The 60,948-nt window shown below is 47.6% G+C and overlaps 2 protein-coding genes and 1 pseudogene across 4 annotated transcripts; 2 read left to right on the forward strand and 1 right to left on the reverse strand.

The window, feature by feature from the left end:
• Positions 1-17,964: 17,964 nt before the first annotated feature.
• LOC113884217 lies at positions 17,965-19,231 on the forward strand (annotated as a pseudogene).
• Positions 19,232-30,771: 11,540 nt separating this feature from the next.
• On the reverse strand, positions 30,772-57,477 carry VANGL2 (VANGL planar cell polarity protein 2). 3 transcript variants are annotated; one of them, XM_027528549.1, is made up of 8 exons: positions 57,165-57,477; positions 42,002-42,262; positions 41,743-41,863; positions 39,263-39,870; positions 38,357-38,493; positions 37,722-37,857; positions 33,871-34,102; positions 30,772-33,082 (listed from the first exon to the last, which is right to left on the reverse strand). In XM_027528549.1, exons 2-8 carry the CDS (start codon positions 42,070-42,072, stop codon positions 32,822-32,824), a joined length of 1,566 nt encoding a protein of 521 aa, XP_027384350.1. In that variant the 5' UTR covers positions 42,073-42,262; positions 57,165-57,477; the 3' UTR covers positions 30,772-32,821. The 3 variants fall into 3 exon arrangements, with proteins under 3 accessions (XP_027384350.1, XP_027384359.1, XP_027384366.1); XM_027528558.1 differs by lacking the exon at positions 57,165-57,477 and adding an exon at positions 56,786-56,874; XM_027528565.1 differs by lacking the exon at positions 57,165-57,477 and adding an exon at positions 56,529-56,722.
• LOC113882663 (basic proline-rich protein-like) lies at positions 56,580-57,803 on the forward strand. The gene is made up of 2 exons (XM_027525638.1): positions 56,580-56,747; positions 57,357-57,803. Exons 1-2 carry the CDS (start codon positions 56,580-56,582, stop codon positions 57,801-57,803), a joined length of 615 nt encoding a protein of 204 aa, XP_027381439.1.
• Positions 57,804-60,948: the final 3,145 nt, after the last annotated feature.

Consider the following 60,948-nt stretch of genomic DNA (forward strand, 5'->3'; position numbering starts at 1 on the left):
TGATCTTGGTTTTCTGAATGTTGAGCCTTCAGCCAACTTTTTCATTCTTCTCTTTCACTTTCCTTAAAAGGCTTTTTAGTTCTTCTTCACTTTCTGCCATAAGGGTGGTGTCATCTGCATATCTGAGGTTATTGATATTTCTCCTGGCAATCTTGATTCCAGCTTGTGCTTCTTCCAGCCCAGCGTTTCTCATTATGTACTCTGCATATAAGTTAAATAAGCAGGGTGACAATATACAGCCTTGATGTACTCCTTTTCCTATTTGGAACCAGTCTGTTGTTCCATGTCCAGTTCAAACTGTTACTTCTTGACCTGCATACAGGTTTCTCAAGAGGCAGGTCAAGTGGTCTGGTATTCCCATCTCTTTCAGAATTTTCCACAGTTTATTGTGATCCACACAGTCAAAGGCTTTGGGATAGTCAATAAAGCAGAAATAGATGTTTTTCTGGAACTCTCTTGCTTTTTCCATGATCCAGCAGATGTTGGCAATTTGATCTCTGGTTCCTCTGTCTTTTCTAAAACCAGCTTGAACATTTGGAAGTTCATGGTTCACGTATTGCTGAAGCCTGGCTTGGAGAATTTTGATCATTTACTTTACTAACATGTGAGATGAGTGCAATTGTTTGAACATTCTTTGGCATTGCCTTCCTTTGGGATTGGAATGAAAAGTGACCTTTTCCAGTCCTGTGGCCACTGCTGAGTTTTCCAAATTTTCTGGCCTATTGAGTGCAGCACTTTCACAGCATCATCTTTTAGGATTTGAAATAGCTCAACTGGAATTCCATCACCTCCACTAGCTTTGTTGATAGTGATGCTTCCTAAGGCCCACTTGACTTCACATTCCAGGATGTCTGGCTCTAGGTGAGTGTGAGTGATCACACCATTGTGATTATCTTGGTCATGAAGATCTTTTTTGTACAGTTCTTCTGTGTATTCTTGCCACCTCTTCTTAATATCTTCTGCTTCTGGTGAATGGTGAGGTCCATACCATTTCTGTCCTTTATCGAGCCCATCTTTGCATGAAATGTTCCCTTGGTATCTCTGATTTTCTTCAAGAGATCTCTAGTCTTTCCCATTCTATTGTTTTCCTCTATTTCTTTGCATTGATCGCTGATGAAGGCTTTCTTATCTCTCTTTGCTATTCTTTGGAACTCTGCATTCTAATAGGTATATCTTTCCTTTTCTCCTTTGCTTTTTGCTTCTCTTCTTTTCAGAGCTATTTGTAAGGCCTCCTCTGATAGCCATTTTGCTTTTTTGCATTTCTCTTTCTTGGGGATGGTCTTGATTCCTGTCTTCTGTACAATCAACCTAAACCTTTACCAAAGCCACCATGAATGAGGATGAGCTGCCTTCTTTCCTTTGAGGCCTGACAGAGCATAATTTGTACAATACCACTGGACGCTGTGGACCCATGGGGCAAACCAGCCTGCCTGATCATTCCTAGAACCCTTCTGTTAATGTGTGTCATGCGGTAGGCTATACAAGCCTGGGGCCACCCAGCACCCATTTAAGAAGCCCTAAAGATGATCTGGTGTCAAAAGAAAAGGAAGACGAAGCACCATAGGAGTCCCTAAGAATTCGGAACATGGGATCTTACTTTGGAGCAGAGCAATATTTGAGAGAATTGTCAGGAGAATACAGTCAGTTGATAAAGATAAGAACAAAGATAGTAGGACTTCCCTGGTGGTCCAGTGGTTAAGAATCTGCCTTGCAGTGCAGATGATGCAGGTTCGATCCCTGGTCGGGGAACTAAGATCCCACATACTGCATGACAACTAAGCCCGTGTGCTACAACTAGAGAGTCTGTACCCCACAGTGAAACATCCCTCATGCCACAACTAAAACACAAGGCAGCCAAATAAATACATATTTTTTTAAAAGACACCTATGAATAGAAAATGACCACAGCCCTGGTTGTGTTATTAACCAAAGAAACCATTTTATAATGACCAAAACAAAGTTAGAAAAGAATTTGAGAAATGTTTATTTGTCCAGAAGCAAGAAACCCCTGTTTTTACAATTAATGCAGTGCCCAAAAGCATAGCCAGATTCAGTGTAAAAGTTAATTTTGAGAAGAGCACCCACTTTGGTAAGACAATATTTTGTCACCTAACAGAATATGCAGAAACAAAAAGACTCTTCATCTCCCCTACAAAATGCTTCAATTTTACACTTTTTTAAAACTCAAAACACTATTACACTCACAAAACAACCCTTCTGACACCAGAGTGTGGGTTTCCTGCCTGTCAAGCAATTCTCTATGACACCAACTGTGTGTCCTGCAGTCATTTCAGTCCTGACACTGTCTACCTGGGGTTAGCATTAGACCCCACAGATGAAGGGCTCAGTCCCATGAAACTACCCCCACTTTACAAGTCTCAGGTTATCACCTGTGCTTCTGAACAATCAGCCATAAACCAGGGTTCCTAGGACCCCTTCTTGGGTTCAGTAACCTGCTAAAACTTCTCACAGAACTCAGGGAAACACTTATGTTTATCAGTTTATTATATAATAAAGAATATTAGAAAAGACACAGATGAACAGTTAGATGAAGACATAAGGTGAGGTCTGGGAAGGTCCCATGGAACTGGGGTGGTCCCCTCTCCCAAATGGTGAATGTGTTCACCAGCTCAGGTGCTCTCTGAACCCCTGCTTTGGAGCAAGTGGTGGACAAGAACTGAAGAGTAAGAGTCCCCTATATTCTACCTGTTCATGCAGCTGAGATGTGCCAGTTAAGATTGAGGCAAGCTGTTCAAATAGTGTTTAGCTTTTCCTTTTCTGCTGAGAGATGTTATTGCAACAATGTAACAGCAAGCCCCACAAGTATCAGCCAAAAGGCTATAAGGAAGTGTTCACTTAAAGTATCCACAAAGTTAAAATTAATGCTGTCAGTAGTAAGGAAATAAGGGGTTTTGGTAGACCAAAACCAGAAGTTCAGTTCCTCAAGCCTGGGTCTGTCACATGAAACAGTAACTGCAAAACCTCACATTCCTGACACAGTACATGCTAAGTCACGTCAGTCTGTAACCCGCCAGGCTCCTCTGTCCATTGGATTCTCCAGGCAAGAATACTGGAGTGGGTTGCCATACTCTCCTCCAGGGGATCTTCCCAACCCAGGGACTGAACCCACATCTCTTACATCTCCTGCATTGGCAGGCGTGTTCTTTACCGCTGAGCCACCTGAGAAGCCCTACTGACACAGAGCCACTCTCAAGTGTCTGGTTAAGTCATTGCCCCCTGCTCCGCAGAGAAACATTTGCTTTGTCTTTCAAGGCTATTAGAGGTTGAGCTACTTTGTATTAACCGTTTATAGATAAGCCTCTCTTGGAGGTGACATTAAGCTGACATTTGAATGACAAGAATCTGGCAAAGGAAAGTCAAGTGATCTACATTTCAGGCAGAGAATACCTAATACAAAGACCCTTCATTAAAAATGAATATGTGTTCCAGGAACAGACAGAAGGACTGAATGTGGAGAATGAAAAAAAGATAAACCATATGTTTTTTAGCTTGAGCGTGTAAGTGGATGGTGATGCTGTTTAATGACACATAACCACCAGTGTGAAATAAAATTCATATTTTATGGCAAGATGAGAAAAATATAAACATAAAAATTCTTCTCTGCCCTTTGACCTCCGCTCTCCCAGCACTCAGCCTCGGACAAATGGTGGTGCCCCAGACAGTAAAGAATCTGCCTGCAATTCAAAAGACCCGAGTCAGGAAGATTCCCTGGAGAAGGAAATGGCAACCCAGTCCAGTATTCTTGCCTGGGAAATCCCATGGACAGAGAACCTGGTGGGCTACAGTCCATGGGACCTCGAAGAGTCAGAAAGGACTAAGCAACTAGCACTAACTGACTAACTCTCCCAGCACTATGCATTGCGTATCCACACCACGCACTGACCAAATCTCCCTCAGCAGCAGGAATACTTGCTCAACCATAAAGAGCAGCATTTTCCTGGCATCAGCAAGACAACTCTTTAAAAGATACCTTTCCTTCTTGATCACTTATCTGTAAGAGAGAAAAAAGTGGCCTCCACAGCCGTGGCTTCTTTCCACCGGAGGCATCCCTCCCTGCTCCAGATGGGGGTGTAGACAGACTTTCCCCCAAAGTTTTCCTTCCCTAGCTGGACTTAGTCTGTCCCTAACCAACGCAGGCCCTTACTCATCCCTCCCGGTTTTACCACCAAGGTGGAGATGCACCAGAGGTAGATCTGATGACATCTCAAATTGATTTCTGGTTCCTTACCACCAAGACCTTTGCTTAATTTGCCTTTTCCTCTGATGCCACCAGGGGTGGAGCTGGAAATGTTTTCCGAGGTAGGACTAGTAGGGGAAACATCTGTCTTCCATGTGCCCATGCTCATTCCTGAATTTAGTCCTCACCACAGTAGCAGCAGTCAGTCATAAAGGGATGAACAACCAAGATGTCCCTTCTGAGTGTCACCATACCAGTATATGTGATACTGGTATCACAAAAGGGTCACCAGTGAGGAAAAAGTGATTTTTGTCCTCAAGCTACTAGGGCCGACCCTTCCAGTTCATTCCCACAGATTCCACAGAAGGAATATCTAAGGAGTTGAGACAAAAACCACCAGAGAGCCTCCTCTGATCCACTAACAGCATTACCAAAGGAAAAGAAGCCTGCTGTACTTCCAGTCCAGAATTCTCAGCCTATATTCTTAGAAACCTCATGCTCACTAGCAGCGCTTCCAAAGCCCCTCTAGCCTGAGAGACATTCCTACAGCTAGACCTCTGCCTTACTCCCAAACGTGCTCTTGTAACTTTCAGCTCCTAGCAAGGTTAGACACTTCCATACTTGGGGTCTAAGTAAAAGCACATGGTATGGATCACAATTCCCTTGAAAGTCTATAACCTGATAGATTAGGTTAGTAGTTTTAATTCCCCCATGCAATTACAAAATGATCAAAGAAATCAGGAAAATGTGACCAAGAAAAGAAAGTTTGGCCCACAAGATTTGCCCATGTCTGGCCGCTCCCCTTGCACGGATGTTCGGTGTCTCTTGGCATTGCCAGGTCGGTATAAACCCCCAACAATGCTCCCCTTTCTGGGCTGCCTTCAGTCATTATGAGCACCTCAAAAACCACAGAGCAGGGCTCATCACTTGCTTCACGCAGGGCGTGTCATTCATTCACACAAGCACACAGTAGAGTTAGTAGAGTAAGAAGAGAAACATGTATACTGAGAAAGCAGAGAGGCTAGAGTTCTTAAGTGTTCTTACCTTGTCCTGAAGATCCCGGATGAGCCCCCAAGATGTTGGCTTATGGTGAACGATGTCAGATTCGTGATCTCTGAAGGTTTAGCTTCGGGACCAGGGACCAGGCTTGATCACTCAAGAGCTTTTGTGTAGCAGAGTTTTATTAAAGTGGAAAAGGAACAGAGAAAGCTTCTGACACAGACATCAGGAGGGGGGATGGAGAGTGCCCCCCTTGCGAGTTTTAGAAAGGGATTTATATAATTTTTCACTTGGTTATCACAGTAAATCAAAGAATGTCTCAAGGTTGTAAAGGTCTTACCAGACCCATGAAGGAGAAACATGTCCTAGAGCAGGATCCATTGTTGTTACATAAGCCTTAGTACAGAGTTTAAGCTGAGTTGTTTTGTTGTGTAATCATCAGCTCTGGACTTAAAGAAAAAAAAGTTTGTCCTTTTCTCCTCTTTGAGAACTCCAGACCCCTCTCTCCTCCTCAGGACTCCAGATTTATTATTGACCTACCTAGGAATTGACTCTCTCATCTTTCCAGGAATTCTGGAAAATAGGATTTCCATGTGGCTTGCTAAAAATTCAAGGAAAATAAAATTCTGAACTAACAATTCTTAACTCAGGATTTCCTCAAACAGTACACACCGTTTTATCATCTATTTATAAGTTTTGCAAGGCAAAAAGCTTGCCCTATGGATTCTGCCGTCTAAGCGTGAGGGATTTCCATAGTCTCTCTTTCCTTTGCATGCATGCTAAGTGGCTTCAGTCATGTCTGACTCTTCTCGACTCTATGGACTGTAGTGTGCCAGGCTCCTCTGCCCTAGGGATTCTCCAGGCAAGAATACTGGAGTGGATTGCCATGCCCTCCTCCAGGGGATCTTCCTGACCCAGGGATTGAACTCTGATTTCCTGCACCTCCTGCATTGCAGGCAGATTCTTTACCACAGGGTCACAGGGGAAGCCTCTCTTTCTTTTAGTTTTGAGCAATTGTTATATAGATATATATATCAGCATGGCACATTAGATGCTCCAATTCTCTCTCACTTTAAATTTCCAAAGAGAGTTTTTGTTCATTTATTTTTTTTTTTATTTTGATTTTGGATTTGAAGTTTTTTTAATTTTCACACAATTTTTAAAAGTTAGTTTCCATTTACAGTCATTACAAAATATTGGTTATATTGCTACCCAATATATTGGTTATATTTGCAAATGGTGAAATTTCAGTCTCTTTCTCTTTTTTAATTGAAGAATAGTTGCCCTGAAAGTGAAAGTGAAAGTGAAGTCACTCAGTCGTGTCTGACTCTTAGCGACCCCATGGACTGCAGCCCACCAGGCTCCTCTGTCCATGGGACTCTCCAGGCAAGAGTACTGGAATGGGGTGCCATTGCCTTCTCCAATATTAATGATTCACAATATTAAAGGTTATAGTTCACATATAGTTGCTATAAAATTTTGGCTCTATTCCTTGTGTGTACAATATATCTTTGTAGCTTATTTATTTTATACATAGGAGTTTGCTCCTCTTAATACCCTACCCCTATTTTGCCCCTCCTTCTTCCTTCTCCTCAGTGGTAACCACTAGCTTGTTCTCTATGTCTGTGCATCTGTTTCTTTATTATATGCACTAGCTTGTTCTATTTTTTAGATTTCACATATAAGTGATATCATAAAGTATTTCTCTTTCTCTGTTTGACTTATTTCACTTAGTATGATACCTTCCAAATCTACCCATGTTGTCACAAATGACAAATTTTATTATTTTTTATGGCTGAGTAGAATTCCATTGTGTGTGTGTGTGTGTGTGTGTGTGTATCTCACATCTTATTTATCCATTCATCTGTTGACACACACTTAGGTCACTTTCATATTTGGAAATTGTAAATAATACTGATAAGAACTGAGTCTGATCCCTGGGTCAGGAAGATCCCCTGGAGAAGAGAATGTCAACCCCACTCCAGTATACTTGCCTGGAGAATTTTATGGGCAGAGGAGCCTGGCGGGCTACAGTCAATGGGGTGGCAAAGAGTTGGATATGACTGAGTGATTAACACTTTTACTTTATCAGACTTTCAGAAGAACCCTGGGGTGCATGTATCTTTTCAAATTAGTGTTTTCATTTTGGGGGGTATCTGTTTAGGAATGGAATTGCTGGGTCCAATGGTAGTTCTATTTTTAGTTTTTTGAGGAAACTCCATACTGATTTCTACAATGGCTGCACCAATTCACATTCCCACAGTGTACAGGAGTTCCTTTTTATCCCCTCCCCCCCCCCCCCCCCCCCCCGCCAACATTTGTTACTTGTGTTCTTTTTGATGACGGTCATTCTGACTGGTTTGAGGTGATACTTCATTGTGATTTTAATTTGCATTTCTCTGATGATTAATGATGATGAGCATCATTTCATGTGCCTGTAGATCATTTGTATGTTTTCTTTGGAAAAATGCCTATTCAGGTCCTCTATTTTTTAACTGAGTTTTTTATATTGAATTGTATTCAGATCAGATCAGATCTGTCAGTCGTGTCCGATTCTTTGCAACCCCATGAATCACAGCACGCCAGGCCTCCCTGTCCATCACCAACTCCAGGAGTTCACTGAGACTCACGTCCATCGAGTCAGTGATGCCATCCAGCCATCTCATCCTCTGTCGTCCCCTTCTCCTCCTGCCCCCAATCCCTCCCAGCATCAGAGTCTTTTCCAATGAGTCAACTCTTCGCATGAGGTGGAGTTTCAGCTTTAGCATCATTCCTTCCAAAGAAATCCCATGGCTGATCTCCTTCAGAATGGACTGGTTGGATCTCCTTGCAGTCCAAGGGACTCTCAAGAGTCTTCTCCAACACCACAGTTCAAAAGCATCAATTCTTCAGCACTCAGCCTTCTTCACAGTCCAACTCTCACATCCATACATGACCACAGGAAAAACCATAGCCTTGACTAGATGAATCTTTGTTGGCAAAGTAATGTCTCTGCTTTTGAACATGCTATCCAGGTTGGTCATAACTTTCCTTCCAAGGAGTAAATGTCTTTTAATTTAATGGAGTTGTGTTAGTTCTTTATATATTTTAGATATTAACCCCTTATCAAACATATCACTTGCAAACATCTTCTCCCATTCAGCAGACTGCCTTTTCATTTTGTTAACAGTTTCCTTTGCTATGCTAAAGCTTTTAAGTTTGGTTAAATCCCATTTGTTTATTTTTGCGTTTGTTTCCCTTCCTTGAGGGGCAGACCCAAAAAGATCCTGCTAAAACCTATGTCAAAAAGCATACTGTTTTCTTCTAGGAGTTTTATTGTTTCTGTTTCTACATTTAAGTCTTTATTCCATTTTGAGTTTATTTTTGTATGTGGTGTAAGTGTTCTAATTTCATTCTTTTACATGTAGCTAATATTCCTAATACCACATAGTGAAAAGGTTGTCTTTTCCCCTTACTTCCTTTATCATAAATTAATTGCCCCTAAGTGCATGAATTTATATCTGGGCTCTCTATCCTATGACTGTTTTTATTACCATACCAGACCCATACTGTTTTGATTACTGTAGCTTTGTAGTCATAGTCTGAAGTAAAGGAGTATGATACCTCCAGCTTTGTTCTTTTTTTTTTCAAGATTGATTTGGCTACTCAGGGTATTTTGTAGTTGCATATATATTTCAGGATTATTTTTCTAGTTCTGTAAAAAATGTCATGTCTATTTTGATTGGGATTGCATTAAATCTGTTGACTGTTTTGAGTTGTATGGACATTTTAACAATATTAATTATTCCATTCTTTGGATTCAGTGGGAAAAGGCGAAGGTGGGATGATTTGAGAGAATAGCTTTGAAGCATGTACATTACCATATGTAAAACAAATTGCCAGTGCAAGTTCCATGCATGAAGCAGGGCAACCAAAGCCGGTGCTCTGGGACAACCCAGAGGGATAAGGTGGGGAGGCAGGTGGGTTAGGATGAGGGGGGCACATATATACCTGCAGCCAATTCATGTTGATGTATGGCAGAAGCCATCGAAATGTTATAAAGTAATTATCCTACAATTAAAATTAATTAATTAATTTTTAAGAAGTCTTCTCTTCTATGAACATGGGATAACTTTCCATTTACTTGTACTATCTTCAATTTCCTTCATCAGTGTTTTATGGTTTTCAGAGTATATGTCTTTCACTTCCTTGGATAAGTTTATTCCTAGATATTCTCTTCTTTTCCTCTATCTTTTTTATTTTATTCTTAAAACAAAAGGTTTATTTGTTTAAAACTTTTATTTTAGTTACCATTGCTGACCTGAATAAAGTAACTCCTTCATTTCTCAAGGAAATCTATTGACAACATCCTAAAGTCTCATGATTTTAACACTCACTTTTTAGCAATTATTTGGACACAGTTTCCTTATTGAAGAGAAAGAGAGGCTCTTCCTGGTCAAAAAGCTTTTGTGTCCCTTGTTTTCAAGCAGAAGTTTTTCCATGGAGCTAAAATGACATTTTTATCAAAGGAAACCTTCCAAGTTGGCTCTTTTGGTTAGGTTCCTATAATAAGGTCCCATTACCCCTTCATTACATTCAGTATTTTGTTATCAATATCTATGAACAAAGACCACATCCGTAGTATTCATTGCCATATCACCAATACCTAGCATAGTTCCTGACACATAGAAGATACTCAACAAATATTTGTTGAGTGATTAAATGAGTGGAAAACACTGGACACACATAAAGAAGCTTCCAGAGCATCAACCACAAGATCATTATGATCTCAAAGACTGCATAGTAATTGCAATGACTTTCATAAAGAAACTTGAGAAGGCATTTATTGGTATATTAAATCCTTGATACATGGTGGTAGTTTTCTTTCTTTCTATACATATGTTCAGTTCAGTTCAGTTCAGTCGTTCAGTCATGTCCTACTCTTTGTGACCCCGTGAATCGCAGCATGCCAGGCCTCCCTGTCCATCACCAACTCCCAGAGTTCACTCAGACTCACGTCCATCGAGTCGGTGATGCCATCCAGCCATCTCATCCTCTGCCGTCCCCTTCTCCTCCTGCCCCCAATCCCTCCCAGCATCAGAGTCTTTTCCAATGAGTCAACTCTTCGCATGAAGTGGCCAAGGTATTGGAGTTTCAGTTTTAGCATCAGTCCTTCCAAAGAACACCCAGGACTGATCTCCTTTAGAAAGGACTGGTTGGATCTCCTTGCAGTCCAAGGGACTCTCAAGAATCTTCTCCAACACCACAGTATAGAAGCATCATTCTTCGGTGCTCAGGTTTCTTCACAGTCCAACTCTCACATCCATATATGACCACTGGAAAAACCATAGCCTTGACTAGACAAACCTTTGTTGGCAAAGTAATGTCTCTGCTTTTGAATATGCTATGTAGGTTGGTCATAACTTTCCTTCCAAGGAGTAAGCATCTTTTAATTTCATGGCTGCAATCACCATCTGCAGTGATTTTGGAGCCCAAAAAAATAAAGTCTGACACTGTTTCCACTGTTTCCCCATCTATTTCCCATGAAGTGATGGAACTGGATGCCATAATCTTAGTTTTCTGAATGCTGACCTTTAAGCCAACTTTTTCACTCTCCTCTTTCCCTTTCATCAAGAGGCTTTTTTAGTTCCTCTTCACTTTCTGCCATAAGGGTGGTGTCATCTGCGTATCTGAGGTTATTGATATTTCTCCCAGCAATCTTGATTCCAGCTTGTGCTTCTTCCAGCCCACCATTTCTCATGATGTACTCTGAATATAAGTTAAATTAGCAGGGTGACAATATACAGCCTTGACGTACTCCATTTCCTATTTGGAACCAGTCTGTTGTTCCATGTCCAGTTCTAACTGTTGCTTCCTGACCTGCATATAGGTTTCTCAAGAGGCAGGTCAGGTGGTCTGGTATTCCCATCTCTTTCAGAATTTTCCACAATTTATTGTGATCCACATTGTCAAAGGTTTTGGCATAGTCGATAAAGCAGAAATAGATGTTTTTCTGGAACTCTTTTGCTCTTTCCATGATCCAGCAGATGTTGGCAATTTGATCTCTGGTTCCTCTACCTTTTCTAAAACCAGCTTGAACATTTGGAAGTTCACGGTTCACGTAATGCTGAAGCCTGGCTTGGAGAATTTTGAGCATTACTTTTCTAGTGTGTGAGATGAGTGCAATTTTGCAGTAGTTTGAGCATTCTTTGGCATTGCCTTTCATTGGGATTGGAATGAAAAGTGACCTTTTCCAGTCCTGTGGCCACTGCTGAGTTTTCCAAATTCGCTGGCATATTGAGTGCAGCACTTTCACAGCATCATCTTTTAGGTTTTGAAATAACTCAGCTGGAATTTCATCACCTCCACTAGCTTTGTTCGTAGTGATGCTTTCTAAGGCCCACTTGACTTCACATTCCAAGATGTCTAGCTCTATGTGAGTGATCACACCTTTGTGATTATCTGGGTCATCAAGATCTTTTCTGTACAGTTCTTCTGTGTATTCTTGCCACCTCTTCTTAATATCTTCTGCTTCCGTTAGGTCCATACCATTTCTGTTCTTTATCGAGCCCATCTTTGCATGAAATGTTCCCTTGGTATCTCTAATTTTCTTGAAGAGATCTCTAGTCTTTCCCATTCTGTTGTTTTCCTCTACTTCTTTGCATTGATTGCTGACGAAGGCTTCCTTATCTCTCCTTGCTATTCTTTGGAACTCTGCATTCAGATACTTATAGCTTTCCTTTTCTCCTTTGTTTTTCACTTCTCTTCTTTTCACAGCTATTTGTAAGGCCTCCCCAGATAGCCGTTTTGCTTTTTTGCATTTGTTTTCCATGGGAATGGTCTTGATCCCTGTCTCCTGTACAATGCCACAAACCTCCATCCATAGTTCATCAGGCACTCTATCTATCAGACCTAGTCCCTTAAATCTATTTCTCACTTCCACTATACAATCATAAGGGATTTGATTTAGGTCATACCTGAATGATCTAGTGGTTTTCCCTACTTTCTTCAATTTAAGTCTGAATTTGGCAATAAGGAGTTGATGATCTGAGCCACAGTCAGCTCCTGGTCTTGTTTTTGCTGACTGTATAGAGCTTCTCCACCTTTGGCTGCAAAGACTATAATCAATCTGATTTCGGTGTTGACCATCTGGTGATGTCCACGTGTAGAGTCTTATCTTGTGTTGTTGGAAGAGGGTGTTTGCTATGACCAGTGCGTTCTCTTGGCAAAACTCTTATAGCCTTTGCCCTGCTTCATTCTGTATTCCAAGGCCAAATTTGCCTGTTACCCTAGGTGTTTCTTGACTTCCTACTTTTGCATTCCACCTGTTACTCAGTCACTAAGTTGTACCTGACTCTTTGGAATCCCATGGACTGTAGCATGCCAGACTCCTCTGTCCACTGTCTCCCAGAATTTACTCAAATTCATGTCCATTGAGTCAGTGATACTATCTAACCATCTCATCCTCTGCTGCCCCCTTCTCCTTTGCCTTCTGTCTTTCCCAGTAACAGGATCTTTTCCAATGAGTTATCTCTTCACATTAGTTAGGCAAAGCACTGGAATTTCAGCTTCCAGCATCAGCCGTCCCAATGAATATCCAAGGTTGATTTCCTTTAGGATTGACCTGTTTGATCTTCTTGCACTCCAAGATACTTTCCAGAGTCTTCTCCAGCACCACAATTTAAAAGCATCAATTCTTTGGCACTCAGTCTTCTTTATGATCCAACTCTCACATCTGTACATGACTACTGGAAAACTATATGGACTTTGTCAGCACAGTGGTGATATCTCTTTCTCTCTGTGTATGTATATATATATATATATATATATATAGAGAGAGAGAGAGAGAGAGAGAGAGAGAGAGAGAGAGTATTTCAGTCACTCAGTCATGTCTAACTCTTTAAGATCCCATGCACTGCAGGATTCCAGACTTCCCTGTCCATCACCAGTTCCTGGAGCTTGCTCAAACTCATGTCCATCGAGTTGGATCTCCTTGCAGTTCAAGGGACTCTTAAGAGTTTTCTCCAACACCATGGTGAAAAAGCATCAATTCTTTGGCGCTCAACTTTCTTTATAGTCTAACTGTCACATCCATACATGACTACTAGAAAAACCATAATTTGACTACACAGATGTTTGCTAGCAAAGTAATGTCTCTGCTTTTAATATGCTGTCTTGGTTGGTCATAGCTTTTCTTCCAAGGAGCAAGTGTCTTAATTTCAGGGCTGCAGTCACCCTATGCAGTGATTTTGCAGTGATTTTGGAGCCCAAGAAAATAAGAGCTGTCACTAGTTCCACTGTTTCCCCATCTACTTCCCATGAAGTGATGGAACCAGATGCCATGATCTTAGTTTTTTGAATATTGAGTTTTAAGGCAACTTTTTCACTCTCCTCTTTCACTTTCACCAAGAGGCTCTTTAGTTCTTCACTTTCTGCCATAAGGGCAGTGTCATCTGAATATCTGAGGTTATTGATATTTTTCCCGGAAATCTTGATTCCAGCTTGTGCTTCCTCCAGGCAAGCATTTCTCATGATGTACTCTGAATATAAGTTAAATAAGCAGGGTGACAATATACAGCCTTGATGTACTCCTTTCCTGATTTGGAACCAGTCTCTTGTTCCATGTCCAGTTCTAACTGTTGCTTCTTGACTTGCATACAGATTTCTTAGGAGGCAGCTCAGGTGGTCTGGTATTCCCATCTCTTTCAGAATTTTCCAGTTTATTGTGAACCATACAGTCAAAGGCTTTTGCATAGTCAATAAAGCAAAAGAAGATGTTTTTCTGGTATTCTCTTGCTTTTTCGATGATCCAGCAGATGTTGGCGATTTGATCTCTGGCTCCTCTGCCTTTTCTAAAACCAGCTTGAACATTTGGAAGTTCACAGTTTACATATTGTTGAAACCTGGCTTGGAGAATTTTGAGCATTACTTTACTAGCGTGTGAGATGAGCGCAATTGTGTGGTAGTTTGAGCATTCTTTGACATTGCCTTTCTTTGGAATTGTAATGAAAATTGACATTTTCCAGTCCTGTGGCCACTGCTGAGTTTTCCCAATTTGCTGGCATATTGAGTGCAGCACTTTCACAGCATCATCTTTTAGGTTTTGAAATAACTCAGCTGGAATTTCATCACCTCCACCAGCTTTGTTCATAGCGATGCTTTCTAAGGCCCACTTGACTTCACATTCCAGGATGTCTGGCTCTAGGTGGGTGATCACACCATTGTGGTTATCTTGGTCATGAAGATCTTTTTTGTAGAGTTCTTCTGTGTATTCTTGCCACCTTTTCTTAATAGCTTCTGTTTCTGTTAGGTCCATCCCATTTCTGTCCTTTATTGTGCCCATCTTTGCATGAAATATTCCCTTGGTATCTCTAATTTTCTTGAGGAGATCTCCAGTCTTCCCCATACTATAGTTTTCTCCTATTTCTTTGCATTGTTCACTGAGGAAGTCTTTCTTATCTCTCCTTGCTGTTCTTTGGAACTCTGCATTCAAATGGATCTGTCTTTCCTTTTCTCCTTGGCCTTTCACTTCTCTTCTTTTCTCAGCTATTTGTAAGTCCTCCTCAGACAACTATTTTGCCTTTTTGCATTTCTTTTTCGTGGGGATGGTCTTTATTCCTGCCTCCTGTACAATGTCATGAACCTCCATCCATTGATCTTCAGGCACTCTATCAGATCTAATCCTTGAGTCTATTTCTCACTTTCACTGTATAATCATAAGGGATTTGATTTAGATCATACCTGAATGATCTAGTGGTTTTCCCTACTTTCTTCAATTTAAGTCTGAATTTGGCAATAAGGAGTTCATGATCTGAGCCACAGTCAGCTCATGGTTGTTTTTGCTGACTGTATAGAGCTTCTCCATCTTTGGCTACAAAGAATATAATCAATCTGATTTTGGTATTGATCATCTGGTGATGTCCATATGTAGAATCTTCTCTTTTGTTGTTGGAAAAGGGTGTTTGTTATGACCAGTGCATTCTCTTGGCAAAACTCTGTAGGCCTTTGCCCTGCTTCATTTTGTACTCCAAGGCCAAATTTGTCTGTTACTCCAGGTATCTCTTGAATTCCTATTTTTGCATCCCAGTCCCCTATAATGAAAAGGATATCTTTTGGGGGTGTTAGTTCTAGAAGGTTCTAGGAGGTCTTCATAGAACCATTTAACTTCAGCTTCTTCAGCATATTGGTCAGGACATAGACTTGGATTACTGTGATATTGAATGGTTCACCTTGGAAACGAACAGAGATCTTTTGTCATTTTGGAGATTGTATCCAAGAACTGCATTTTGGACTCTTTTGTTGACTATGAGGTCTTCTCCATTTTTTTTAAGGGATTCTTGCCTATAGTATTAGATATAATGGTATTCTGAATTAAATTTGCCCATTCCAATCCATTTTAGTTCACTGATTCATAAAATGTCGATGTTCACTCTTGCCATCTCCTGTTTGACCACTTCCAATTTACCTTGATTCATGGACCTAACATTCCAGGTTCCTATGCCATATTGTTCTTTACAGCATCAGACTTTACTTCCATCACCAGTCACATCCACAACTGGGCATTGTTTTGCTTTGGCTCTGTTTCTGTATTCTTTCCGAAGTTATTTCTCCACTGATCTCCAGTAGCATATTGGGCACTACCAACCTGGAGAGTTCATCTTTCAGTGTCAAATCTTTTTGCCTTTTCATACCGTTCATGGGGTTCTCAAGGCAAAAATACTGAAGTGGTTTGCCATTCCCTTGTCCAATGGACCACATTTTGTCAGAACTCTCCACCACGACCCATCCATCTTGGGTGGCCCTACACGGCATGGCTCATAGTTTCATTGAGTTAGACAAGGCTGTGGTCCTTCTGATCAGTTTGATTAGTTTTCTGGGATTGTGGTTTTCATTCTGTCTGCCCTCTGATGGATAAGGTTAAGAGGTTTGTGGAAGGTTCCTGATGGGAGAGACTGACTGTGGGAGAAACTGGGTCTTGTTCTGATGGGTGGGGCCATGCTCAGTAAATCTTTAATCCAATATTCTATTGAAGGGCGGGGCTGTGTTCCCTCCCTGTTGTATGACCTGAGACCAAACTATGGTGGTATCATATATAAATATAGTTAGTTTTTTAATTAGTAAGTTTTGGCTGTGCCAGGTCTTTGCTGATGCTTGGGCTTTCCTCTAGCTGCAGCAAGCAGGGACTACTCTAGTAGTCGTGAGAAGTTGTGCAGTGCACAGGCTGCTCTTTGTGGTGGTTTCTCTTGTTGTGGAACACTGGCTCTAGAGCACTGCAGGCTTCATAAGCTGTGGCACACAGGAGCAGTAGTCGTGGCTCTGGGGCTCTAGAACACAGGCTCAATAGTTGTGGTGTATGGGCTTAGTTGCTCCATGGCATGTGGAATCTTCCTGCAGCAGGGATCAAATTCATGTCTTCTACATTGGCAGATGGATTCTTTACCACTGAGCCACCAAGAAAGCCCTGATATCTCTGCTTTTGAATGTGCTGTCTTTGGTTTGTCATAGCTTTCCTTCCAAGGAGCAAGTGTCTTTTAATTTCAAAGCTGCAGTCACCATACGCAATGATTTTGAAGCCCAAGAAAATAAAATCTGGCACTGCTTCCTCTTTTCCCCTTTCTATTTGCCATGAAATGATGGGACCAGATGACATGACCTTAGCTGGGTTTTTTTAAATATTGAGTTTCAAGCCAATTCTTTCACTCTCCTCTTACACCTTCATCAAGAAGCTCTTTAGTTCCTCTTCACTTTCTGCCATTAAAGCAGTATCATCTGCATTTCTGAGGTTGTTGATATTTCTCCAGGTAATATTGATTCCTGGAGAATCAACTGGAAAATGTCAGTTTTCATTCCAAACCCAAAGAAAGACAATGCCAAAGAACACTCAAACTACTGCATAGTTGCCCTCATCACACACGCTAGAAAAGTAATGCTCAAAATTCTCCAAGCCACGCTTCAACAATATGTGAACTGTGAACTTCCAGAAGTTCAAGCTGGTTTTAGAAAAGGCAGAGGAACCAGAGATCAAATTGTCAACATCTGCTGGATCATCGAAAAAGCAAGAGAGTTCCAGAAAAACATCTATTTCTGCTTTATTGACTATGCAAAAGCCTTTGACAGTGTGAATCACAATAAACTGTGGAAAATTCTGAAAGAAATGGGAATACCAGACCACCTGACCTGCCTCTAGAAAAATGTGTATGCAGGTCAGGAAACAACAGTTAGAACTGGACATGGAACAACAGACTGGTTCCAAATAGGAAAAGGAGTACGTCAAGGCTGTATATTGTCACCCTGCTTATTTAACTTATATTCAGAGTACATCATGGGAAATGGTGGGCTGGAAGAAGCACAAGCTGGAATCAAGATTGCTGGGAGAAATATCAATAACCTCAGATATGCAGATAACACCACCCTTATGGCAGAAAGTGAAGGGAAACTAAAAAGCCTCTTGATGAAAGGGAAAGAGGAGAGTGAAAAAGTTGGCTTAAAGCTCAACATTCAGAAAACTAAGATCATGGCATTTGGTCCCATCACTTCATGGGAACTAGATGGAGAAACAGTGGAAACAGTATCAGACTTTATTTTTTTGGGCTCCAAAATCACTGCAGATGGTGATTGCAGCCATGAAATTAAAAGATGCTTATTCCTTGGAAGGAAAGTTATGACCAACCTACATAGCATATTCAAAAGCAGAGACAGGTCACCGCCGCAGAGCGGACCTGAGGCCATCAGATCAAGGAGCCCGGTGACGGGAAGGGTTGGGGCTATGGTCGCTCTGCGCACCGCTCCAGCGGCTGGTGCTTTTTTATGAGGGCAAGCTGTGTTCCATGGCAGGGAACTTTTGGCAGAGCTCCACTATTTACAATGGATTTTGGACAAACAAGATCTGTTGAAGGAATGCCAAAAAGATTTAAAGTTTCTCTTGGAAGAAGAGTATGGGAAATTACAGATATTTTTTACAAATGTTATCCAAGCATTAGGTGAACAACTTAAATTAAGACAACAAGTTATTGCCACTGCTACGGTCTATTTCAAGAGATTCTATGCAAGGTATTCTCTGAAAAGTATAGATCCTGTATTAATGGGTCCTACATGTGTGTTTTTGGCATCCAAAGTAGAGGAATTTGGAGTAGTATCAAATACAAGATTGATTGCTGCTGCTACTTCTGTATTGAAAACTAGATTTTCATATGCCTTTCTAAAGGAATTTCCTTATAAGATGAACCATGTATTAGAATGTGAATTCTATCTTTTAGAATTAATGGATTGTTGCTTGATAGTGTATCATCCTTATAGACCTTTGTTCCAGTATGTGCAGGACATGGGCCAAGAAGACATACTGCTTTCCCTTGCTTGGAGGATAGTAAATGATACCTACAGAACGGATCTTTGCCTACTGTATCCTCCTTTCATGATAGCTTTAGCTTGCCTACATGTAGCCTGTGTTGTACAGCAGAATGATGCCAGACAGTGGTTTGCTGAGCTTTCTGTGGATATGGAGAAGATTTTGGAAATAATCAGGGTTATTTTAAAGTTGTATGAGCAGTGGAAAATTTTTGATGAGAGAAAAGAGAGGCAACTATTCTTAGTAAGATGCCGAAACCAAAACCTCCTCCAAACAGTGAAGGAGAGCAGGGTCCAAATGGAAGTCAGAACTCTAGCTACAGCCAATCTTAAAACATTCTGAAGAATTTCATAGTGGACCAGTTGGAAATAAACCACTGGACAGATTTCAGTAATGTCTTCAATGGAACACAAATGAAAATGAATAGCTTGTTTCTGTCAAGCATATTGGGAAGTGATTTTATTTTTGCAAAATGTTTTCCTTACCTAATTTGATTCTAACACATAATTGATTAAAGTCTATTGTTTATGAAAGTTTGGAAAGGTTCTAAGAGGACCTACAGACAGACATAGAGTTTTGAAAATTAATAGCTTCTGATTAGTATAATTTTTCTTAATTTGGATAATAGAAATTCTAACTTTTTATTAAGCCAGAAAACATGAAACATAATTTGTTTAAAATTCTCTTTGGTCACTGAATGACCAAAAAAAGGAAATAAGTCAAATACATGAGGGTCTTTTTTTTCCCCCTCCTTAAGTTAAACTTTAAAATTGTATTTAAGGAATCAAATCTTACAAAATCCTGGAAGGTTTTGGTGATGATGATGATGATGATGATTTCAGGGAAATGAATCAATTACCTATGATTTTAAAGTGTATTTTATTCAGTAGTTTTGGTATCTTGCCATGGAGGATACTAGCCCAGCCTAGCAGAAAAGTGCAATATGTACAGCATACTTTGACATTTTAAAAGTTATACTCCATTACCATTTTGAAATGCTGGGCAAACATTTTTTAAAATTGCATTTAATTCAGTTAATCAGGCATTTTGAAAGCTAATGGATGAAAACTGTAATATGGTTGAAATTTGGTAACATTTTTGTTATTTTTACTGTGAAGTTTTTATATGACATACACACCCTAGTTTATTTTTGTGTCTTAGTGTGGACTTACAGATTTATCACAGGAATCCTGAGCCAGGAACACAGGTTTCAGGCCAGTTAGATACTGCTGCTGCCGCTGCTAAGTCGCTTCAGTCGTGTCTGACTCTGTAAGACCCCATAGACGGCAGCCCACCAGGCTTCCCCGTCCCTGGGATTCTCCAGGCAAGAACACTGGAGTGGGTTGCCATTTCCTTCTCCAATGCATGAAAGTGAAAAGTGAAAGTGAAGTCGCTCAGTCGTGTCCGACTCTAGCAACCCCATGGACTGCAGCCTACCAGGCTCCTCCGTCCATGGGATTTTCTAGGCAAAAGTACTGGAGTGGGGTGCCATTGCCTTCTCCGCAGTTAGATACTGGCTGTTCTTAATTCTCATCTGAGTGTAGGACTTCAGACTAAATGTTATATCACTGGGACTTTGCTGCCTGTAGAAGTTACTTAATTACATGATCGTTTTCTTCAGACTTGAAGGAGAGTGATAAAATTTGGAGTCATAGGATATTGTACAATTTAAGGATTAAAAATTTTTATAATTCAATTGTAAATAATGGATTATTAAATGTTGACTTCCTAGTATAAAACTACAAGAATAAAAATACATTCTCCAGCTAAAAAAAAAAGAAAGCAGAGACATTACTTTGCCAACAAAGTCTGTCTAGTCAAGGCTATGGTTTTTCCAGCAGTCATGTATGGATGTGAGAGTTGGACTGTGAAGAAAGCTGAGCACTGAAGAATTGATGCTTTTGAACTGTGTGTTGGAGAAGACTCTTGAGAATCCCTTGGACTGCAAGGAGATCCAACCAGTCCATTCTAAAGGAGATCAGTCCTGGGTGTTCTTTGGAAGGACTGATGCTGAAGCTGAAACTCCAGTACTTTGGGCACCTCATGCAAAGAGTTGACTCATTGGAAAAGACTCTGGTGCTGGGAGGGATCGGGGGCAGGAGGAAAAGGGGACAACAGAGGATGAGATGGCTGGATGGCATCACTGACTCGATGGACATGAGTTTGGTTGAACTCCAGGAGTTGGTGATGGACAAGGAGGCCTGGTGTGCTGCGATTCATGGGGTCACAAAGAGTCGGACACGACTGAGTGACTGAACTGAACTGAACTGAATCTTGATTCCAGCTTGTGATTCATCCACCTCAGCATTTCACATGATATACTCTGCCTTTAAGTTAAATAAGCAGGGTGACAATATACAGCCTGATGTACTCCTTTCCCAATTTTGAATCAGTCTGTTGTTCCATGTCCTGTTTCTTCTTGACTCACATACAGCCTTCTCAGGAGACAGGTAAAGTGACCACTTTACTCCCATCTCTTTAAGAATTTTCCACAGTTTGTTGTGATCCACAAGAAATGAAGATCATGGCATCTGGTCCCATCACTTCATGGCAAATAGCTGAGGAAATAATGGAAACACTGACAGACTTTATTTTCTTGGGCTCCAAAATCACCGCAGATGGTGACTGCAGCCATGAAATTAAAGGACAGTTGCTTCTTGGAAAAAAAGTTATGACAAATCTAGAGAGCATATTAAAAAGCAGAGATATCACTTTGCCAACAAATGTCTGTATAGTCAAAGCTATGGTTTTTCCAGTAGTCATGTATGGGTGTGAAAGTTGGACCATAAAGAAGGTTGAGCACTGAAGAATTGATGCTTTTGAACTGTGGTGTTGGAGAAGACTCTTGAGAGTCCCTTGGATTCCAAGGGGATCAAACCACTCAATCCTAAAAGAAATCAATCCTGAATATTCATTAGAAGGACTGATGCTGAAACTGAAGCTCCAATACTTTGGCCACCTGATGCAAAGAGCAGACTCAGAAAAGACCCTGATGCTGGGAAAGATTGAAGGCAGGAGGAGAAGGGGACAACAGAGGAGGAGATGGTTGGATGGCATCACTGACTCAATGAACATGAGTTTGAGCAAGATCTGGGAGATGGTGAAGGACAGGGAAGCCTGGTGTGCTGCAGTTCATGGGGTCACAAAGAGCTAGATACGACTGAGTGACTGAACAACACAGTCAAAGGCGAAGCAAAAGTAGATGTTTTTCTGCAACTCCCTTGCTTTCTCCATGATTCAGTGAATGTTAGCAACCTGATCTCTGGTTCCTCTGCCTCTTTGAAATCCAGCTTGGAATCTGGAAAATCTTGGTTCACATACTACTTAAGTCTAGCTTGAAGGATTTTGAGCATAACCTTGGTAGCATGTGAAATGAGCACAGTTGTACAGTAATTTGAACATTCTTTGGCAAGGTTCCTCCCTGTACCTCAGACAGTAAAGAATCTGCCTGCAATGTGGGAGACCTGGGTTAGATCCCTGGGTCAGGAAGATCCCCTGGAGAAGGGAATGGTAACCCACTCCAGTATTCTTGCCTGGAGAATTCCATGGATAGAGGAGCCTGGTGGGCTACAGTCCATGGGCTCACGGAGAGTTGGACACAACTGAGCAAATAACACTTCCTTCCTTACTTGCTTCTTTGGGATTGGAATGCAAACTGACCCTTTCTAGTCAGAGAAGGCACTGGCAACCCACTCCAGTACTCTTGCCTGGAAAATCCCATGGACGGAGGAGCCTGGTAGGCTGCAGTCCATGGGGTCACTAAGAGTCGGACACGACTGAGCGACTTCACTTTCCCTTTTCCCTTTCATGCATTGGAGAAGGAAATGGCAACCCACTCCAGTGTTCTTGCCTGGAGAATCCCAGGGATGGGGGAGCCTGGTGGGCTGCCATCTATGGGGTCGCACAGAGTCAGATGTGACTGAAGAGACTTAGCAGCAGCAGCAGCAGCAGTCCTGTAGCCACTGCTGAGTTTTCCAAATTTGCTCACACACTGAGTGCAGCACTTTAACTGTTAGGATTTTTAAATAGCTCAGCTGGAATTCTGTCACCTCCACTAGCTTTGTTAATAGTAATGCTTCCTAAGGCCCACCTGACTTCACAGTCCATAATGTCCGGCTCTAGGTGAATGACCACACCATCATGGTTATCCAGGTCATTAAGACCTTTTTAGTGTAGTTCTGTGTATTCTTGCTACCTCTTCTTAATCTCTCCTGCTTCTGCTTAGGTCCTTACCATTTCTGTCCTTTATTGTGTCCTTCCTTACATGAAATGTTCCCTTGATACCTCCAATTTTCTTGTCTTGTCTTTCCCAAGGTCTTTTGTCTTTCCCATCCTATTGCTTTCCTCTATTTCTTTACATTGGTCATTGAAGAAGGCTTTATCTCTCCTTGCTATTCTCTGGAACTCTACATTCAGTTGGGTAGAGTTTTGTCTTGTCTTTCCCTTCGTCCCTTGCCTTTTGCTTCTTTTCTCAGCTCTTTGTAAAGCCTCCTCAGACAATCACTTTGCCTTCTTGAGAGGCAAATTTCTCACTGCACTCACTGCACTCTGTGTGTGAGTAAATTTCTTTTTCTTTGAGATGGTTTTGGTCACTGCCTCCTGTACAGTGTTTTGAAACTCTGTCCATAGTTCTTCAGGCATTCTGTCTACCAAATCGAATCCCTTGACCATCTGGTGACGTCCACATGTAGAGTCTCTTGGGTGGTTGGAAAAGGGTGATGGCTATGACAAGCATGTTCTCTTGTCAGAACTCTGTTAGCCTTTGCCCTGTTTCATATTGTACTCCAGAGTCAAACTTGCCTTGTTACTCTGTGTATCCCTTGACTTTCTACTTTTGCATCCCAATCCCCTATAATGAAAGGACATCATTTTTGGTGTCAGTTTTAGAAGGTCCTGTAGGTCTTCATAGAACCAGTCAACTTCAGCTTCTTCAGCATTAGTGGTTGGACATAGACTTGGATTACTGTGATATTGAATGGTCTGCCTTGGAAAAGAACAGAGATCATTCTGTTGTTTTTTTAGACTGTACCCAAGTACTGGATTTTGGACCCTTCTATTGACTATATGGGCTATTCCATTTCTTCTATGGGATTCTTGCCCACAATAGTAGATATAATGGTCATCTGAATTAAATTCTCCCACTCCTGTCCATTTTAGTTCACTGATTCCTAAGATGTTGATGTTCACTCTTGCCATCTCCTACTTGAACCACATCAAATTTACCTTGATTCATGGACCTAACATTCCAGGTTCCTATGCAATGTCGTTTTTTACAGCATTGGAGTTTACTTTCACCACCACACACATCTACAACTGAGCAATGTTTCCACTTTGCCCCAGCCACTTCATTCTTCCTGGATTTGTTAGTAATTGCCCTCCGCTCTTCCCCAGTAGTATGTTTGCATACTTTCTGACCTGGGGTGGGGGGCGGGGTGCTCATCTTCCAGTGTCATATCTTTTTGCCTTTTCATATTGTTGATCAGGTTCTATCTGCAAGAATACTGGAGTGGTTTTCTGTCTCCCTCTCTAGTGGACCACGTTTTGTCAGAACTCTTCACTATGACTCATCCAGCTTGGGTGGCATGGCTCATAGCTTTGTTGAGTTATGCAAGCCCCCTCACAACAACAAGACTGTGATTTGTGTTTGAGTTCTCGGTTATGTCTGACTCTTTGTGACCCCATGGACTGTAGCCAGCCAGGCTCCTCTGTCATGGAATTTTCCATGCAAGAATGTGGAGTGGGCTGCTATTTCCTCCTCCAGGGAATCTTCCCAACCCAGAGACTGAACCAGCAACTTCTGCATCTCCTGCATTGACAGGTAGAATCATTACCACTGGGCCACCTGGGAAGCCCAAGAGGGACTACACCACAGCAATTAATATAGCATTGAAGTACTGATACATTAAGGAAGCTTATCTGAGCCTCTCCACACTTGGTAAGACTCTCTAATTTCCTCTGTTCTATTGATCATATTGGCAAAAATTTATGGTCAGATACTTTATATTGTAAACTGTTCCTTTAATTTCTATGGCCTCTAGTGATAAAGTCTAATCAGCTTGGCTCTTTTTAGCTCATTATAAATGTCTCTCTGGGTCAGTTATGTGGTCCATTGAATTGGCTTGTATAAACTCTACACATAAGGCTATACCACAACATGTCATTCAAGAATGCCATAAATAACAGTTTGATGTAGATGGTGCAGTTCTATAATACAAATAACAATGAGTTTACCAAGCTATTTATTTTAAAAAATTTTTTTAACTTTTATTTTTAAATTTTATTTATTTTCTTTTTGCCTGTGCTGGATCTTCATTGCTGTGTGCTGGCTTTCTCTCTCTGTGACCAGCGGGGGTTACTGTCTAGTTGTGATGCAAGAGCTTCTTGATGGGGTGACTTCTCTTCTTGTGAAGTACAAGCTCTGGACTACAAGGGCTTCAGTAGTTGCCACGTGTAGGCTCAATAGTTGTGGTGAGGGCTTAGTTGCCAGGCAGCATGTGGGATCTTCCTGGGCCCATGATCAAATCCATGTCTCCTGCACCAGCAGGCAGATCCTGCCTGCCACTGGGCCCCTGGGAAGCCCCGACCTTTCTTACTATATTCATGAAATTTAGGTCTCAACAAATCTCCTGGACCAAGGATCTGAGTGCTAAGTAAGGCATATGTGGGCCCCTGAAGCTGTCATAGAAACACAAAGCTTCTTTTAGGGTCTTGTTCTACAGAACAACAGCAGCAACACCTGGCACTGTGGACTGAAATGTGTTCTCCCCCAAATTGATATATGTTGATACCCTGACTCCTAATGTGATGGTTTTGGAGTTGGGGCCTCTTAGAGTTAATTGGGTTCAGATGAGGTTTTGAGGGTAGAAGCCCCATCGTGAGATTATTCTATGTATAAGAAGAGGAAGAGTCCAGATCTCACTCACTCACCACCAAAGCCCTCACCAGAATCTGACCACACGAGCACCTTGGTCACAGACTTTCAGCCTTAAGAACTGTGAGAAAATAAATTTCTGCTGTTTAAGCCATCCAGTCTAAGGTAATTCTAAGACAAACCGAGCTGACACTTGGGAGCTTGTTAGAACTGCTGAATTTTAGACCCTATCTCAGACCGATTGAATCAGAATCTGCATTTTTATTAAAACTTCAAGTGATTTTCATCCTTGCTACATGGCACAATTAAAGTTTGAGCAGCTCTATTTTCAGGACCTCCCCCAAGATAGAATAAAAACCATCTTAACATTTCAATTCCAGGAAGTAGGTTCTGGGGCGTCAAATTCTTCAGTATTGTCCCAACCAGAAGTACCAAACCACAGATAGGTCCTTGAAAATGAAATCTCCAGAATCAGTTTTTCTTGCTTCTTTTTAAACTGGATTTCACCTTTGGGGTCAGAAGTAAAGTGTTAAGATGTAGGCAAACAGGTGGAAGACAAGTAAGTTTTCAACAACTGTTTTTTCAGCCTTATTAAAGTATAACAGACCAATAAAATGTTATATATTTAAAGTGGACAGTGTGGTGATTTGACATATCTACTTTGTGAAATGATTAGCACAATCGGGTTCACACATCCAATATCTGACATAGTTACCTTTTTTTTTAATGTGTGTGATGATAAAGCTTAAGATCTACACTCTTCACAAGTTTCAAGTACACAACACACAGTCACCATGCAGTACATTAGACTCCCAGAGCATCTTTGTCTCATAACGGAGGCAACATATCCTCCAACAATTCTTCACTGCATATCCTCCAACAACAACTCTTTACTGCAGTAAAAACTATTCTAGTCAACTCGCCCTCAAGTCACACATTCTTATGAAAATAAGAACAAGCATTAACAGGAACTTCAAAGGCATCAAAACTGTAACTAAGTTAAACCGCTGTGGACTCATGCAAATGTTCAACTGTCACCCTGCTAATGGGTCACCAGACCCTCCTCTTCCGTTCGCTTTATCAGATTTCCAAACTTCATGGAAACACCTGAGGAATCCAGGCGAAATAGTACAGACTCTCTTCTGAATCACAAGTGCCTATATTATTTCTTTTATTGCTAGGTCTGTGTCTAGAACTAAGATTATGCTTGGTTTTGCTTTGTTTTTAATAGGCTTTATTTTTCCTCCTAGTTTTATTGAGATAATTAACATACAGCACTGTGTAAGTTTAAGGTATACAGCGTAATGAGTTGAATAACATGTATTGAGACATGATTACCTCAATAAGTTTAGTTAACATCCTTCATCTCATGTAGATACAAGAACAAAAAAAGAGAAAACCCCTTTTTTTTCCTTGTGATGAGAACTTTTAGGATCTACTCTCTAAGCAACTTTCAAGAATACTGCCCAGCAATACGAACCATTGTCACCGTGTTGCTTATTAATACATTCCCAGCACTTATTTATCTTTTAACAGAAGTTCATACCTTTTGGCCAGACTTTATTTTTCAGAGCAGTTTTGGGTTCATGGCAAGATTGAGCATAAAGTTCTCATATGGACCCTACTCCCACATATGCATTGCCTCCCCCATCAGAGTGGTTCATTTGTTACAACTGATGAACCTACACTGACCTCCCAAAGTCAATAGGTTACATTAGGGGGTGTTTTGTTTTAACCATAGCTTTATTTTTTATTTATTTGACTATTCTGGGTCTTTGTTGCTGCATGCAGGGTTTGTCTAGTTGTGGTGATTGGGGGCTATCCTGACTATCCACCAAGGTGAGTTCCTAACTTCAGTGATAGATGCAGTACTTCCATTAAAAAAAAGAATGTGTCTTTTCAGTTAAGTTACAAATACTCTTTGTTATATGACCAATAAGTGGGATTATCTGAAAGCACCTTTGCTTTCAGAAAACCCCAAGAGAAAATACGATTCCATAGATTAAATATTGCAATCTGACTTTAAATCTGTTAATTCCTAGGGCTGGCATTAGAGAAAGAGGTTCATGAGGTTAAGTAGACTCCTCTAGGGTCCACAAAGATGGATTCAGCAAAGCCAGAACATATCCACTCTTACCAACCTTTAGTCCCAGGCTGGGAATATCATAGTAAAAATAGGAATAACTTCAGAGGCATGGTAAGGTAGAAATTTGGTCACAGTAAGTCAAAAGCTGGCTTTGAGATGAAAGTGAAAGTGAAGTCGCTCAGTCGTGTCCGACTGTTTGAGACCCCATGGACTGTAGCCTACCAGGCTCCTCTGTCCATGGGATTTTCCAGGAAACAGTATTGGAGTGGATTGCCATTTCCTTCTCCAGGGGGTCTTCCCAACCCAGGGATTGAACCCAGGTCTCCCGCATTGTAGACAGACGATTTACTGTCTGAGCCACCAGGGAAGTAACAGTTTGAGATGAAAACAGTACGTGAAATTAAAAGCCTAGTTACAGAAGGAACAGAGCCATGAGAATGAGGGGCTATAGTTTCAAGGGAAGTTTCTAAAATTTTTTTACATTTATTTTTGCTCTTTTGGCTGTGCTGGGTCTTCGTTGCTACACACAGGCTCTAGAGCACATGGGTTTCAGTAGGTGTGGCACAAAGGCTTAGTTACATGTGGAATCTTTCCAGACCAGGGATCAAATCATGTTCCCTTCATTGGCAGGATTCTTGACCACTGAACCACCAGGGAAATCCAGAAATTTTTTTTTAACTCATTCTCATGAGACCTGACTGCAATTTTAAAGGGAGAAGTAAATATATGATCCTTTTTAACATGTCCCTATTCCCTGGTGGTTCAGTGGTAAAGAATCTGCCTGCAACGTGGGAGATGCAGGAGATGGGGGTTCGATCCCTGGGTCAGGAAGATACCCTGGAGGAGGAAATGGCAATCCACTCCAGTATTCTTGCCTGGAAAATTCCATGGACACCAGAGCCAGGCGAGCTGCATGAGTCGCAAGAGTCCATGGGGTGGCACAAGAATCAGACACAACTGAGTGACTGAGCACACAGCACACAAATTGTATCATTAGTTCTTTATAATTCATTATTCATTCAATACACTTTTTAATTGAACACTGACTGTACGTGAAGAACTGACATAGATGCTAGGAATATGAACAAAGTAGAGAAAGTCCCTCCCCTCAAGGAAGTACTGTTACTGGTGTTGGTTCTTAAACAAATTACTTAAATTTCTTAAAGGTAGGCTCTCTGAGCTCCTTGGAAACCTGCTAGGGCTAACCTGTGCTCTGCTTGAGAACAGACCACACAGTCTTGTGTTAGGTTATCTGGCTTGTCACCTCCCTGTAACTCAGATCTTCCTCCAGGACAAGGACAAGACTCTGGTCTTTGCATCCTCAGAGCATGGAAAAGGAGGGGGCAGGGGAGAAGAGGACAAAATCTAGTAGTAAATGGGTTAACTTCACACAGGGATGTTTACATTTGTTGGTTTGTTTATTTTTAACCTTACAAAGAATTTTCTGTGCTAAGCATTTTGGCCAAAGTCACAGAGAAGCTTGGGTCTGGGTAGAGCTGAGAGAAAGCCCCTCATCTCTCAACAATAATTCCAGGGCTTGATTACAAGCACAGTGTCAACTGAAAATTCCCATTTTAAATAAATGACTCCTGCTGGAATATTCTTTTGTACAGTATCTGAAAGATTAGAGAGATACTGGTAGAAATAAAGCAATCCTTAGAAATACGAGATACACTTCAGGAATGTGTCTTAGTAACATGTGAGAGGCTGTCACTATCGAATGAAATCATCAACTGTTCTCTGAAATTCCCATGAATCTACCCAGAAAGGAATCTTTCCCTCCTCCTTATCTTGACAACCACCCCAGAGAACAGCTAAGTCTTCACGTTCCCAAGTGTTTCTCTTCTCAGTATCAGAGTTCAGAATAAGCAGCTTCCTTTTTCATTCACCCTGAGAAGGGTGGAGCAGTGACGAGCTCACACTGCCCCCTCCTGGCCCACGCACTCCCTAACAAGGAACATACATTCACTCCCTGACCTTCTCAGGCCCCTTTCACTCCTGTTAAAAAAAAAAAAAGAAGAGAAAAAAAAAACAACAGAATGCCCCCACAAAAGTCAAATGCCTTTATTTTATATATAAAAAAAAATTTGTACAGTTTTAATTCCTATGTTTAAGAAAAAAAAAAAAAACCTAAAATTGCCATAATGTTTAGATCCACTGCAAACTGTAAAAACAAGCTTTTTATATATTAAAAAAAAAAGAATTTACATTTTACAACTTTCTACATGCATGCACAAGGTCTCAGCTCTGTAACCCAAAAAAAGGGGGGAAAAAAATCTAGATCCAACAGTGGAAAATTCTACATTTACAATCTCACTTGGAAGGAACTCAAAAAGCCCCCTTCCTTGCACACACAAAAGAACAAATCACAACAATCACACACCAGGACCAACTCCATCAGCAGATGCTGCCCCGTGGGGAAGGCAGAAGAAAGAGAAGACAGACTGACAGACACCACAGAGGGGCAAAGGGAGCTCATCCAGGCCCAGAAGAGAAGGACAGAGGCTTCAACTCTGGGAAACAGCTGTTTCAGATGAGAAGGGATCCCAATGTCTCATCACAGGTATTGCAACAGGGTTGGCAACAGGACTGAAGTGGGGAGGGGAAGTGAAAAGGAAAGGGCTGAGATGGGCGGGGTGCGGTGGGAAGAAAAAAGGAGAGGCGAGAGGGAAATAAACAACAGAAATAGAGAGCACGAACAGGAGCAGAAGAGACAGGGACCAGTGGGGACAGCGGCAGAGTGGCGAGGTAGGCGCAGGACTGAGGCACAGCATCCGGGTGTGGAGGAGAGGACCACCGGCCTTCCCAGGCGGTGGAAAGGAAGGCCTGGGAGCTGTGGCGGGGACGAGCTAGGATGCCATGGGGCCACAGAAAAGAGCACTGGAGAGACGCAGCCACAGCATCCGTGATGACGGTATGCGGGGTGGGGGTGGTAATGGGTGGGCACACCTCCACGAGGGAAGGATGAGAAAATCCAGCCTGTGATGGGACAGACAGAGTGGGGGACACTGGTCAGAGGGACCGAGGCAGCTACAAACCCTACCTCAGTTCACAGTATGGAGACAACTTCCCATACAGGAGAAGCAAAACACAAACACAGCCATACACGTGACAGTTCATCCTGACATTTTAAAAAATAACAATAACAGTAATCAAAGAAGACAAGGATACCACAGTTCTGACGCAAAGGACCAAAACACTACCAGTCTCAGTCACAGCCCTTAGTGCTTAGAGAGAGAGTTGGGGGGCGGGAGGGGGGAATGCCTTTTTGTTTTAGTTAAAAGGAATGAAAAAATCACAGTGATTAAAAAACATGGCAGGTTCTTAAAATAAACACTCCCCCACCCCTCATCTAGGGCAGCAACTATGATCACAAATACTTTCCCTCTCCCCACCCAACTCTTCCCCAAACCACACCACATCCCACTCCTGCCCACAACGGCAGTGACCCCAGTCACCATCCAGGCCCCGTTTTCCAGGATAGTGAGGTATTTAGAAATGTGACCCAGAAGGGATTCCTCTGAAACCAGGTCTTTGAAGAAAAGAAAAAAAAAATACCTTCCCAGACCCCCAGGACAGGATGTGTATCACTCGGGCTTACCCTCAAACCCACAGCCCCAGCCCAAGGCTGCCCTCCAGGCCCTGCCTAAGTCAGCCGTGTAACCCACCCGTGTGCAGACAAGGTAAGCACTGGCTGAAGAGCCCTTCTCGAGGAAGTGGTGTGTGGACAGATGTGCTTTTCCAGAAAGGACGGCAGGACAAACAGTCCCCAGGCTCCATCACACCCAGGGTTGCCAATACAGAGAAGAAGCCTCTCCGGTAAGAGATCAATGGGGGTCTTATCCCAGGGTGCCCTCTGCAAGGCAAGAACCAATGAGTTTTCCAGGGAGAGATGGGCCTACAAAGGGGCCTTGTGAGTTACTCTGAGGATGGGCCCAGGGACTGCTCCAGCCGGGCCACGAGGACACTCCCCGACCTGGGTGCTGGCTGGAGGTATGTGAGTACTCCTTAGTTCTATTCCCCTTGGCTAAAACTACATCATTTAGGGATGTCTGATTTCAAGGCTCAGATTTACAATGAAATTAAGTATTAGAAGGCCAGCAACTTTTGCTCAAAATGAGAGTGAACCTCTCAAGAATTCAGATTGGGTGCAAAGACTATGGAAGCTAAATGGGGTGAGGGGCTAAGTACCCAACAAAGGCAGCAATCTTGGTCCCTCACCCCTTACAGAGGGAGACCAGAGCCCAGAAAACCAGGCAGAGAGGGAACGGGGCGGGGGGACCCTGGCCAGCCAAGGAGAAGAGACCCCTGAGGCAAAGAAGTGGACTTAAGGCAGGGGATGAGGAGGAGCTGCTGGCTACCCCCCCAAAAAGAGATGAGGCAACAGGTCTCTGGAGCTGAGAGAAGAGACAGCAAAATGGGGGAGGGGGTGGCTGGTGAAGAAAAGAAAAACGTTTGTCTGAGACCACTGGGGTGGGTCAGGGTCCAGCCAAGCCACTAAATCTGTACAGAAGTCCACGTGGCACCCTTCACCAGGAAGGGGGAGACCCACCCCAGCACGGTGAGAGCAAAGGTGTGGGCAGTTCAGAGGGTATTGGTCAGCGATGTTCACGGGGCTCTCTCCCGACCTTCCCCAAGGGGCTGCCTAGGAAAGACCCCGTGGAAGAAAAGTACTGCCCCCCAGGGCCCAGGAACTTCCCCTGCTCTGAACATGTGGATGGGGAAGAGGTTCAAAGAGCTGGAAGCAAACAACCCTGGTGGGGAGGCTCCAACTCGGGTTGTGTGGGAGGACACAGGGGGGTCCCTGCTTAAGAATTCCGGGTTTGCTCAGGTGGGGTGAGCCAACGGGGGAGCAGGTCCATCTGCCGCCAGGAGGCTGCGGGCAGCACTGCCCGGGGGTTTGGCACTGTGGCTCTCTGGAGTCAGATCTGCGCCCCTCCGCAACCCCCAAAGAAATCATTTGGGGAACCACTGGAGAGAACTGCTCTAAGAACCTGGGTTCGAGTGGGGCTCTGCCGGGCCCTTCCAGAAGAGACTGTTGGCGGGGAAAGGAGAGGGCGAGAGGCACTGATTCCTGCAGGGCCCGGAGTGACACAAAAGTGAGGGGGTGGGAGGAGGGAGGGGGACTTCCCAGGCACTGTTGACGGCAGGATGGTCTCTCCAGGTTCGCATGGGGTAAGTAAAGACCGGGGAGGAGACGGGACGGGGAGGGGGGTAATTCAAGTAAAAAAAACACTAGAGCAAGAGGAAGAAGGGCGGCGGGGACGCGGCAGGGCCTGGGAGCCACTCCCCCACCGCCGCCGCAGGAGCCCCCCGCGCCTCCCAGGCCCTCTGCCGCTGCAGTCACACTGAGGTCTCGGACTGCAGCCTCATGACAAACTTGTGCGACTTGGGGTCCACAAATTCCTCGGAGAGTTTGAAGAATGGGACCTTCTTGGTGCTGACCACCAGGCTGAAGTCCTGGCGTTTCAAGAGGAAAACAATGCCATCCTTGAGCCCATTGGTTACCGGCTCCTCGCTCACAAGTGTCCACTGTTTGGCCAGCCAGCGTTCCTTGTGATACTGGATGGTGGGTCCAGCCGCCAGGTACCGCTCCAGGAAGGCCTGAGGAAGCGAAAGGGGACTTCTCAGGAAGTTTTCCCTCCCACCTACCCACCTCCCCTTTACCCCTCTGGGGGTAAAGCTTCCAAAGACCACCAAGATGTCCCAAGCTCACTCTATGCAAACGATCTCAGAATGTTAGAGCAGGAAAGAGCCTGAGATCATCTGCCTGGGACCCTGGTTTATCAATGCAGGAGCAGGAGCCCACAGCAGTGGTGTGGCTCAGCAGGGTCAGGTCTAGGACTGGCTCTCCTGACCCCTACATCTCCTGCTCTTCCCAGGTACCTGCTACGACCTGGGAAAACCCTCCCTTGTCCTCCTTCCTCTTTCTGCTCGAGTGGGTAGCACTCAGCAGAGCTGCACCAGCAGAAAGCTAGAGGCCTCACAGTTGAAGTGCAACATCTGTAGTGACCTGTTCCCCAAAGATGGCTCAGGGGAGGCAATTCTAGGAAGCTGGCCACAGAACTGGACGGTGGAACTGGCTCAAAAAGAGCATACAGCAAACAACGTCTGGTGGGAGTTTGGATCTGAAAATTCTGGAACCTCTACAGAGATGAGAAATAGGTCTCAGTTATTCCCCAAATGGTCTGCAAACTCCCTCTTCTCAGCACCTAAGAATGCTACCCCATTTAGAGATGGAGGAGATGGAGTAGGGATGAGAGACTGTAAGGAGGTAGGGACAGGAGAGGGATGGAGGATAGGGAAGGAAGTGAAAGAATCAGGGAGAGGAAGCAGAAGGGAAGGGGCCGGAGTCAGGGAGAGAGAAAGGATGCTGGGGCAGGTGGGCCAACCTTGGGCGTCATGTCGTGTGTGATGCAGAACTCAAGGTGCTGTAGGATGCTCTCCATGGTGTGGTAAGGCTGCTGCTTGGTCGTGCGAAGGTACTTCTGCATGGCACGGGCCATGGATGCAAAGATGGCCTGGGCTGCCTCCCGGGGGTCCATCACCTCCCTGGGGTTCTTCTGCTCCTCTTCCTGCAGCCGCTTAATGTGAGTGAAGGCCTCCTCCACTGCCACCACAAGCCTGGGGGAGACAAGGGGTGTGGACCAGGCTCCCACCTCTCATCTTCCCCCCAGCTTCAGCCCTCCAGCAGCCTGAGAGAGGTCAGGCCTTTGTGCTCTGCCTGAAGCTATAGGCTCTCATCTGGACTCAAGAACCAGGCTTTGGAGGCTGTGTTTGTGCATATGAGAATGCATGTGTATGGGTGGGAGGAAGAGGGTCTTCACCCCTCTAGAAGTAGGAAACAGCTGTAGAGCTCAGTGAGCCCAGCCCACAACCCATAGAGGACAATTCAGTGTCAAAGAGAGAGACAACTATAGATTGAACCCTAGAAAAAGCCTTCTTAATTAAGAGCCCCCCTGAACTGCACTTCAGTGGGTGAAACATTATTAGATACAACTACATCAAAATCACACATGTCTATTCAACCGTGATAGCATGAGCAACATTAACTAACACCTGGGGTGGGCAGAGGTAAGGCAAAACACTGTGCTACAAATCAGGAGGGAAAAGGTAAGAACATAATAGAAAATGGGCCAGGAAGTGAACTAATAATTCATAAGAGACCTGAAAGGCTGAGAAAAGATGACGCTGTTACTAGACAGTACCAAGAAAATTAAACGTTAACAGGATACTACTTATTCATCAAAATGGAAAAAAATTAGGCAAATGACTATCATCCAAATACTGGTCAGGATGTTGAAAGTGTTCTCTGAGTACTAGACAGCAATAAGATGCAACAAACCAGATATACAGACAGAGTGAATCTCAAAAATATGTTAGTAAGAGGGAAGCAGGAAAAAGAAGCCCGTTTACATTAAAAGTATAGAGACGTGCAAACGAACACCAGTATTGGGGAAACCCAGGAACCTGGGGACTTCAAGTAGCTTAGGATAGCATTCTGGGCCAAGTACACAGATCTGTGTGATTCTGCTGTATCTCTGTTTATTCTTTTGTCTCCCTGAGGGTCTCAATAAAGTTCCTTTAGAAAAGATCCCTTTGTCTGAGGTGAACAAGGGGAAAAGTTTTCTCTTGTTTACAACCAAGGTAATGGGGAAGGAAAGGGTCCCCTATGGTAGCAGCAGCCCAGGAGATCCAGAGATCATGGTCAAGGCAGAAGGCAGAGGAGGTAGGAACTTTTCCAGCTTCCTTCCCACAGCAACTGGAGACTTGCTGCAATGTCACAGAAATGGGACTGCTGATCTTCCATCTACTGCAGCCTCGTGTAAAAACAGGATCAGATGCTGGAGAAAAGGGAACCCTCTTGCACTACTGGTGGGAATGTAAAGTGATACAGCCACTACAGAGAACTGTATGGAGACTCCTTAAAAAATTAGGAATAAAACTTCCATATGATCCAGCAATCCCACTATTGAGTGAATACCCTGAGAAAACCATAATTCAAAAAGACACATGTACCCCAATGTTCATAGTAGATACTAGTACATACAATAACTAGGACATGGAAGCCACCTATTTGTCCATCAACAGAGATAAAGATGTGGTATGTATGTGTATGTGTGTGTGTGTATATATATAATGGAATATTACTAGGCCATAAAAAAGAATGAATTTGAGTCAGCTCTAGTGAGGTGGCTAAACCTAGATCCTGTTATACAGAGTGAAGTAAGTCAGAAAGAGAAAAACAAATAAAGTATATTAATGTATATATATGGAATCTAGAAAATGGTATTGATGAATCTATTTGCAGGGAAGGAATGAAGATACAGATATAGAAAATGAACTTATGGACACACTGGAGAAAGGAAAGAGTGGGATGAACAGAAAAAGTAGCACTGACATATACACACTGCCATGCATAAAACAGATAGCTGGTGAGAAGTGCTGAATAACCCAGGAAATCCAGCCTGGTGCTCCCTGGTGACTTAGAGGGTAGGCTAGGGAGAGAGGAGGGAGGCGATATATGCATGTTTATGGCCGATCTCTGCCACTTTCTGCACCTTCTGGCAGAAATCAGAAATCACTCTATGGCCGAAAGTGAAGAGGAACTCAAGAGCCTCTTGATGAAGGTGAAAGAGGAGAGGGAAAAAGCTGGCTTAAAACTCAACATTAAAAAAACTAAGATCACGGCATCTGGTCCCATCACTTTATGGCAAATAGATAGAGAAACAATGAAAACAGTGACAGATTTTATTTTCTTGGGCTCCAAAATCACTGCAGATGGTAACTGCAGCCATGAAATTAAAGGACACTTGCTCCTTGGAAGAAAAGCTACGACCAACTTCAGTTCAGTTCAGTCACTCAGTCGCGTCCAACTCTTTGCAACCCCATGAACCGCAGCACGCCAGGCCTCCCTGTCCATCACCAACTCCCAGAGTCCACCCAAACCCATGTCCACATGACCAACCTAGACAGCATATTAAAAAGCAGAGACATTAGCTTCGCCAACTAAGGTCCGTATAAGTCAAAGCTATGGTTTTTCCAGTAGTCATGTATGGATGTGAGAGTTGATCTATAAAGCTGAGCACTGACGAATTGATACTTCTGAACTGTGGTGTCAGAGAAGACTCTTGAAAGTCCCTCAAGGAGATCACACCAGTCAATCATAAAGGAAATCAGTCCTGAATATTCACTGGAAGGACTGATGCTGAAGCTGAAACTCCAGTACACCTGAAACTCCAATACTTTGGCTACCTGACTCATTGGAAAAGACCCTGATGCTGGGAAAGATTGAAGGCAGGAGGAGAAGGGGATGACAGAGGATGAGATGGTTGGATGGCATCACTGACTCAATGGAAGAAGGTACAGGGTCAGGGCTACCTTCCTCCTTCGAAGCCTGGAGATCATGTGTGAGGAAGGGCAGAGTCCCAAGACCCTCTGTTCCTCCCCTGTAGAAATACCAACAGATGAAGGGCCCTGGCAAGCAGTTGACACCAAGAAAGAATCTTCAGGCATGAACAGCATTCACATAACAATGTGAACAGGAAAAAAGGAAGCATGAGGACAGTGTTTAAGAATTTACCAAGATACGGGCACTAGAACCTCATTTTTTGCAGATAAAAATGTACCATCTGCTGAGCAAGCCTCCAAGATCTCCTGGAAGGAGGGCTGGTCCAGCCTCGGTCCCTGCCACTGCCAGGGAGGCTCACGGCCTTTAACGGTCCCTGCCCCACTGTGCAGGCAGAAGGCCCCATCCACCTCCACCAGATCCCCGTCCCCTGGTCATCCAATAATCTTGGTATGTTTTGCAGAGGTAATGAAAGTGCCAAGTTGGCTGACTTTAAAATAAGGAGATTACTCTCCAGCTGGTGGCAGAAGTCAGAGACCTGGTCTTGCTGGCCTCAAGGAAAACTGCCTATGGGTCCAGGTGACCAGGAATTGATTCTGCCAGCAACCAGTGAGCTTGGAAGGGGACTCGGGCTAAAACTAGATTTGTTCTCGATTTCAGCCCGTGAACCCTGAGTGGAGGAGGGTTCAGCTCACCTGCGCCTGACTCTCAGGACTGCAAGACAATAAGTGTGAGTTGTTTCACAGCGCCCAGTTCATGGTGACTTGTTAAGGCAGCAACAGAAAACGAACGCACACATCACATCCACATCATCATCGGTTACAGAAGCTAGGTGGTCCTCCTCTCCCCGGCCTCCCCAGCAGCCCCCCAGCCCCACTCCTCCCCAAGACCCACCTGGCCCTCCGCTTGCGCACCCTCCGCTCATGCTCGGCCTCCTCGTAGTAGTACTCATTGTGGCTGTTGTCCCGCCTGCGGGCCGCCGCTGCAATCACAGCTCGGGACTGACCCGTGGAGTTGTTGGTACTGTTTTCTGCACAGAAGCAGGAGAGAGAGAGGCTGGTCCCTTCAGAGTGCCGCCTTGATTCCCACTCCAGGAAGGCTGGGGCTAGCCCCCCGACATGTCCAGAGGAAGCCGTGTCCACCCCCAGAAACACCGCCCTTTCCCATCCCTCCTGGCCACAACGTCTGGGCGAGGCCCACAGGAAGGCCGCCAGGAGGGCACCAGAGAGCAGGAGTCCCGCACGGGCTCCTCCCCAGGGCGGGAGGTTCGGGCCTCCGAGAGTGAGGGCTGAGGAGCAGACACAGCGGAACCAGAGCAAGGGACACACCGTAGCATAAAGGGAAAGACAGCAGACTCAGCAGCTAAAACCAGCCACCTGGTGTGGAGGGAGAGGACAGAACAGGAGGGGCTGGGACACAGTCCGAGGAAGGAGAAAGCACGGGAAGATGGGAGAAAGAGGAACGGGAGGCAGGAACTTGGGAGTCCTGCTTGGGAGGAGACCAGGAGGCCAAGGAGCAGGGCCGCTCACCCTCTCCGAGGGAATACACCTTGAAGCCAGACACTTTCTTGGCCAGGACGGACTTGGGCAGGTTGAGGAGGGCAGGGTTGTAGACAGGGAAGTCATGGTAATACTTCTCCAGGATCCACACTGCCACACGCTGGATGCTGTGGGGGAGACGGCAGGAGGGAGAGGCAGAGAAGACAGACAAGGGGTGCAGGGGAGGGACACAGCAGGGCAGGTCAGCAGGGCAGGAGAGGACAGAGGGCCGGGACAAGCTGCTTCCAAGAAGCCTGGCTCAGGGCCTGCGGTCTACTCACCAGGCCCCTAAGCCTTCCCCAGGGCTGGGCCTGCTACTCCTTCCCCGCTGTGCTGAAGCCCAGGGGAGAAAGGGCAGGGGGCCAGGATCCCCAGTCAGGGGTCACCTCCTCCCCTCCAGCATTCCCCTCAAGATTCCCTGCAGGATTGATGACAATCTGGGTGGCCAGGGGGGCCTCCTGCCCACAAGTCTGGGGGGCCGAAGAACCTTCCTCATCATCTTTTCCCTGAGGGGGCCCTTCCTCTGGCCAGCTCATCTCAGTGACTGCTCACTGAGTGCCCTCAAAAGACTGTGCCTCCAAGAGCTAGAAACGTGGTGATTCCAGAGAATCACACCTATCTCGTCTTTGGTCCATCTCTCTATAAGATCCCCAATCTCTGTTCATCTATTCACTCCCAGCTCCTAACTCCCACCCTATCTGCTCCAGGACCCTCAGCATGCTCCCACCATCAAGCAGCAAACACTGCTGAAAACCTAGAATGTGCAGAGCACACAACTGCCCACCCAGCCCTCCGAGCGCGCCACCTCCAGCCCACCATCACACCCCGCCGCCCTGCGCCCTGCAGCCCCCTCCGCCCCCGCCCCAGGCCGGGCTGCCTGTCCCCACGCGCCGGCACCTGAGATGGCCCACGTTGTAGAAGCGGCTGGCCCCGTCGGTGGAGCGCACGACCTTGAGCGTGAACTGCGGCTGGAGCTGGCGCAGCTCCAGCAGGACCACGGCCAGGTAGTGCACAAAGAGCAGGGCGTCCACCAGGGACACGGCAAACTGCACCACGCCCTGGTAGCTGCGCTCGCGGGCGTCCAGAATGCGAACACCGTAGAAGAGCCAGTAGGACACGACGAGCAGGAAGACGAGCACCATGAGCAGGGCGCGCAGCACGAAGACGCGGGGCAGAGAGGCCTTGGGCCGGCGGAAGAACAGGGCCCAGCTGCCCAGCAGCAGGATGAGCAGCTTGAAGGCCACGGAGATGAAGAGGCCTTCGCAGGCCGTCCCGCACGGCTCCAGCTCCTCCCGCCACAGCAGTGGGGGCAGCAGCAGGAAAGCCAGAGGCGTGAGGAAAGAGAGCAGGGCCAGCGTAGCCCCCGCCGCCACACCCAGGTGCCGGGAGCAGTCCAGAGGGACGCTGTCTTCCATGTCCTTGGCGATGCGCGTGAGGTCATCGTGGGAGATGCTGTGCTCCGAGGTGCCCGTTACCACTGTGGTCGTCTCCCCCCAGTTGTCATCCTACAGCCGGAGCGGCCGTGGTGATGGGGAAGAAGAGGAGGAGGCAGAGACATGGGAGAAGAGGTGAGTGGGAAGAAGACAGAGAGCAAAGCAGGGAGAGGAGAAAAGAGGGTAATCAACACACACGCAGCCATCCAAGTATTTACTGAGCTCCACTGTCAGAGGAGCCTGGCGGGCTACAGTCCATGGAGTCACAAAGAGTCGGACCCAACTGAGAGACTAACACTTTCCCTGCATGCCCAAGTCTGGCCTCTGCAGGGATGGCACATCTGAGACCTGGGCCTTCGGGGAGCTTCTTGCCGTCAGCCAACCAGGAAAAACCTGCACATACACCCTCAGAACAGAGGGTCCAAGAGAGACGCCAGGGAGCTGCTCAGTCAGAGAATGGGATCTGAGGTCAGACTCCCAGGCAAAGCAGGCAGGCTCGAGCAACCCACTTGCAAGGCCAGGATGAACCATGCTGTGCTGTGCTAAGTCGCTTCAGCCATGTCCAGCTCTTTGCGACCCTGTGGACTGTAGCCCATCAGGCTCCTCTGTCCATGGGGTTCTCCAGGCAAGAATGCTGGAATGGGTTGCCATGCCCTCCTCCAGGGAATCTTCCCAACCTAGGGATCAAACCTGAGTCTCTTACATCTCCTGCATTGGCAGGTGGGTTCTTTACCACTGGGGTTCTACCTGGGAAGCCCAAGGCCAGAGTAGGCCATAAGTACCTATCCTCGGAGTACGGAGAGGTGCTCGAGTATCTGGTTAAGGGAGTGACCTGACCAAGGCAGCATGGGGGAGAGAAGAGGACATTGAGAAGGGATGGGGAAGGTGAGAGACTAGTGCAGGGCATGCAAGACATGGTGCAGACTCAGGGCCACTCTGGGTCTCTGGTCTGCCTGGCTGGCTCTTCTGGCCCATCTGAATGCCCACCACATGGGCATTTCCCCAAGGAAAGCGGAGTCTGAACAGAAGGCGGAAAGTGGAGGCACTGCCTGTCTCAGCTCAGGGAACCCGTGAGTAACCACAGCCACTAGACCTACACATGTGCTCCAAGTTTCGAGAGCCTGGGCACACCCCCCAACAACAGAAGAGTTGATCAGGCTCACTTCAAGAACTCAGGAGGCCAGGTCTCTGGGAGAAGGCGGGATTGGGAAAGAGGGAGAAAGATCATTTTCCTCAGGTACTGATCTGCTTCCAAGCCCCAGGAATCCCCAGGGTCGGTCATAGAGATGTCTCATGAGGTCTCCAGCTCCCTAAGATGCTCCCAAGGAGGCATGGACCACCTCAGTCACCCCAAATCCTGCCTCTTCCCTCTTCTAGCACTGGGCGCTGCCTCCTGCCCTCCCTGCCAGGGGCACACAGTGGGCCAGAGAGGCCGGAGCAAGAACAACCAGCAGAAAACCCCCTCCCATCTCCCCAAGGTCACTTCCTCCCCTTTCTCCATCAACTCCTCCCTCTGACTAGCAGGTGCTATTCTACAGTCCGACACCAGAGGGCACCAGAGTGCCCAAGGGAAACTTTGGGCTGCCACACCTCCAGCCCCCACCCACCACCGTCCTCCCACTCCAGATTCCCAGTGCCCTAACTGGTTGGCATGAGCCCAGAGAAGAGGCAATTCCCATTTCACAGCCCGGGTCACATGAGTCATAAAAGATGACGGAGGCTGCTGCTTCCAAAGGGATCTCTGAATTCTACCAAGATTCTACAGAATTCTACTGAGACGAGGTCCTACCTTGGGACCCTTAACAGAAGTATGACCCAAAATGCCCTCCTCTCTCTGTCGAAAGAGGCCAGGTTGCCAGTCCCTTCCCCTTTTGGATGGACCTCCAGCTTCTCGAGGGATCCGAGTGGAAACACTTGGTCCAGACCTCAGCCCATGACGCTCACCCGCTCATCCCCTCTCGTGGACTCATTGTCCAGCAGGGGCTCCCCTGGAGCCTGGATCGTCACCGACTTGTCCCCCCGGCTTCCGTCTCGGCTCTTAGAGCGGTGTCGGTCCCGGCGGTCCCTGCAGCAGAAGGCCAGGGGAAAGGGCACGGAAGGTCAAGGGGAGGACCCGTGCTTCTCAGCAGCCAGCTTCAGCCCGCCAGCCCTGTGGTGCTCCCACCCCGCTCCCCGACCTGCGTCAGCCCTCATGCACGCACACCTGTGCTTGCGGGAGCTGCGGGAGTGGCCAGACTTGTAGGAGTAGCCCGAGTACTGGGACTCGGTGTCCATGGCGTCCGAACGCCGCGCCTTGTAGCGCTCCAGGGCCACAGGCTGGGGCCTTCTGGGGGGCCCCCCTGCCACCTCCTTCAGCACCGGCTTCTTCAGGCCAAGGGGCACCTTCAGGAAATCAACCGTCACCCTGAGGGACTCTATTTTGCTGGACAGGTGGGCTTGTCTCAGAGAAAATCAAGCGGCGCTCCTGAGGAAAAGAAGCAGCTGGTCAGGGTGGGGCTGGAGCTCTCTGTGGGGTCAGAGCAGAGAGGGAAGCCGTGCCCAGGAAGCAGCCGCAGGAAGCTCAGGGGAGCCTCGCTCCCACCTGAGAATGCACCCCCCCCCCAGGCTCCTGCTCTCTCCAGTGAGCCCAGTTCCTCCTGCCCTGCCTCCTAGAAAGAGCAGCCCCAGACTGTGCCCCAGGGTGGGGGAAGATGACAGCAAAGGCCACCCAGAATGACCCAACTCTGGACCCCCTGCAGGGGAGAGCTGGGCAGCACTTTCCTATTCTCAGCCAGGAACTGGAGAACGTGGGTTCTGGCCAGGCCAACTGGCTGGCCCAGTGTAGACCACAGCAGGAGGCAGCTAGCTTCAGTCCAGAGGCTACCCCAGGCCTCTCATCTCCTCCCATTCTTAATGTCTGAGTGCCCACAGGGGGCTGCCTACGGCTGCTTCTCTTGGCGTTGTCTCCCCAGCATGTATGTCAAACATACCCACAGTTACTGTGAGGTTAAGCTGGCTGCTCCCCTTAAGGCTGTGTGTGTGTGTGTGTGTCTGTGAGTGGCCTAACTTGTGCGCATGCACAAATGTGCTCACATGGCCAGGGTGAAGAATGTAAACTACAAATCACGTGGTGAGGGGCAGGAGGGGAAGGTAAGCAGAAACCATTCTCTAAAAACCTGACATCCTGAACCAGGCAATGTCAGGAGCTTGTCTGACGGCTGTGGATCAAGGGGCAGCGTCTTTCTTCTACATTTCCACCTTCCAGTTCAGCAGAGGAAAGGACCTCTCCTTCTCCCGTCCTCCCTAACTCTCACCCAACCCTGCTTACCACCTCACAATCCAGCCCTAACCCCTTCACAAAAGCCCCCTTCACCCCCAGCACCCAGTGGTACATCCCTGGGCACTGAGCAGTTATTTCCCACCTTCACTCACTGAGTCATCACCTCTTATTTAGGCCCCATCTAGAAACCATATCCCCTGCCAAGCCCTGAGTACAGTGGGGAAGAAACCCCGGATTCACGGCCCGGCAGGGTTGGTGCATGTAAACAGGGGCATATAAACAACTAACTACATCAGTGATGAAAGGAGAAGGATGAGGACAGAATGACAGACAAGCCTGGGGAGCAGGGCTCCTTTAAACTGAGTGGTTCTGGAAAATCTGAGGAAACACCAACCAAGCCTGAAGGAGCACAGGGGCTAAGCAGGTAGAGTGGAGGGGAAAGCCTGCAGAGCAGACAGCCACCCACAGGAAGGCCAAAGGCAGCAGAGAGTTGGGTGGCTCAGTGGAGCCAACTGGGTGTAAGGAAGGGAGAGGCTAATGGAAGGTGAGGCTGAAGAGGTGGCCGGGGTAGGGGTATTGCAAACCCCATGGGTCAGGGAAAGTGTGCATGCATGCTAAGTTGCTCAGTCACGTCAGACTCTTTTCAACCCCATGGACTATAGCCCACCAGGCTCCTCTGTCCATGGAAGCCGCCAGGCAAGAATACTGGAGTGGGTTGCCACGCCCTCCTCCAGGGCATCTTCCCGATTCAGGGATCAAACTCACGTCTCCTGTGACTCCTGCAGTGCAGGCGGATTCTTCACTGCTGAGCCACGGGGGAAGCCCCGGGTTGGGGGAAGAGCTGGATTAATTCAGTGGGAAGCCTGCGAAGGGTTTTAGCTCTCCAGACAGAGACTGGAAAGAAGGGAAGGCAGAAGTAGGGAGACGAGGAAGGAGGTGACTGCAGTGATGGGGCAGAGCAGCAGAGGAGGTGTGAAATGGTCACATTCATGACACATGTTGGGCAGGACCAGCAGGACTTAATTGGACTGGCGGAGGGGGAGGGGAGCATCAAGATCTCTGGCCTGAGCATGAGAGAAGGTGGCAGTGCCATTATCAGGTGGGAAGGCTGGGGAGGAATTGGTGAGTTTGGTTTCCGGCATGCTGAGTTCATGGCTGTGAGACAGGCAGTTAAACAGGCAGCTGAGTGTCAGAGGAGCTAGACTCAGAAAAGAGTCTGAGCTGGAGGTATGGATGGTGTGCAAGGTCAAGGGAATGAATGGGATCACCCAGTGAGAGGGTTAAATAGGGGGTCCCTTAGAACCCCAACATGTAAACATGTCCGAGGACACAGAACAGGCAAAGGGGTGAGGCCATGAGGCCAGAGGAGCAAGGAGACCAGAAGATGGGCTCTCATGAAGCCAAGAATTACTGTTTCAAGGTAGGAACAAAATCAGCCAGGTCAAGTGCTGCCACAAGGTCAATTATGCTAAGAACTAAAATGAATTTGCTTTATGTAGTTGTTAACTTTTCTCCAACCGAACTGAACCATCAGTAACTTCAGAATAAGAACCATGATTGGTATGGACCTGTATCCACCACCTTTCCACTGGCACACGGCTAGTAATTGATACCGCCTGACTCTCGGGGAAACTGCAAACACTGCAGGGAGAGGAAATAGATGCTACCTCATTCATTTATCTTCCTCACAGAGGTATGTGGAGACACTCCGTGGCCTGGTGACGTTTGTCCACAGCCCCATATCAAGACAAGTATGTGACAAAGACACACGCAGGCAACGGAGACAATATCTCAACCCACCCACCCTAAACCCTTCTAGAAACCTTTGCCACAAACAAGGCCCTATTCACCTTATCTGCAAATTATGTTGGACTCCTCTACCCCATCTCCCAAGAACCCATTCTACTGGTCTCGTCCCTGATAGAGTTCAGACACATCACCTGTATCTCTCCTGTTGTGGTTCAGCCCATTCTTTGTGGTCTTCCACCTACAAACTCAATTTCACCAGGAGGTTCAAAGAGAACACGTGGGTGACAGGGTGAGAGAAGTGGAGAAATAAAGAGGAAAAGGACTGCCATGGACTCAAGTCTAGACAGAGACACAATAACCCAGACTCTCTGAATTCTCACATCTGCCAGAGGAGTCAAGAGCAAAAAGAGCCTGGGATTTGCACCCAAGTATCTGAGTTTAAAACCTAACTCTCCCACGGAGGAGCTGTGTGCTCATGCGCAAGTTACTTAACTTTGCTGTGCTTGGCAGCCTGGTAGGCTCATTGGTAAAACAGGGGAAAAGATGTTTTACATCAATACCTCATGGGGTTGTTGTTAAGTATACTGGGGATAAAAGAAGTACTTTAACAAACTGCTCAGCAAGTAATAAGTTAAGCAATTAATACACTCTGACTTCAGGGTCACTCCTGCTCCAATCCCCAGACACTTCCTCTGAGACTTGGGAAAAAGGTGGTATAAATAAATCTTGCTGCTTGTACAACTAAAGTCACACACACAAATACTCACACACACACAGCAGATCAGAACCACCACTTCAAACACAGCCAGGAGGGAAGCTGATGCCATTGTGCTTCCCCTACAGATAAATTTCAAACCAGACAGGGTGCCAGTCCCCTCCCAACCCTTTGTTCTAAACTGTTCCAGCCTAGAGCTCCCTACCTTCCTCCCAGCTGCTGATTAAAGGCCCAACATAAACCTGGCTCCCCTGGCCTGCTTCTCCCACCCCTACCAACCCAGCTCAAGGTACTCGGAAAGCACCCAAACATGCCGCTCCCTCCCCTACCAAACAGAGAGGCCAAAAATGAACCCAGTTTCTGAGACCTTTGCCTGCTGTCTCATGGAGCACCCCAGGAATCTAACCCAAGCACTGGAGAGGCGATGGGGAGGGACTTAAGGTGAGAAACGAGAAGGGCAGAAGTTCCCCTTGTTTAATCGGACCCAGGAATCAGGGGTTTGGAGGGTCTCCCGGGTGGGCAGCATTCCCAGGGAAGAGGGTGGGGGAGAGGATCACTGGATGGGATCAACAAGTGGAAATATGGGAGGCATGACGGACCGGGAGGGAAGTCCGGACTTCGTCCAGGGCAGGGAGGGCCCTGGTTTAAAGGGTGGGAGGCTGTAAAAGGGAATGTGTTCCGTTGCTTTTCACCATGCCCCCAACCCCACCTCAGGCACAAGAACACAGAGACTCGGTCCCCTGCTCAAGCCAACCGTGGATTATCTGGGGTTAAAAACAGGCCAGAGAGGAGTGAGCAAAGGAAGAGAAAGTCTGTCACAAAAAGCAGATCCTTCTCCCCTCCAAAGGCCTTTCAGAAATAAAATTAATGGAATGTGTCTCAGTACCATCCCATGAGGATTGGGGTGAGGACCAGGGGGGAGAAATGTGGGGGCTTTTGTCCCCGCTGCCCAGCTTCTCCCACATTGATCACCATGGCAACCAAAGCCCCCTGTTGCCTAGGTGATGGCAGCCAGGTCCTGGAACCCATACCCAGCATCCAAAGCGAGAGAGGTTATGGAGGTGGGGGGGTAGGGACAGAGCGGGAGAGAATGGGGTTTCTCCTCTGGCGGCCCCAGCTTTTGTATAAGCTCTGGGATCAGGTTTCTTCAGGAAACAATCAGAGGCCTTTGGAAAAAATACACTCAGAACCTGGCAACAGGCAGAGGGAGTAAGGCCCTGGGTAGACTGGGAGGCATGGGAGGGCTTGGTGTTGGCCAAAAGGCAGACCAAGACTAGACCCTTCCCCACTGCCCCACCTGGAGGAGCAGCCTAGGTGGATGAGACCTTGGACACAGACCCGGCAGCCTCTGGCCAGGCGCGGGCTGAGGACCAGAAGGCGGGCGGCTCTGGTCCCCACTTCTCCCCACTGCTCTAGGCCACCACACCACCAGTCCCAGCCCCTGTCAGGAGTGGGGAAAGGGGGCAGTGAGGACCACCCGGATAGGGCTGGGGAAAGCACCGCGGGGGCAGGGCAACCAGGCAGAGAATACGGTGGGGAAGGACAGAACAGACATGCACTCAGAAGACAGGGCCGGGAGTTCCAGACCAGTGCTACCACGGAAGGCACTCACAGAGGAGTTCAGAATGAACTTCCAGCTGGAGCAGCCAAGAGGAAGAGAAAGAGGACAGGAAGCCAGAAGTTCTCCCCTGACAGGGGCAGCACTCTGATCGGACCATCTTTTAAACAAATGGCCTTCCTCTCCTCAGCCCAGGACAGGGGAAGGGTGGTCCTGCTTGAATGCAAGGAAATGGATGTGATCACCCCTTCAGACCTCTCCTGCAGAGGAGTCTGTGGACCCTTGCCCACGAAAGGTCTCTGGTTCCTGTAGCCTTCAAGAAGACTGAATCACTGTGCTGTACATCTGACACTAACACAACAGTGTAGATCAACTATACTTCAATTTTTTAAAAAAGTGTCTGATTCCTACACAAGAACCTAGATCTTATTGCATGTACCTGTGCACCCCCTTCCCCACTAAAACCCATGAGAGGTGTGGCCATGTGGGCCGCCAGCCTCATGGCTCCCTAAGCGTCACCCCCCACAGCCTCAGTGTCCAAGGGTATCAATGTGAGTTCCACCCAAAATGCTGGATGCCCACCCTCTAGAATGCCTGCCTCCCAGCCCAGTATCCAAGGAGCTAGATGTCTGTCCACAGAGACGGAGCCCCTTGCCAAGACATCAGCTAGTGGGAGGCAGGGCAGATTCCAAGTCACAGCTGACTGTCCAGCTTGGTCCTCCCCTTGCCACATCGCTCCGAGTCTCACGGGCATGCTCAATCCAGGCCTCCCTCTCAGACACTGGTGGACACAGGAAGTGTCTGGTGTTGGGATTGGGGGAGGCAGCCCCTAACACACTCCCACAGAGGAGAGGGAAGTGCCAGGGCCTCTGACTGCACCCACATCATTCCCCATGCTCACCCCACCCACCACAGGAGGAACAGTGGGCTGACCCACGCAACTCTTGGTAGGCTCCAACACTAACACAGCAGAGGCCTTCCAAGGTGCGACCCCAAGTTTCACAGATGAACAGGTAGGGCCAAGAGACAAAAAGGCGCTCGGCCTGGTACTGCATCTGAGGCAGGCCTTTCTGGCCTCCTTGTTAGAAAGACCTCACTGACACTGTGACTCAGGCGTGCTCCTCTCAGAGTGAGACCAGGTCTCTCCCTGGCACTCCTTCCAGACTCTGGCTCTTGAAACAGCCAAGACTAGAAGATGGCCAGGACAGGAGAGAATTCACTGGCTCCTGCCCTGTCCCTTCTTCTCTCCAGTGACATAGGGACAGAGACTGGACAGGCCTCAGCTTGTTGAGATAGTTGAGACTGAAGAACCCCTTGCCCCTTGCCCCTTCCCCTCCCCACCCAGCAACCACTCCTGCCTGAGGATCTCCACGTTTCCTCTTCATTCCCATCTAGCCATGCATCGGGGACAAGCCCTCCATCCAGAAGGCCCATGCTGGGTTCTCTCTACCACAAAAACAGCTGAGGCACAGAGTGGGCCAGGACCAGCCCCAAGCCCTAGACCAAAAGGGGGTTTCACCCCCACCCTCATTCCTGTACCCTGAAAAAAAACACCAATGTCCTTAAGTGACAATATGGTCCAGGGGGCCAGAGAGAACAGTTGGATCTCAGTGGGCCGAGGGGTAAGAAAGAGCTGGACCCAGGAGTCTAAAAGCTGGCACCGAGCCCCGCCCCCGCCCTATAAACCCAGCACTCTCCCAGGGCAGCCCCAGACATGAGCTCACCATCCTGAGAGCCCTGGGGCAGGGGGCACGATCCCTCTCCTCCCTGGGCTGAGTAGCAGGGGAAGGCCCATGCTTGGGTCACCCAGACAGCCCATGTGGCTGTTCACCACCAGACCCCGGTGCAAGGAGCCTGCCGGGGAGAGGGGCAGGGGAGCCTCAGACTGGGCTCCTGGCCAGGATACCTGAGCTGGCGTTCTAGCTGAAAGGAGCTGGGGGAGCCAGAGGCAGGCCTTTCTCCATCTACTTCCCTCACTTCCCTCTATCTCAAGCAAGGGGGAGGCTGAGTACCCTCCAAGTCCACAAACACACTTGAACACAGATACACGCACGTGCACCCCCACACTCGTATTCCCCCTCGGAAACCTGGAATGGCTCCTGACTGCCCCACCCAGCTCCACCCGCCCTGGCCAGGCAGGTTCTGTAGAGACCTGCTCCGCTTTCTCGCCAGCACCCCCACCCCCACCCCGGCGCTCAAAGCCCTGCTCCCAACACACTGCACACAAGTACACGCATGTTGCACACACACCACAGCGGTCCATTCCCTGACTCCCCCAGACCCATTCCCAGTCCGTCTGGAAGGGAACCCTGGGTGGGAGGATGGAGCATGGAGCAGAAAGGGTGAGTAATCCCTTTGGCATCTCTCCCAGGGGCAGGCCAGAAGGGAGTCGGATGCTGAGCTGGCGAGAAGGGAACCAGGGCTTCTAGGTGGCTGGGTCCTCTGTTTAATTCTCACCCATGAGCAGCCCCCTAATTCCCACCTGCCAGGCTCTGAATTTCTTCCTCCCTCAGCTGGAGCAAAGGCCCAACCCCTGTGTGCCCACCAGGGAAGCTGTGGAAGAGTCAGGCAGGAAAGCAGGCCCCGTGAGTTGTCCTCAGGGCCAGGAGAAGGTGGACCATGGCGGGCAGACAAGCTGGGTTGACCCAGAGGCCATGCCTCACCCTCTTCTCAGCCTGCTCTCTGAGGCGGGCCCCAACCTCCCCTAACCCTGAGACCTACAAAGCCTGCTCACCCAGCCGCCACCTCGGGGTGGGGTCAGCAGGAATAGAAAGCAGTTTCTCAAGATGAGAAGTCAGCCACCCTTAGGTCTGCACGTGGATGGGAAGAGCTGTGGCGTGGGGACACAGGCAACAACGGCTGGTTTGCGTGGCAAAAGCAGCAGGGTGCGAGACGCAGTGTGACTAGGGACAGGGGTGGCGGACCCGGGTCTCCCCGTTCTGAAAATCTTTTCCTCCTGCTTCATTCTAGGGCCTCTGACCTGGTAAATCAGCCAGTTCCTGACTAGGAAAACCACGCCAGCTGGAGGGCCCAAGCACCAACCAACCTCCTCCATCTTGACAAACCCACAACCTGAGGTTTTCACTCTTTCGGAGGAGCCTCAACATGCCCCAACCCTTGTATCTGCCACCCCAATCCTGGAGTAAAGCAGGTGACAAAATAAGTGTTTCTGTTCATACTCGGTTGCTTTTTAAGTCACTGCAGTCACACCTCCTCGGGCTCAGCACCTGCTTCTGCGCACCCCCACTCCCCAGACTCCCCACACAGACACACCCTCTCTTCTAGCCAGAGTGGGGGAGCCAGGAACTCTCTGGTGAAACTCTCTGGGGTCTGAGGGATACTGTTAGGGAGTTGCTAGAAAACTCTCCAGGGAGAGCCAGGCCCTTCCAAACAAGACTCCATGGGTCACGGTGCTGGAGCCCCCACGTGCGAAGTGACCCAGCAGAGAGGAAGAGGCCAGCCCCCGAGGACGTTCTGTCCAGGCGGCAGGCCTGCCCCAGGCTGTGCCGGCAAGCTGCTCCACCCGGGAGACCCCCATTCTTCCAGCAGACTGACACCCTCTCTAAGGACAGACTTCTTTTACATCTCAGGCTGACATCTGGACTCATGTCTGCTTTTCAGGAGACCGGGAAACTATTCAAGTTCAAGAATAAAGGCAATAATGAACAAACCTGAACACATGAAACGAGAGGATGGAAAGGCGGAAAGAGCGCTTTAGGGAATGGAAGAGAAATGACATCAGACAGACCTGGCACAGCCTCTGAGGAGCTACGTAATCTTAGATGAGACCCTGGCCCTCTCTAAACCTCAGTTTTCTCACCTGCAAAATGGGGATAATGGTGACAACTTCAGAAGGTTGAGGATTCAACAAAATAATGTACACAGAATATCACAGAATCAAGCACGAAATAGATGCTCAATAAAATGTTGGTTTCCCACCTCTTTCTCCAATAGAGGGTGAGCAGCCAGTTCCTTTCACTCACTCCCTGTTCCCAAAACCTCACTGTGAGAAGTAAGACCCCACCCAGAATAAGACGGAACCAACACTTTGGCTACCGTGTTGGCCTCAGCCCCTATACGACGGCTGCTCTCTAACCTAGACCACACCCAGGTCTGAGAGAGCAGCCAAAACCCCTCATCCCACACTCTGCCTCTTTCCTCGGAGGCTCCTGGATCCCCCAGCCTCTCTCTTCCCTTCCCTGCTTCCACATTTAGAGTGAGGCAGGGCCTCGCTCTAATCACCTCCTTCTCTCCTGCAGGTGCTAAGCCCAGCGGTGCGTGGAGCAGTAGAAGGGGCCCCCAATCCTCACGCCCCACTCAAGCCCCCAGCTTCTTCCCACTCTCCCCTCTCACTGCCCCACCCTGATTACCAGGATATCCTCAGCTCTGCTGATTCTAAGCCGCTTCTCCCAAGCCCGTTCCCAGCTGTCATGTCTGTAATTACCAGCCTTGCCAGGGGCATCAGACAGGCACGGCAACACCTAATTTCCAAAGTGCTCTTGGAAATTAAGTAGAGGCCATACCAGGCCTCTACTCTGTACCAAGCAGGGTGGAGAGAAGGATGGAGGGATTCTTCCTGACCCACCTCATTTCCCTCCAGAACACAGGAGAGAAGGTGACAGAAGGCTGCCCAAGCCAGATCAGCAAAAGACAGGATTAAAAAAAGGGAAGGCTTCTGGGGAATGGGTGTGAGTAGGATTTACTCCCAGGCCTTTTCCTTCATCTCTGCTATCAAAATCTCCCCATGAACAGGGTTACCCACCTGGAGAGTGTGAGAGAAATTTCAGGTCAATTCAGAGAGAAGGGAAGTCAGTGCCCAATAAAACAAGAAGATGGGTACCCACAGGGAAGACGGCAGATGCATAAAGGAGGGAGCTGCCCAGGAAGGAGGAAAGAAAGCAAGTTTTAAAAAGTCCCATCTGCGACCCAGACTCTGAGAACACCCATTAACATCCCAGCCTCTCCTCTCCCTAATACCTCCAACCCCACCCACCACACAAGGCTTCGTCTCATAGGCAGGAAAACTGAGGCCAACCCCCCAGTTAATACTTCAGGATCCAGTAACACCCACCGCTCCCTGACACCCCTGCTCCTTCTTCCTCGTGCTCAGCCTCTACCTGCAGCGCCCTCCCAAGTCCCTCCCTGCTTGCCTAACTCATCCTTTAAATCCAGCTAAGGTGGACCCTCAGGGCTAACCCTGAATCTTCACTGGAAGGACTGATGCTGAAGATGAAGCCCCAGTACTTTGGCCACCTGACTTTAAGAGCCAGCTCAGTGGAAATGACCCTGATGCTGGGAAAGATTGAGGGCAGGAGGAGAAGAAGCCAATAGAGGATGAGATGGTTGGATAGCATCAACGACTCGATGGACATGACTTTGAGCAAACTCTGGGAGATAGTGAAGGACAGGGAAGTCTGGCATGCTGCAGTCCACAGAGTTGCAAAGAGTCGGGCATGACTTAACCACTGAATAACAAAGTTTGATCCACACAGTGGAATATCATTCAACCACAAAAAGAAGTGGAGGTATGATGCTCTAATGTGGATGAGCCATGAAAAAATTATGTTAAGTGAAGGAAGTCAGACACAAAGGGTCACACATTGCACCATTCCATTTACATGAAATACCTTGAATAGGTAAATCCATAGAGATAGAATGCAGACTGGTATTTGCCAAGGGCTGGGAGAAAGGGAACGGGCAGCAACCTCTTAATGCGTACAGGTTTCCTTTGGGGATAATGAAAGTGTTTTCAGAAAAAGGCAGTGGTTGCACAACACTATAGGTGTACGAAGTGCCACTGTTCACTTCAAAACAGCTGACTTTAAGGAATCCCCTGGTGGTCCAGTGGTTAGGACTCCATGCTTTCACTGCTGAGGGTGCACGTTCAGTCCCTGATGGGGGAACTAAGATCCCACAGGTTGCATGTGCAGCCAAAATAAATCAATAAACTGGCTAATTTTATGTTTTGTGAATTTCACCTCAGTTAAAAAATTTCCAGTGGTCACGTACAGTTATGTACAGTTGTAACAGTTGGACCATAAAGAAGGCAGAATGCCAAAGAATTGGTGCCTTCAGACTGTGGTGCTGGAGAAGACTCCTGAAAGTCCCTTGGACAGCAAGGAGATCAAACCAATCTTCAGGGAGATCAACCCCGAATATTCACTGGAAGGACTGATGCTGAAGCTGAAGCTCCAGTATTTTGGTCATCTGATGTGAACAGACGACTCATTGGAAAAGTCTCTGATGCTGGGAAAGGTTGAAGGCAGAAGGAGAAGAGGGCATCAGAGGATAATATAGCTGGATGGCATCACTGATGCAAAGAACATGAATGTGGGCAAACTCCAGGAGATGGTGAGGGACAGATAAGCCTGGCGTGCCATAGTCCATGGGGTCACAAAGAGTCAGACACAACTGGGCGACAGAACAACGACTTCCAGTGAAGGGCACATCTCCTCTGGGAAGTCTCCCTGCCACCCACAGCTGGACCAAGCACTTTTGCTCCATGCTCTGGTAGCCTCCTCAACACACCTCCGTATACTACGCACGGGGTTACAGTGAAGCGGCATGTTTATGCACGTCTCCCCTGTGAAAGCCCATCTTCTTCACCTTTCCATGCCTGTACTTCACACAGCACCTGGAGAGAGCAGGCAGTGCCCAACATGGTCTGCCAGAAGTGCAGGACCAAAGTCTAGTTCTGCCCCCCAACCCAGAGCCCACTCCCTTACTAATCATCCATCAGAACCTGAACCGTTCCAGTTATCACTTGGTAGGGCGTCCCAAGTGCCAGGCACTGTGCAAAGTGCTCTCTATTACTTCATTTAATCCTCATAAATGGGCTTCCCTGGTGGCTCAGTGGTAAAGAATCCGCCTGCAGCGCAGCAGTTGCAGGAGCCACAGGTTCCTTCTCTGGGTGGGGAAGATCCCCTGGAGGAGGGCATGGCAACCCACTCCAGTATTCTTGCCTAGAGAACCCCCATGGACAGAGGAGCCCGGTGGGCTACAGTCCGTGGGATCCCAAAAAGTCGGACATGACTGAAGTGACTTAGCACACACACACAATCCTCATAAACCTAAGAGGAAGGGCCTATTATTAACTCCGTTTTACAGGTGAGGCTTCAAAAGTTATCTAGGCTATCCAAGGTCTCAGATCTAGGAAGTGGCAAAACCAGAATTTAACAGCTAGCTGACACCCAGGGAAGGAGGCCCAATCTGGGGTGGGAAGATGGTGTCTTAAGACATCTAAGAGGCTAAGGAATGTGTTTAAGAACTTGCTCAATGTCCTAACACTTCTAAGTCCTAATTCCAGCCAACTCTGCTGGACTCTTCATTTTGGCCTCACAGTGTGAGATGCTCAGGTGAAAAACAGCAAAGAAGACTGGAGATCCACAAACTCAGGGGATGGGGGTGGGGGTCCCAGATGTCTTCCCTGTTCTGCTGGAAGCTTCTATATAAGTCAAGGTCATGCTTTCTTGACTGGAAGGGGTCTTGGAAACCAAATGAGCAAATAAAAGTCTGTCCTGCTCTAGAGCCAGGGAAGGGTACCCTTCCTCGGATCTAGAAGAAGCAGAAGGAGCCGAGGGGGGCATACCAGAGAGGTCAGCCCCCAGAAGAATTAGGGAGAGAGAGGGGAGGAGCAAGACAATGGGGGAGGAGGGGCCAACTCGACCACTAGTTCCAGTATGAAGTACTTTCAAAGGCGGCCTTTCCTAAGGTCTGACCACAAGTCCTCCTCCTTGGAAGAGCTCCCCACCCCCCAAACACACCAGTATAATATATCACGCATTCAGAGGACAGAAGCAAACAAGGCACCCCAGAGCACACTGTCCGGATTCAAGTGCCGCCCTCGCCCCTGGGGACCTTACCCAATGGACAGGTGTCAGGTTTGGGGCAATCGTGCATTTCTTTAATCCAGTCTTTTCCTTCTCTGCCCTACCTCTAGTCCCAACATTTTCTAACTCCTACTGCTCTTATCACGGGGACTTAAGAAAGGTGGGGAGCCCTGGGGGCTAAAATGCAAACATTCCAACTGCACATGCCCCTTAAGGACTCCCATTAGGGAATTACCCAGAGACCCTAACGGGCCTGTGCATTCACAGTCTCAGCTTCTAAAGCTGGATGCCTCGACCAGTTCCTCTGGCACGAAGAGGGAAATGACTGAGTGTGAGATATGCAAACAAGGCATGCATGCCCACCCTTCCCCTTCATCCCAAAAGAGAAATAATAACAGAGAGAAAACAGCCCTCAATGGGTGCTTGCCCCTTCCTCGACATAGGGACAACCGCCCTCCTGGCAAGTTGAGCCCCCTATCCATCACCCTCAGACCTGGCCCCAGATCGCATCTCCATCCCAATCATGCTTCTCATCAGTAAAAAGGGGAAAACTGTGAGATAAATCTGTACAAACTCCTGAAAAAACATCCCCCTCTGCTCTCCCCAGACCTCCCATGCCACCTTCTGAACCCCGTGCAACAGAGAACCGAAGATGTCCGGACCAGGTCTCATCCCTCCAGGCATGCTCCTTCCCACGCCTCTATCCCATACCAGAATCCCCAGACTCCTCAGAAACTGTAGGATCCCAGAGGCAGGGCAGAGTTGAGTGGGCTCTGAAGCAGCAAACTCCAAGGTGGCTTTATAGGACAAGTGGGGCCTGAGGGGGGCTGAACATGGGCTAAGAAGCCAAGAATGTGGCCTCTCCAAGTACAAGAACCTAACCTACAAGGGGGAATAAGAGGATATCCCTCTGATTCTTTCCCCTGACTTCTCCAATCCCTCAGACTCCCCTTGGACTACAACCCAAATCCCTATTCCGTATTCCCCACCACACACACAACCTTTATCTAGAAAAGCCCATTTCCCAAAACAGGTACCTCAGGGGTCTCAGATACTTAAGGCACTATCCTCAAAACCAGGGCAGGGCATCCAAGAAGCCTCAGAACCCCTCCAGACAGCCCTCCCTTTGGGCTCCCTGCCAAGAAAATCAGCCTGCAGAGGCAAGTGGCAGTACCCCCAACACACACTCAGAAATACACACACCACCTAAAGCAGGCACACGGTGGCACTTATCTATCAACACAGGTGGTACACAAGAGAACACAGATTCACTCACATCTCTTTCTAGTACACAGGTGTACACACACCTACCCAGTACACCCTATTCTGCTCTTACACACCCACCTTCCTCAGAACCTCTTTCCCATAAACCCCTCCCCAGTTCACACACAAGAGACACACACCCCTTCCCCAGAGTATACCCATAAATACATATCCTAACACACCACACATGCATGATCAGCTGCTCCTTGCGTGCACACACACTCAGGCACAGATAAACACCTTCATCTCCAAATCCAGGGGCCCACCTGCAGGGACACGCAGCATGTCAAGGCGCACACATACACAAAAACAAAAGAATCACGCACACTGATGCTTCACCAAGCCTCTAAAACTCACCGATGCAGAGCCCACAGCCCTTTAGACGGGTAAAGACAAGTGGAGAGAAGGATGCCGGCGCCTGTCCTCTGGGCCCCGGAATACAGTGCCGGGGTCTCCAGCCTCCAGCCCCATCCTCGAGCCGCACACACGCCCCCGCCACTCTCCTCGGGCGGCTCCCGGGACTCCACCTCACGCCCTGAACGCATACCTGCCCGGGGTCCTCCCCACACTCCTGAGGTGGGTATGCACCCCTAAACATCCTCGCCTTCCAGTACCTCCAGACAGCGATCCTTGCACTGCCTCTGCCTCCACCTCCAACACACACACTCCAGAGTCTCCAGCTCCAATCGGCTCCCCTGGGAACACTGAGGCCCCCGCCCCCGGCCCCGGGCCCAGGAAAGTCCCCGGCTCTCCAGGCCCGGGCTCCACCCCCTCCCCAAGCGCCCCTTCCTCTCCCCAAAGTTGGGGGGCACTCCGCTGTGCAGTGGGGGGATGGACCGGAAGGGGGTTACCCCACGCCCCCTTTCCCCATAAGCCACCCCGCTCGCTCCGCGGCTGGGCACCCCCTGGCCCCTTGCATGATTGTCCCTCTTTCTGTTTCTTTTTTTTTTTTTTTTTCAAACTTTGCTCGCGCCCCCGCGGCCCGGCACTCACCCGCCGCTGCGAACTGCCGGGTGGGCTCGGCCGGCGCCCGGCTCGGCCCGGCGCCTTTGTATCCGCAGCGTTCGGGTCGCTCCGAACTCCGCGCTCGTAGACGGGCAGCGCGGACGTTGGGGGGGTGTAGAGGGGGGCTCCTGAGTCCGGTCGCCCCCTTTCCGTCCCAGACCGCTGTCTCTTCCCCCTCAGGGCCCCGGGGGCAGGGGGCCAGAGGGGAATGGGGGGCGCTCAAGCTCCCATGGCGGGACCAAGGATCAAGGAATCAGGGATCAGGAATCAGATCGGGAGCCCGCGGAGGAGGGGGAGGGGGCAGAGGGGGAGGGGACGGGAGCCGAGGGGGTGCAGGGGGCGGGGGAGCGCGCGCTCCCGGGTGCCGCCTCCCGGCTGTTCCCGCAGCCGCCGGCCCGCCCGCCGCCGCGTCCATTGTCTGCGGCCCCGCTCTTCCCCGAGTCGCCACCTCCCCCCCAGACTTTCGCATCCAGATGCCCGGCGGCCCCCCAGGATCCTGGGAATCGGCAGCGGGGCTGTGACCCCGGCCCAGGACGGTGGTCTGGGAGATGCCTCGATTCCTGGCCTGGGCCCAGCCCGCATCCCCTCCTGGGGCTGTTTCCCTCTACCCGCCTGCGGGAGACCTAGCCCCCAGACCCTCGGGGATGGCGATGTTCAATTCTTAGTGCCACAGACCCGGCTACACGAAATCCAGTGGAATCTGGGACGTGGAAAGATTGAGTTTTACCCCCCGAGGGCTGCGAGAAGAGAAAGTCATCCTTGATTTTAATTACTGGCGAGAAACGCTCCCTTCTTGCCATTCATACGGGAGTTTTTCTGACACTGTCACCACCATATCCCCCCCGCTTCCCAAAATAATTTAATTACTTGGTGTTCTAGCTGCGAGCGGAGACCGCCCAGTCAGTCTGGGATGCTCTCTCATTAACACTTTTTTTCCTCCCCTCTGGTTTGAGCGTTGAGATTAATTACAAAGGGAACCCTGCCCTAGGGGAGTTGGGGAGGGGGGGACGACGAGGGCGCCCGGGAGTTTGGATGGCGGGGGAGAGAGGCCCTTCTCCCAGGAAACCTCCAAGTGTAAAAATGCGTTGGCCTGTCGAGTCCCTAACCCCAAGCAGGCAAGGCTCTCGTCCCCAGGGGTTTCACATATCCTGGAGTTCATAGCACTACACAAGGATTGTAGGGTATCACCAGTATCCAACATAATCAGGCATTCCTGCCTTAGAGTACGCCAAGAAACCAGTTAGGTTCATGAAGTTGGGTCATAATAGCTTTGAACCCAAAGAGATTGACCCCCATTACAAAAGTCTGGGTTTGTGAGAAGTCTATGTAGCCCTTGGAGTGAGTGCAAACAAAAGTATTGTTACAAAATCATTAGTATTGTGTGCAATTCTCCACTTATTTAGAATAGTAATACTTCAAAACACCTTTGCACACTTCTCCAGCAGGGCAAGGTCTCTCCGCATTCTCAACATCCTCTGGCTTCCAATCCTGATACCTTCTCACCCAACCCTGTGATTAAAAGTCTCAGGGTAGGAGACTCCCAGACTCTGTACCTGACTTGTTTGGGGATTTTTCTCCTCTCTGATGAAAAAAATTTTTGAGACTTAATCTCATTCCCTTTGGTCATCCATTCTAACCTGACCAAAGATGAGAACAGAATCATCTTTGTCCCCTGCACTGTGACCATTCCAATATGTCATTCTTTAGGTCTTTAGAGAGCCTTAGGATACACTTCCCTTCTTCACCCAAACACTTGCCTTTCTTCATCCTCTTTCCCACATCACAGGTCAGCAAGTGACTCAGCACCAAGACTACATGAAATGTGCAAATTCATCGTTTCAGGTACCCAAGTCCCTGCATGCATCTGAGTGCTCATGTACTGGGTGCCTATCACGTGCCAGGCCCTGAGCTGCACTCGGGGCCTTGGCGGTGCCCATGACCAGTTGTATGGGGGATAGCTGGCAGGAGAGCTGGGGAAGGATAAAGGGAGGTAGGCTTAGGGTACTACCAGCTCTGCGCAGAGCACCCCCACACCCCCGTGCTGGGCAGCAAGTATGTAATTTGACACAGTGTTAGGCTTGCCCTAGCTGCCACAGCCCTGGCTGACTATCCAGCAGGTTTACTGTGAACTGTGTTCAACATGATGGTAGCCCGTTTCACAGACCTCAAAAGGGCCCAAAGAATGGCAAACGTGACTTCTGGTGCCAGAATTACAGATAACTCTGTAGTTTCTCCCCACCTAAAGCTTGAAACCTAAGTCAGGATGTCAACAAATGAAGCTTCAGGATTAACAGAAATCAGGCATCAAACTGGAATAAGTTCCATCCCTCTTCTCTCTCTGAGGATGATATTGGAGGCTTTCACTTTTAGCTCTGTAACGAAACCACTGGATTACAGAGGAGAGGTCCGACGTTAAATCTGATTGGTGTGTGTGTGTCCCATGCATCTATGCTCTGAACTGCCCTCCACCCTAACCCCTAGGATGGAAGCCCATCTGGACTTCACATATCCTTAATTCACAGAATGAAGAAATGGAGACCCAAAGAAGAGGCCCATGCACCTTGGGGCCCAAGGGAACTAGTCTAATTCTTTAGCAGGGAGGAGAATGTTGAGGTGACAGGATTTCCCAAAGAAGTCAACCTACAGTGACCGAGGGAGGTCAGGAGGCTGAAGGACAACAGAGTGGAGCAGACTGGACTCCAAACGCACAGCTCCTAACTTGGAGCACGTGGGCAAGTTTCTTAATTTCTTCAAGCCTCAACTTCTGCATATAAAATAGAACTAATAAGGTAACAGAAGGAACCCCCGAGCAAAGCCAGAGTGCCCCAGTCCACACCCAGCCAAACGTCCCCATTCTCTTATGTGCCTCGGGGATTCCTGGTGCTCTGGTGAATCTTGATTAAGGAAGGGAGCATCCAGACAAAAGCCAGGGTCCTCAGTAATAATCCTTTCAACTCCTTACCAGCTCATGGGCCTGAGGCAGCAGGGTTGGGGCAGGCCAGCCACAGGCCCCCCCGGAACCCTGGAAGTTTGAGTCTCCAGCAGAGATGCAAAGGGCTCAAGACGTGGCAGTGGACGCTCTCCAAGGAAGGGTCAGCGCTGAAGAAGCGTGTGCTTTCCATGCAGGTGAAGCTGTTCCTGGAAGTAAGGGCCCGTACCAGAGTGGCAAAGGTTAGGTCTTCAATTTTGGTGAAAAGTAGGGCCCTTCCCCAGCTTCACTGCTTAGAAAGAGGAATCCTTAGTATCTTGACCAGATATGGAATTCACAGCCTATAGAATAGCCATCAAAGGTTTCCAATGTCAGTGATTAATAATATCAGCCACCTCCCAGGTACAGCGAACCCCAGTAATGTACCCCATGCAGGACCAGAACCACCATCTTTTTAACCCTGTTAATAAAACTGGAGACAGTTCAATCTCCCAGGTTATCTTGTGCTTTCTCCCCAGCACCCACTTTCCTAGAAAGGCTAGTCTCAGTGCTTACAATAGTATTTCCAGACCCAGTTTGTATTGTGAAATAACTGGATTTTTTTCACTTTCAGTGAAAAAGGAAACAAACAAACTAACTAACTAATAAAAAGCCCATACTTGATTAAGAACTGTAAGATGTAATAGGTTTGCTGTGAGGAGTCTCTTTCAGATAAGCTCCTGATCTCTTTGAGAACAAGGACCAAACCTCATTCATAGCCACATGAATGTCACATAAAAGTCACTAAGTTAGTACTAGTTTCCTTCCCTTCTAACTTTCCTTCTCTTTCTCTATTCCACATGC

The sequence above is a fragment of the Bos indicus x Bos taurus genome, chromosome 3 (genome assembly GCF_003369695.1).
Source record: "Bos indicus x Bos taurus breed Angus x Brahman F1 hybrid chromosome 3, Bos_hybrid_MaternalHap_v2.0, whole genome shotgun sequence".
NCBI lineage: Eukaryota > Metazoa > Chordata > Mammalia > Artiodactyla > Bovidae > Bos > Bos indicus x Bos taurus.

Coding starts and splice junctions, on each gene's coding strand:
- VANGL2 (XM_027528549.1), bottom strand. CDS start 42,072: ATGGACACCGAGTCCCAGTACTCGGGCTACTCCTACAAGTCTGGCCAC. Junction 38,494..39,262: donor TACAACGTGGGCCATCTCAG/GTGCCGGCGCGT, acceptor TCTCCCCCACAG/CATCCAGCGTGTGGCAGTGT. Junction 37,858..38,356: donor GGTGTATTCCCTCGGAGAGG/GTGAGCGGCCCT, acceptor GCTTCTGTGCAG/AAAACAGTACCAACAACTCC.
- LOC113882663 (XM_027525638.1), top strand. CDS start 56,580: ATGCCGGCGCCTGTCCTCTGGGCCCCGGAATACAGTGCCGGGGTCTCC. Junction 56,748..57,356: donor GTCCTCCCCACACTCCTGAG/GTGGGTATGCAC, acceptor CTTCCCCCTCAG/GGCCCCGGGGGCAGGGGGCC.